This window comes from Amblyomma maculatum, chromosome 8 (assembly GCF_055883805.1).
Source record: "Amblyomma maculatum isolate TAMU_Amacu chromosome 8, ASM5588380v1, whole genome shotgun sequence".
NCBI classification, from domain to species: domain Eukaryota; kingdom Metazoa; phylum Arthropoda; class Arachnida; order Ixodida; family Ixodidae; genus Amblyomma; species Amblyomma maculatum.
The window spans coordinates 54,201,374-54,273,462 of record NC_139351.1 but is presented as its reverse complement, the minus strand read 5'-3'; the positions used below and the strand labels follow the sequence as shown (position 1 = coordinate 54,273,462).

The following is a 72,089-nucleotide window of genomic DNA, read 5'->3' as shown; positions in this document are numbered from 1 at the left end:
TTTTCCTATCAATAAATCCATCTATCTATCTATCTAGCCTCAGCAAGAGGAGGCGATGGAAAGCGACGCAGAGCCTAGCATGGAAAACAAACTAGAAGCTATGATGAGGAAGATACAAGAATCCATTCCCTCCATAGTATCACGACAGATAGCGAAAGCGATGACGATTCGCAAGTATGCTAACACAAGGAGACCCACGAATCCCGTAACTCACAAGATGCGTAGGGTGATCAGTGAGGGTGAGAAGCTGCAGCAGCTCCCCCTCCAGAATAACAATCTTCAGGCACAACATGGCGGGACGAACTAAGGAGAGCCCTATAATTTTAACACAGTGGAATAGTCGAGACTTTAAATCAAAGACTAAGAGAGCGGACCTTAGGATGCACCTTTCCAGGCACGAGCATACTCCAGCAGTGGTGGCCGTACAGGAGCCAGGCGGGAACGCGAGCCTCACAAACTACAAAACGTTTCAACTCGAACCCCTAACATGCATCTTCGGGCACAAAAATTTCACAGCAAATTTGATAGATCTGGAATTACAAGCCAGCTTTTCATACGTAATGGTGACTCTCCTGCCCATAAAAAAGGATGATCCGCCGCTCCACATCCTGAACGTGTACTGCCCACCTAAAGCAAAAAATGTAACCTTCTCCACACTCCTGAGTAGGGCTGTCAGGGAAGCGGGACAAGATCCGTTACTAGTGTTAGGAGATTTCAATGCGCAGAGCCTCTCATGGGGCTACAACCGAGAGGACATACGAGGACGGAAGCTAGCGGAGGCAGCGTCCACATTAGGCCTAACCCTACACACCGACCCGGCGTACCCCACGCGAATTGGGAACTCGGCGCAGAGGGACACTTGTCCGGACTTAACTTTTTCAAAAAACGCGAGGCGAGTGGAGTGGACGAATACGGAGGAAACATTCGGTAGTGAACACTGTCTGATCAACATAACGATCCGCACTAAACCCTTTACCAGACCGACAGGCCAGACTAGGATGCCGGACTGGGCAAAATTTAGAAAAGAATATAATGTTAGTTCTATCCAGGAGCAGGGATACCAAGCCTGGACCAAACAGCTGCTGACCAGTCTCCGTTCGACGGAAACGCGGGTAAAGCTCTCTGAGGCGGTGACGGATGTGGACACCCACCTCCTCCACCTCTGGGAAGCCAGACGCAGCATGGTTAAAAGATGGCGCAGGCAGAAACACAACCGCAAGCTAAAAACTCGGATCGCGACGATAACAAAAGAGGCGGCAGAATACGCGGCGCAACTCGCAGACGCTAACTGGGTAGAGAGGTGCAACGCGGCAGCTAGGCAGATGTCTGGAAAAAACACATGGCGTCTCTTCCGAGCTCTCATAGATCCAAACCAGACGCGCACCGAGTCGCAGAAACACCTGCAGAGAACAACACACGCGTTTCAAGGAAATACGGCCCAGTTAGCGCTGAAGCTCCGAGACCAGTACTTTAGCACGACCCAAGACCCAAGGGGAGAAGCTTATAGGTACAGTGGAGACGAAAATGTTGAGCTGGATGAACCTTTCAAACTATACGAGCTCAAGGCAGCCCTATCGAGAATGAAACGCGGGACCGCGCCAGGAAGGGATGGGATCACGGTAAAACTCCTAGCAAACCTACCAGACCACGCGTACCAATCCCTGCTAGAACACTTCAATTCGACCTGGACGGGCGAAGTTCCTCTTCCCACCGAATGGAAGACGGCACTCATAACTTTCATCCCAAAGGCAGGCAAAGCCATAGATACGGACAACCTCAGGCCCATTTCGCTCACGTCGTGCGTAGGCAAATTGATGGAAACAATGGTCAGAGACAGACTTTAAGAGTATCTTGAAAATAAGCGAGTCTTCGCCGACTCGATGTATGGTTTCAGGCCAAATAAATCGGCTCAGGACGTCCTGCTACAGCTTAGCAGAGAAATATTGAATCCAATAGAACATCCGAACGGGGATAAGATAGTGCTGGCCCTAGATCTGAAGGCCTCCTTCGATAATGTGACGCACGAGGCCATCCTGACACACCTTTCGGAGACGGGGTGTGGAAAGAACGCGTTCGAGTATATAAAACGCTTCCTCTCAGACAGACAGGCCTACGTGAGGATCCAGAACGCAGACCACGGTCCCTTTCTATTAGGCACGAGAGGTACACCACAGGGAGCGGTGCTATCCTCGCTTCTTTTCAACATGGCAATGAAAAATCTCCCGGTCCACCTGGAGAAAGTCTCGGGCGTGCAGTACGCGCTGTACGCGGACGACATCTCCATATGGGCCACGCAGGGCTCTCTCGGAGAAATGGAGGCCAGCTTGCAGGAAGCAGCCACCGCTGTAAATGAGTACGTGAAAAAATGCGGCCTTCAGTGCTCACCAAAAAAATCCGAATTCTTCCATATACGTCCCTCCAAAAAATGCACAGACAAGATCGAATTGCGACTTGGATCAGAACCGATACCCGAGAGAGAGGAAATTAGAGTACTGGGCCTTTTCATTCACCAGCGTAAGCTAGCGATGACCACACTCGACAAGCTAAAAAAGGTGGGAGACCAGGTGGGCCGAATGGTCCGCAGAGACTCAAATAATAAAGGGGGACTGAGAAGCAAAGATGCTCTACGGCTGGCCAATGCCTTTGTAACAAGCAGAATCCTGTACTCGACCCCCTATCTCCACCTCAAGAAACACGACGAGAACATCCTCGAGGTGATCACGCGCAAAACAGCGAAGAAGGCCCTCGACCTCCCTATAACCACGTCGAACCTGAGACTCCAAGGTCTGGGTATGACGAACTCGTTCGAGTAGCTGAGAGAAGCCCACCTAACGAGTCAATACACGCGGCTATCGCAGACACCGTCGGGGCGTCGCCTATTAACCCGTCTACACATACAACACACGACTGTAACCGAGCAAAGAGTAGGGCTTCCCCAGGAGTGGCGATAAGCCCTGCACGTAAAACCACTCCCCACTAATATGTCCAAGGACGACCACGAGGGTAGGCGCATGGCCAGGGCATAGGCCTTAGCTCATCACTACGAAAGGAAACCCGGAGTGTACTATGTGGACGTGTCCGGCCCGCACCAAGGCGGGTGGTACACGGCGGCAGTGATCCACGAGTCCAAAACGGTAAACGGGCTCACATTTAAAGCCCGAAGCGTAACACAGGCAGAGGTCGCCATCGCGTTAGCAGCAACACATTCTGATTCCAAAACAATCATAACGGACTCGCGAGGGGCGTGTAGGAACTTTCAACAGGGCTGGGTCCCGTACTTGGCCTACCGGCTACTAATAAAACAGCTCGGACCTGACCTACCGACTACTGCAAAACAGCTCGTACGTGGAAAGTCCATCCCGCCGCTTCATAGTCTGGGCTCCCGCCCATTCTGGGCTAGAAGGAAACGAGGCAGCAGATGCCACCGCCCGCGCGCTTTCTAACCGGGCAACCTCGTCTCCTTCCTCCTCAGAAGAATTTACACCAGCCTACACTTTCAGAGAAATTACGCAGCTGTACCAAAACAGGCACAATATTTATTCCCACCCGTGTAAAGGGTTAACAAGAGCGGAGGAACGCGTGTTTCTTCCCCTCCTTACGAATACTATGATGTGCCCGGCGTCACTTAAACACTGACAGTGCCTTCTCCGGGGAGTGCCCACACTGCGGGGAAATGTCCTCTGACCTTTTCCACATGGTGTGGGCGTGCCCCTCCAACCCTGCCTTTGCACCTAACCAAAACACCACCCGGGAGGACTGGGAGGCGACCCTACTCGCCTGCTCCGACCTGAAAGCCCAAAAGGCCTTGGTCAAAAGAGCAATGGCGGCAGCGGAAGCCACTGGGGTTCCGTACTAGGGACTCCACCTAGTGTTTGTGAGGGGAAGGGCACTAAGCCTGACCCCACAGCAACCTTCATGTAACCCCATATTTTATTAAACGTTTTCACCACCACCCATCGCGTTCCCATAGCCCGTACTTGTGGCCTAGTGCTTACTTTGAAGTGTCAAATGGCTCATGCGGCCGGTGGCCTCAGAAAGACGCTGCAAAATGCAATATATCGTCTGTGGTTAAAATACGCGGTTTTTACTAGATGTGCGACATGCTGCGCGCTCAAGCAATAGAAGCTCCCACAGCTGTAATGAAAGCCGGCAGCAGCCACTTTGCACATAGGTGGCGTTTCTTGAAGGTAATGCTTTCATCCGTTAATAAAGTGTAAGGCTACGCAGTGTCTCGCAAAATGAAAGTGTCTCAGCAGAAGGGTCTCGCAAACCTATACGAATACTTAGTGTTTCTTGAGGTCTGATGTGGTGGCATTAAGAGATGAATGTATTTATTGATAGGAAATAAAGGGAGGTTGGCAGGAATGAATAAATTCTGGCCTGCTATTTTTTGCTGGGGCTGAGGAAGGGGAAGACAAAGTGGATCATGATTGGTGACGATGTGGAAGAAGATATATCAAAATATTTATAGGCACGGCGAATTGCGTTAGAAGTGCGAGTCAAGTCCAGTGGTGCACAAAAAACGGCAAAGAGCTCGCCCTGCCTGTACACCCTTCTTCTCTTGACAGGCGCTTAGCAGTAACTACTCCGACAGAGGCTTCTTGTCAAAACGCTTCAAGGAAGCGACTAGCCATTTCATTCACACGCATACCAATAACATATGGTCCACAGTCTCTGTGATGCCGCAACTTAAAGATTCCGGGGAGTACGCTTGTCGAATTAAACGCAAGTATATGCGCGTGAAATCCACGTTTAAACAAAGTTTGTATAGCGGGCATGCATGATAGGGCGGAAGTTTGCCCGGAACCTATGTTGAAAGTGTTTGATCGAGTCTTAGGCGGACGTTCCCAGCGCCTGGCTGGGCACAGCAAGCTTCCGTGGGATTTTTCATACAGTTCGTAAGAAAATACATGGTAACCGCTATTGAATACGCCACAGCTGTTTGGAGGCCACTGGTGAGGGTCATTTTTGCTTCTGTATCGGCCTTTTTATTTCGATGGAGCCCGTAATGGGGGCGCAGGGATCCATTGAAACAATATAGCGTGGCCTTGATGTCGGGTAGATGTAAGGAGCTCCATGACCCTGGGAGCCACAGAGTGGTAGGGGGTGTGGCGTAAGAAAGTTTCCAAAATTTGCAATGCAAGTCTTTGAATTCGTGATTATGCACCAATTTTGAGGGGGTTCCTCACGTACGTAGCGAATAGATTTCCGAAGCGCAGCATTTCAGCAGTGGTTGATGTAGAATTATGCTCCAAAAGGAAATATACAGCCGTTTTGTGAGCTGGTATCACCAAAGCTGCAGAGGATTCCTGTGCAGATACAGATCCGTCAGTGTATACGTGAATATAATTATATTCTGACAAGATATGTGCCAGAATAAGTTGTCTGAGCCCACGAAGTGGCACCATGGATTTCTTTATTATACCGGGAACACGTAAGCGCACCGAAGGTTTACCCATCACCCATAAAGGTTGGGCTGGACAATATGGAAGAGCATAGCCTGTTAATACTAGCGACTGATGGTAGCATAGTACACTTGTAAAACTGCAGTACGGCCGCTCATTAACATCTTCATCAGTTGGCGATAACGATGTCGTGTAAGTGCTCATAAATACACACGACAATCTATGGATATTAGGCGAGCATGTGCCCCTTCAATTGTGCCTCCTTTAGAGGTTCATCTGGGCAATGCAACGCATATATTCAGTGCCTGAGCTTGCACGCTCTCTACAATTCGCAAACAGAAAGTGCTCATATTAGAGTGTACTGGGAGACTGTAACGAATGTATTATACAAAAAGAGTCTAGTAAAGCCGTAGGAAGGAGCGCTCAGTAGAACCCATTAGATGCCTTCTGTGAAGCTAAGGTTATGGCGAAAAATGATGTCTTTTCTTTGCCATATTGATAAGTTTCGACAACTGCGGTCTGCTGTCTGCAATTACTCCCAAGGATCTACGATTGGAGACATACAGTATTAAAACTCCATCTGATAGTGGCTGACACATTTTCCTATAAATGCGATCACTGCATACTTTTCTTCTGCTAAAATCAAACCTTGACGCCATAGGTACATCGATATCGATGACACAACTCGCTTCAATCTCGCATGTAGTTTTTGGCAAGTCGAACCAAAAGGCCAGATGCAGATATGATCTCGACATCCTGTCCGTTCAACTTCGCCAGATAGTGCGCGCAGTTACCGAACGCGTATGCTATCTCGAACGATAACGGCCCATCGCCCCCCATCGGCTGTCATTCTCAGTGTCAGTCCAATTTCGCCGCAGCGCTGACCACGACCAGTCTTCCCATGTTCCCTCGAAAGACTAGTTTTTGTGCCACACTCTTCCTATCTCTTGTCGTTTCCTTCTCTCTAATGCGTGTCTTTGGTTTCTCACGCCATCTTTCGAGAGAGGGGGAGCAGACCAACACCAAAGCGACAGCGGGCCAATGCCGTCGCAGAATCTATTGTGTAGGCCCGCCCGCTAAGCGGAGGAGTTTAGTGAACTAAGACAATTTATGGCGGGCCTCAAGCATCCTACTGCTCCATGTAACAGAGTTTATACATTTTGTATTTAAGTACTCTGACTGTTCTTCCTATAGCTCACATCTTTGATTTCCTCTCTGTGTTTACCACTTTTCCTTTAATTTCGCCACCCCGGTGCATGTGCTTCTGATGATTAGATAGCAGATACGGGAGCTGGCAAGCATCTTTTTCTTCTCGTTTTTGTTTATTGTATCAAAACTACTTATTTCTATGTGCATTCAATGCAGGGGCTGATTTACAGCAATAACAATCAAACAGCAATGATTGCTATTCAATTTTTGAACGCATTTGAGCCGCTTCTGGTGGAACTACAATAATTTACAAAAGCGCAAATAACTAATACTGCTTCTGTGTCGATGCACATGCGCTGAAGTGTAGTGATGCAGTAGAATGTACGAGGTCTGAGTGCCTTCCAACAGAGCCCAGGTAGCACAAAGTGGGCTCTGAAGGGTGGGCCCCGGTGTGCCCGATGTAGGCAATGCAGGACAGCCCCGGTGGGCTCAATGTGGATGCTGCAAGAGGGGCTGACGTAGGCCCGAAGGGGGCTGTCGACAAAGCCCCAATGGGCCCCACTAGGGGCCGATGCAGGCAGCCCTTGCGGGGCTGCCCACATTTTTCCGGCTTTGTTAAAAGGGCCCATCCCGCCAACTCCCCGCGATGGTCCTACTTTGGACCGATTTGGGCAGCCGCTTTGGAGGAACATTTTTTTTTATTTCAGTTAGCCCCTCAGATAATTACATAGGACCAATGTGGGTTCTATAGCGCTAGCCGCACTTGGGCTTGCCCACATTATTCTCATAGGGGTCCGACGTAGGAAACTGATGGAAAGCCCTAGTCCAAGTTTTCCCAATCAATATTTATGCACATAATTAAGCAATTATTTTATACATGTCTGCACTTCCTAAACACCCACAATATAAAATTTTACAATAATTCATAACATTCATCTAGCCGAAATGACTTCATGTACATCTTGTTCAGGCTGTGATGAATGTTCTGAACAGTAATATTGTGCTGAGAGTTGCAGGCTGTCCAAATCAACAACATAATAGGCAACAGTTAGCAATCAGTTTGTTTTAGTCTTTGTAGCGCAATTTGCATGAGCGCGAGAACTAAAGCCATGTAAATTTCTATTCGACTAAACATGGCAACAACTGTTATACAAATCGTCTATAATAGTAATTTAGGGCAACATCTAATGCAAATAAAGGTTGGAAACAATGTTTACGCAATTGCACGCACGCCTTCTAGCCCCATTACGGCCGATGTGGAACCTACAGCGGTTTTGTGTGGGCACCCCAATTGGGCTGGGTGTTGGTTTTGAACCTAAAGCCCACTGGCTGTTGCACGTGCCTTCAAATTCCCCACAAGGGACCAATTTTAGTATCATGCGGGCCCTCCCGCCTTCCAGCCCCATTACGGCCCATGTGGGATATAAAGCAGTTTTATGTGGACAGCCCGAATTGGGCTGGACCTTGTTTTTGAACCTAGAGCCCACCTGCTGTTGCACGGGCCTTCAAAGTCCCCACAAAGGACCGATTTTGGTACCATGCGGGCACGCCCGCCTTCCAGCCCCATTACAGCCTATGTGAGGCCTAAAGCGGTTTAGCTAAGGCTGCCTCATTTAGGCTTCACGAGGGCTTGCCCAAATTTAGCCCTTATTCATATTTCACCTGCCCTCAAGTAACCTACAAGGGGCTGATCGGGGCAGCATGTGGGTATGTCCGTTTTCTTGCCCCACTACGGCCGATGTTGGTCCCACAAAGATTTAACGGGGGCGGCCTTACTTCGGATCTATGAGGGCTTTCCCATAAAAAGCCCACATTTAGGTTGGATTGCCCCCATATATCCGGCAAGGGACCCTTGTGGTCTGGATGCAGGAATGTGCTTTGCATTAGCCCAAGAAACGCCGCTATGGGACCCCATGCAGGAGGAGCAGGGGCAAGCCCAAATGGGGCTGCCCACTTTTGCCCCATCGGGGACCGATGCAGGTTTTATGATGGTTGCCCCAGTCCCACTTGCCTACATCGGACCTACTGGGGCCCCACATTCTGTGCTACCTGGGAGGGTACAGAAGTACCGCTTTTCTATAATTGTCATCTGTGAGCCCAACATGTCGTCTACTGCAATAGAAGAGGCATCTGTGCAAGTTGGTGCGGTGACATGATGACTAAACAGCGCTAAAGATGAGGTCGAAGAGCAAGATGCAGACAGGATGAGCGCTGACTTGTAACTGAAGTTTATTGAAAAAACACAGAATAAAAACCGAAGCCAAGCCGCAATTTACCGCACACTAAACAAATACCAAGCCATGATGGCCCAGCACACATGCCACGTTCAAGAAACCTAACCTCATTTTTTGTAAAAAAAATTGATGGGTCCCAAATATATTTTTCACCTAATCACATGATATGCCTAGCCTCTATGATTTCCCGGTTAATCTACGTGTAGAGGCTCTAATCTGGTAGCGCATTGTAAGGGGTATGATGGCTGCCATTCTTTTCTACCACCAGGTAGATGTTTCGGATGCCCATCTGGCACAGATTAACCAGGAAATCACATAGGCCAGACATATGCGATTAGACGAAAATTGTGTTAGTGACCTGTGAATCGCTTTAACTGATAATGAAGTTGGGTTTCTTGAATGTGGCATGTGTGCTGGGTCGTCATGACTTGGTATTTGTTTAGTGTGTGGTTTAGGGAAGCTTGGCTTGAGTTTTTATTGTTGTATTCAATAAACTTCAGTTTAGAGTCAGCCCCCGTCGGGGGGGCGGGTGTTTCCGTTTTGCGTTTTGACCTAGTCTTTAGCGCTGTTTATTCATCATTCCGTCTACCTTCCGGCTTTTCGGATATGTTTTGCTATGGTCTCGCCAAGCACACAATACAAGTGAAGTGTTGGTGTGTACGCCAAGCCATTAGGCACGTCCGCTATGTTTTACATCCCAACAACACGAGTCATAACATTTGTTAGACATTAACCCTAAAAGGACGATTTTTTTCTGTAATTGGCGCCTATGTGCCACCGAGAGATGGCTTGTGACAGCTAAATCTATTTTCAACGAACCAGTGATGGGCAGCTCCTGATATTATTGTGGGTGACTTTAATGCTCACAGCGCTCAGTGAGGTAGTTCAATATGGAGCAGTCGACGAAGAGGCCTGGCAGGCTTTATGCATACTCAAGATCTCGTCAACATAAACGCGGCTCACCGACGTTCCTACGGGGAAAAACCTACAGCAGCTGCTTGAATGTGGCGTTTGACTCCAGGGGCTCCCATCCTTTTGTTAATTGGTACAGCACTGGAAGTACACAGCTGGAGCTCGAAGTTTTGACGGACACCTTCAACGGCAGCACTGACACACTCACGCATACAATGTGGAACACAACACTCTGACAAACACTGGCTTTCCATCGTGTTCTTTTTCTGTACCCTGGCCTTGGTTTCTTTCTGTGCTTGTGGTACTGTGGTCGGTACTTTTTCATGCTTTTCAATAGTTCGTTTTCTTTCTTGATCTCCTTTGTGCACTGCATACTTTCTTGCGGTATTGCCCGACCTCATCCTTTCGTTTGTGCAATAACACTGGTGACAAGATTTTTGTTTGCCACCTCAGCCTCTCTCGCAAGCTTTACAGAAGTCGGCGTGTCTAATAGAATCATTGTCGAGGCGTCTTTCGTCCGCATGTATTTTCCAGAAGTTTCACTTGTGAGTTCTTCCAGGTAGGCTCTCTGCTGCTGGCTTTCTTTGCCTTGCACAGAGTCATTGAATGTCCTTTCGTGTTTATCTATTATTTGCTTCTGGATTACTTTCGTTGGTCGCTCCTTGTCTTCCTCTACTGCAGCCTTCATTTCCTTGATTATTTCAACTATGATATCAGTGTCCCTAATGATGTGAACATCTTTCCGTTTTCTACGCAGAGAATGCTCTTCTTTCTTCTTGGCCAATACAAGGTCAGTTAAACATGAAGTCAGAACCACCGCAAGAGCGACGGCTGTCTCGCTCATCGTCAGAGCTGGACACATGAGGAACATCTTCGCCAGCTGGAACCGGCGCTGGCTGCTAGTTGTCGTCTACCTCGATGTTGTCGTTGTGGTCTGCGACAAGACAAGCGCCGAGCGCTTGTCTTGTCGTCTCTTCTTGTTTCTCGTCCCCCTGTCGCAGCGCCTCTAAAATATCGAAGATGAACCAACTAGCTCAAATCTCTGTGTTACTACCTCGAAGTCCGCTGGCTGAGCTGATGCCTACATGTCCTTGTCCTCATCTTCATCTGAGCCGGCCTCTACCTTCTCCTCTGCCTTCTCTTTAGTTTCATCCTCTTCTTCACTGTCAGACAGCACTTTTCTTGTTGTCTTTTGAGTCTTCTTTCTTCTTTGTTATTTCTAGATGTTTCCCAAATCCCTCGAATTCAGGCTCGTCATCACTTTCACCAAAGATGTTTGCAATATGCTCGCCAACATTTGATTCATTGTTACTGTCATTATTGTCCTCCTTATCCGAGTCGTCCTTTTCATCTTCCTTGTCCTCCTTATCAGACCCAGCCTCCTTCGCGTCCTCCCTGTCTGAGTCTTTCTCATCGTCAGAGTTCTTCCTGATAGGTGACGATGGACCACGGTTTCTCTCCTCGACTCCTTTGTTGGAAGGACTAGAACTTGCGGGTGAACTGTCGTAGTATGATGGGGCGTCGATGTGGCGGCGTAGGAGGCTCATTGTCCATATAGCAGTCACCTCGTACTCTTCCTCGTAGATGTCGACTTCAAAAACATACATTTTCTCGCTAAGTACACGTAGATCATCACTGCATGTTCCCAGCCTCGCCTGCAAACGCTTTACCGTAAGAATATCTACTGTGTTCGAACTCAAAAGTTCGCTTGCCTCGTGTAACAGCTGGGTCAGAAAAGCTCGTTGGATATCTCGTTTTCTTCTGATGCGATACATGGTGTCTCATTGAGGCCCTTTTCTTGCCTCTCCGGTAGGGTTCGCTGGCGGAGCTCCTGGTATCTTCCTGAAAGGTCGTTGGCGTTCCTTTCGCAAACTACAGGAAGGATCGTTGGAATAGCTTACATTACATCGCGGGGTTTGGCACCATAAAATATAGAAGAAGGAGGGCGGACACCAGGACGTCTCTAACACTGCAATTTATCCCCGGCTGTTCTTGGCTATCAATGTGCTAACATGGCGCTCCCACGCGCTAGTCGCAAACCTCATCTTCATCTTCTCCGCTGTTTGCAGATTTCCTCCGAATCTGCAACAACGCTTGCTTTCACCTTTACAAGAAGGGCATCCTTTTCGTGTCCTGGCCTTTCATTAACGCCGCAATGAAGTTGACGTAGCTGAAGATTTCCGTAAAATAAGAGTGGGCACAACCAAGGCACTGTCACTTATTTCAGAAGTTTTGGCGCCTCCTTCGCCGAATGACCATTACTTTACTGTCGACATTCATCTGCACCTGGTCCTGAAGTGAATACTTATTCAACTTTATCAAACCTACGAGAACACAAATGCACTGCTTATTTACTTCGATGACACCTGAGGTTCTAGTACTGTTCCTGAACAATGGATGATTAGCCGTTTGGTTGCTCTTTTGAAACCTAGATAGCCTCCTTTCGAGTTTACCTGTAACCGGCCAGTTTCCCTAGCAAGCTGTGTTAGAAAAGTTATGGAATAAATAGTGGTTTCTAGAAACTAGTGATCTTTATCCGAATAGGATGACGGGATTTCTTCAAGGACACTGGTCCATCCACAGCGTCATCGACCTAGTGGCGATAATAGAACGAAACCCGTCACCATCAACTAGTGGCTGCGGCCTTTACAGATTAATAGGGGTCTTACGACAACGTCTCCCATGATAGTATTCTTGATGAACATGACATGGGAGTTGGTGGCCGGCTCTATCTGCGAATTGCGAGCTATGTCAACGGCTGCTCTGTTTACATGACTACGCCTGAGGGAGATACTACCCACCATCACGTGGCTACAAGAGTGTGGCATATGGTGGCTATATATTTATTAACAGCCTGTATTTCGGCTCGCAGAGAAGCTTCTTATCACCTCCGGCTCAAGGAAGCAACCTTCTTCCAAAGCGAAGTACAAAAACATTGATGTACATAAAACTTCGAACACATTCCTCCAAACTGCGTGGAGAAATTTAATCGTAAACAGTACAGTGTGTCGTAAGTAAAAGCATGCAGGGATAGCTTTGAACGACCTCTGAGCTTTGAATGCAACAGCAAGTTGTACTCTGCTTAGAGAATTTATATAAAACCTTTTATGGCGGTAAGAAACAAGAAGTGCATGGGCTTCAAGGCTGTAAAGGTGTTCACCGACTAGTAGGTCAACAATGGCTGTTAGCTTTGCTCCCAGCCTGGTGGTGTAGGATATTTCTCATGTCCCTGTCGTGACAGCACCATACACGAACCACGAAGTTGTCTATATAGTAGCGGGATCAGAGGCAAACTACAGGCAGAAGTTCCTCTCGGCCCCGGCAGCTCATGCCAAAACTTTATAATGTATGGTTCCTCTAAATTCACACTGGAGATTATCACGCTACTCTGTATAATAAAACGAGAATGAGCGTTTATGGTGCTTCCCTACACTAGTGGAGCAGTAAAAAACTCAAGGGGGCACTTCGTACCACTAAACTGCGAGTAGGCGAAAGCGGTTATTGTGTGTTGGTTCAAAACCCTAGATTACGTTACCACTTTCTCCGTTTCTTTCCCCTTCCACCTTCCTCTTTTTCCTCATGGCTTGGTTAAGGTGCTCACGGAGATTGTTACAGATAGTAGGCCTCATCATTCCTGCAAACCATTTTGAAACGCCGCTTATTCCTGCTACAGTGCATCTGCTTCTTTATACTGTGCTGAGCGGCGTTCGAGGAAGCCCAAAATGAAAGGCGCCGCACGGACGCCCGGCTCGGTCAGCTTCGTATAAGCGTGAATCGCCTGGTTGTGAAGTCATCATGATGTCACATCCGGGAATGACATCACGACTTGCTATGACATAACCAGGTTTTGACATTAGAGTCATATTGTTACGCCCTTAGCGTCGCGACCGAGACGTCCTAGTTCAGTACGCTGGGTACACACGGCTAGCGGGGACGACACAAGTGCCACAAGACAAAGGTCGAACGGGCGCGCTCACTACTTCTTCCTCTTCCTCCTTTCTTCCTCCGTGCTCTGTTTTAGAAGAAGTCCGTAACACTTCCCCCGTCGCAGGCGAAGCCCTCCGGGCGAGGTAATCGTCAGCACGAGGATGACGGGGTTTCAGACGCGCGACGTGGGCAAGCTCAGTTCGTGAAGAACGTCGGCCACTTTTGGTAAGGCGCGCAATCCGATAGGTGAGGTCACTAATTGCCTCGAGGATAACATAGGGACCGATATAATGCGCGAGCAGTTTCTGACTTAAGCCACGCTTCCTTAGTGGACGCCAAAGCCAGACCATATCTCCAGGGAGGTAGGTGACGTGGCGATGGTGGTCGTCGTAGCGGGATTTCGAGCGCTTTTGTGAGGCGAGAGTTCTTAGGCGGGCTATCCGGCGGGCTTCTTCAGCCCGGCACAGGATCTCAGCAATCTCAGGTTCGTCATCTGTGGAGAACGGGAGCATGGTGTCAAGGATGTGTCGAGGAGACCGGGCATAGAGGAGAAAGAATGGACTGTAACTTGTTGTTTCCTGTTGGGCGGTGTTGTATGCGTATGTTATAAATGGTAGCACAGTGTCCCAGTCCTTGTGGTCGGCGGCGACGTACATTGAAAGCATGTTGGTGAGTGTCCGGTTGGTTCGCTCGGTCAACCCATTTGTTTGCGGATGATACGGGGTAGCATGTCGGAAATGCGTTTGGCACAAACGAAGGAGTTCTTCGACAACATCAGCGGTGAACTGACGCCCTCGGTCGCTGATCAACACTCGGGGAGGCCCATGGCGCAGTATAACAAAGTGCAGCAGGAAGAGGGAGACTTGGTGTGCAGTAGCCGATGGAAGGGCTGCCGTCTCACAGTAACGAGTGTGGTAATCAGTGCAGATGACGATCCAGCGGTTGCAGGAATGAGACTTGGGAAAGGGTCCCAAGAGGTCTACCCCGACTTTCTCAAAAGGGGATCTTGGAGGCGTCACTGGATGAAGAAGACCAGGAAGAGTGCCAGCGGGGCGTTTGTGACTCGCACATTGAGCACAGCTAGCCACATACTTCTCAGTGGTTTCACGCATCCGGGGCCAGTAGAAACGTTCTTGGATGCGATAGAGTGTCCGCGCAGATCCCAGGTGTCCAGAAGTGGGGTCGTCGTGCATAACGCGCAAAACAGAGGAGCGTAGGCTGGCGGGCACCACCAGAAGGTAGCGGAGACCAGTGGGAGAATAGTCCTTCTTGTACAAAAGACCACTCCGTATACAATAGAGACTGGAAGCTGTAGGGTCCCTTGCAGCGGTAAAGAATGGTTGGAGATTCTCATCTTTCCTCTGCTCAGTGCGGAACGTACTGGTATCGGGGAATGAAGGCAGAACCGCAGCGATGTAATGATCAAAATTGTCGGCGTCACATTCCGTTGTGGGAAGCGGTAAACGTGAGAGACAGTCCGCGTCAGCGTGCCGGCGTCCACTCTTGTACGAAACTGTATAATCAAACTCTTGTAAACGAATTGCCCACCGTGCAAGACGGCCAGATGGGTCACGGAGGTTTATCAGCCAGCACAGGGAATGATGATCAGTGACCACTGTGAAGGGCCGCCCGTATAGATAACAGCGAAACCGCTGAACGGCGAAAACTACCGCGAGGCATTCTTGCTCAGTAATTGTGTAATTGCGTTCAGGTTTGCTTAAGGAACGACTGGCATAAGCAATAACATGTTCCTTGTCACCGTAACGCTGAATCAGCACAGCACCAATGCCAACACCACTGGCGTCCGTGTGCAGTTCCGTTGGAGCAGAAGGGTTGAAATGCCGGAGAATCGGATGTGACGTTAGCAAAAACTTGAGCTGGCAAAAAGAAGAGTCACACTCTGATGTCCACTCGAAGGGAGCGTCTTTGTGGAGAAGGCACGTAAGCGGGTTAGCAATGTCAGCAAAACGGGGAATGAAACGGCGGAAATATGAGCACAGTCCTAGGAAACTTCGGAGTTCCTTCACGTTCTGAGGTGTTGGAAACGATGCAACGGCCGCGGTCTTTTGAGGGTCAGGTCTGACGCCTTCACGATCGACGAGGTGTCCTAGTACCAAAATCTGACGCTCACCGAAGCGACACTTCTTCGAATTAAGTACTAGACCGGCGTTTTTGAGGCAGTCAAGCACGAGAGCGAGGCGTTCGTTGTGCTCCTCGAATGTCCGGCCAAAAATGACGACATCATCGAGGTAGCACATACATATTTGCCATTTTAGTCCCCGTAGGATAGCGTCCATAAATCTCTCGAAAGTTGCAGGAGCATTGCAGAGCCCGAAAGGCATTACATTAAATTCAAACAGGCCATCGGGTGTGATAAATGCCGTTTTTTCCTTGTCGTCAGGGTGCATAGGGATCTGCCAATATCCCGATCGCAGATCGACGGATGAAAAATATGATGCTGAGAACAGACAATCTATGGCGTCATCGATCCGCGGAAGGGGATACACATCCTTCTTTGTTGCAGCATTCAGACGGCGATAGTCGACACAAAAGCGCCATGTACCATCTTTCTTCTTCACCAGAATTACAGGGGCGGCCCAGGGACTGCATGACTCTTGAATAACACCCTTTTCCAGCATATCCCGAACCTGCTCACTGATGACCTGGCGTTCTGTTGGTGACACTCTGTACGGCTTCTGTCGAATTGGGTGTGAGTAGCCTGTGTCAATGCGATGCCGGGTACGTGTCACGGGAATGCACCGTGAGCCGCTAGGCTCGGAAAAATCAAATATGCAAGAATACTTCACCAGTAAGGCCTCCAAAGCATCACGCTGGTCCCTGGTTAGAGAGCGGCTGATCATCCGATGTAGTTGCGAGTCAGGGGCTGGAGCGGCAGCACTTTCGCCAGGTGCATCAGTAACCAAAGCCACCGACGGGGCGTCGTCTTGGCTACAGGTCGCAATCTTCATATTCACAGGCAAAACTACTGGTTGCGAAGAACAATTAATGGCCCACAGCCGTGAGCAGCCCTTGACCACCGACAGTAGGCAATGAGGAGCCAGAATGTGAGGTGGAGAAGCCGGGTACCGATCCCTGGCGCTATAGACAGAACCGACACAACTGGAGCCTCGCCGAAGTCGTCGCCTTGCGGGCCTCGAACCGCAAACCAGCGCCATGCAATCGGCCAATGACCCGCAAGCAGCCCGTGGTGACGCGGTGATCCAGGCTGAAGACCGGCCTGCGGGCGCAGCGAACAGTTCGCATCACTATCGGGAGCCCCGGACTTTCGCGGGAGCGGCAGGCGAGGACGTTGACGAGTGGTTGACCCACTACCAACGGGCGCGCTCACTACTTCTTCCTCTTCCTCCTTTCTTCCTCCGTGCTCTGTTTTAGAAGAAGTCCGTAACAATATCTTTCATTATCATCATCACTGTCACTATCACTAACTACTGATAATTATCCTTATAGGTCATTATCTACCACTCACGGTGGTCTCCAAGGCAACCGTGCTGGCATGACGCTAGACAAAAAGAACTAAGACACGTTTTTCACGTGCCCGATGTGACTGTCAGGATGACTGACAGCTATAGTGGGATAGCACGAACACTGGTTATTGTTAAGGCTTCGGCTTAAAAACACTAACGAGTTACCTAGATGGGACACTGAGAAGTATAATGAAATTGCAGTCGAAAAAAACTACAGAACTGAGTGAAAAATACGACAAAATATCCTGTAGTTCTGTCGTAAATGTCAGATTTTTCAGTAGTTCTCTCGTACTTTTCTGTAGTTTTTCTGTAGCATATTTCTGTTCTCTGTAGTTCTGCAGCACTTTTATGTTGCAACTATAGCAACTTCTGATCTTACTACAGAATGTTCTGCTGTCAAAACAGGCTTCCCGTCAGAAACCGCACAGAAATTTTATTGTAACATCAGAAACTATTCTGTAGTAATTTCCGACTGGGATGGCATGCCACAAGCAACGATGTACAAGACAAGGTGCATTACGCAATCTGCAGTGCCATTAAGGACACCGCCAAGTGACGAATGTGTTGTGCGGCGCCATAAGACTACATATCTGGCAAGCCGTGGATTATAAATGACGTAGGTTGCGTTTTTCCTGCAACCAGAAAATCTTCGCTGTTTCTTATAGTAGCAAATTCTGTTTTCACTGCCTGAAGCACACCGATTTGCTATTGCACCGCTTGAATGCACGCGAGTGTAGTACATTTGGAACGCCTTTTTTTTTGCACTAAACTAATCTAAGCTTCCAGGAGTTAAAAAAAATCAAACGGTTTTTATTTTAAGACGGTACACTTCTTGCATATTGTCGCGTAGTGGCGACAAGTCCTTTGACACCAAAAAAAAAAAGACACAGGCTTGATGGTACTGAAATTACTCTTTATTGGGCTGACTTGTGCCTGCAAAAGAACTAAGCTACTCGGCGGCGGCGATAGCAGCAAACGTGCTCGTCGAGCATCGAACAAAGAATGCCCGTCACATTCGTAAACGCTCAATTTAAAGGCTGCTCAGAACAATCTAGATAACGTCGCAAACTGCCACTAACACAACATGGAACATTGTACAAACATACGCAAGTAATCGAAATCTTCGAGACAGATCTCGGCGCATCATCTGTGACAAAGAAAATGATAACGCGTCGTATCGCGACAATGAGTATGAACAAACACGTGATACACAACTGATACGCGTGCCAGAATCAGTGATAAGGCGGCATGCCGGCGGCTGTTTAAAAAACACCAAATACAGCTTTGAAGGTTTGTGGCCTTCATCATCAGCAGCCTGACTATATACCTAATGCAGGGCGAAGGTCTTTCCCATATTTCTTCGCTTAACTCGGTTCTGTGCTAGCTGCATCCACTTGACCCCTGCGAACTTCTTAATCTCATCCGCCCTCCTAACTTTCTGCCGCTCCCTGCTACGCTTTCCTTCCCTTGGAATCCAGTTTGTCACCCTAAGCGACCGTCGGTTACCCTCTCTTCTCATTACATGTTCTACCCATGCCCATTTCTTCTTCTTGATTTCCAATAGAATGTCAGTAACTTGAGTTATCTGACCCACACATTACTTCCCCCTCAAAAAAAACATCGCCTCGATGTTCCAAAATAAACAATGCAACCTAAATAGAATCATTAAAAAGTTTAAACACCACGGATGCATTAACGCACGTAATAAGGCTTCAGACGAACAACATGTACGATTTTTGGGCGTGCGCGTTGCCATTATGATGCTGACGTTCCGTAGGGAATGACTTCATAGTCCAGTGATCCGACGCGGCGAATGATTTTGTACGGCCCAAAGTATCGACGCAACAACTTTTCACTTAATCCGCGACAGCGAATTTGTGTCCAAACCCACACTTGGTCTCCTGGATTGTACTCTGCGTGGTGTCGTAAGTTTTATCGTCGGCTGTCGGTGCGCTGTTGGTCTTCAATACGCAGCCGTGCGAGTCGTCGGGCTTCCTCTGCACGCTGCAGCTAGGCGGCGACGTCAAGGTTGTCCTCGTTAGTTACGTGCGGCAGCATTGCGTCGAGCGTCGTCGTGGGCTCCCTGCCGTACACAAGCTTGAACGGGGTCGCTCTGGTCGTCTCCTAGACTGCCGTGTTATACGCGAAGATCACGTACGGGAAGATGGCGTCCCAGGTCTTGCGTTCAGCGTCGACGTACATGGCGATCATGTCCGCGATTGTTTTGTTCAGACGCTCCATAAGGCCATTGGTCTGGGGATGGTACGCAGTTGTTCGTCAGTGGCTTGTATGACTTTATTCCAGGATAACTTGCGTCAACTCTGCCGTAAACGCCGTTCCCCTGTCCGTGATGAGCACTTCTGGGGCGCCGTGTCGCAAAAGAACTTTTTCGACAAAAAATTTGGCGAATTCTGCCGCGGTACCATTTGGTAGTGCTCTTGCGTCGGCGTAACGGGTAAGGTAGTCAGTGGCCCCGATGATCCACTTGTTAACCGTAGACGAAGCTGGAAAGGGGCAGAGGAGATGCATCCCAATTTGTTGAAAGGGCAGGTCTGGGGGCGGAATCGGGTTTAGTAGTCCAGGCGGCGATAACAACAAACGTGCTTGTCGAACAAAGAATGCCCGTCGCACTCGTCAACACTTACAATAAAGGCTACTCAGAACAATCTAGATATCGTCGAAAACTGCTACTAGCACAGCCTAGAACATTGTAGAAACATACGGAAGTAATCGGAATCTTCGAGACAGATCTCGGCGCATAATTCGTGACAAAGGTAATTATAACGCGTCGTATCGCGACGAGTATGAACAAACGCGGGATACAGAATTGATACGGGTGCCAGAATCACAGTGATAAGGCCGCATGCCGGTGGCTGTTAAAAAACAACAAATACAGTTTTGAAGGTTTCGCGACATTATGGTAGCATTGATGAGGCGCTTTTTGTCAACCTTTTTAAAATTTTGTTTTTGCACTGCAGAGGGATATTTTTGCTGTATTCCATCCACTACGCATCACTTGTCAAATAGGTGTAAAAATCACTCTGTTCTGAGGCCCTTTAAGACGTTCTCTGCGCTCTGCGTACTTAGCCAATGTATGATGAAGAAAATATTTTTAATGAAAGAAAAGGCAAATATGTGAAGGTTGGTGGGAGCTTCAACACGCGATAGCGTTGGCTAAGACGGCTGCCTTCACTCTTTCCGCGAAGGATCTCTGGTCCTCGATGTCCTAGCTGGGAAAGGCTTCATTCTTCGGCTGCCTGCTTTCCTTCCCACATGAGCTGTTTTATAGTGATCAAGGCATTATAAGCCTGTAAGTCCCTGATCCTATGTCGACAAGTCCGCTTTCTGCCCGCAAAATTTCATTCAGACAAAAATAATTTTAGATAGAGAGCTTTTGTAGAATATTGAATGGCATAGCTTGTAATCGGTTTATTTACCCCTTTCTGCTTTTTCTTGGCTGGGCATGCTAACGTTTACGCTAAACATTTAACTGCTGTATTACGTATGCGTGGCTTAAAAATGTTGATGAGAAAATCGAGTCTTGAAAGAGGAAGGGCAGACTCCTAATTACACAATTCTTGGAATAAGGACTGCATATGCATTGCCGCATAGGATATGTGGCATTGGGAAACCTTTAGCAACGCTTTTTCGGTTTGCCTACTAGATGGAAATTCGTATTGTTAGAATACCTTGCGCGGAATGCGCTTACGAACTGCGGAATCAGTGAATGGTTTCAGGCCAAGTTACTGTTTATTTGTTTGCACCCCAAATTATTTCTCGCGATGTAGAAAAACCAGTATTAGCTCAAAAATGTGTGTGTGTAATGTTTCTCGCTTTCTTTGTTTGTCTTCATAAAACGGCAGATCAGCGGCAAAATAAAGAGCGGTCCCATTGCTAGAGTCAGGGATCATAACAACGAAGCTTTGGGTTGAACAGTTGCATATTAGGTTTCAGGGATTTGGTTCTTAAGGACCTAAGAACAGCACTGTTGTTAGACGCCTCAGACTGGTAGCCTCTAAATTGTCAGCCACAAGAACGCAAATTTCACGCAGATATAAATATTATTGTTTAATTGCCCGTATGATAAGCGTCGCCAGCTTCAGTCCGCTTGCTAGAGCCCCTAGCACGCGATAGGTGCGGCGAACATGTTCCTCATATGCCCAGATAACCCGAAGACGGAACTCCTGCTTGAACTGCGCCGAAGTCGCCGTCCTGTTGGCCTACCACCCTTTGTGCATACGATGCGTCACAAAGGCTGCGATCTGAGGACCAGACCTAGCAATACATGACAACTTAATCGGGGGCCTCGTTCGTTCACAGGCTCATTCGACGAAGATGTGGATGAATGGCTTACCCACTGCCAGCGGGTGACCCAGTATAATAAGTGGGACTCTACCGCCCAGTTGGCCAACATGACCTTCGCGCTCACTGACACAAACTTAACTTGGTACGACAACCACGAGCACAATTTCACGAGATGGGGCCGCTTTGTCGAAGATATTAGGAAGTGCTTCGGCGACTCTGTTGCCAAGTAGAAGCGGGCTGAACAAATACTTTCTCAGAGTGCTCCGCTTCGCGGTGAGTCTTACACGAAGTGCTGGTTAAAGTGCTCAAAACTATACCCCCATTGCTTCATTGACCGTCATTGGACATTGATGCTATCACCGATGCTCATGTAAACATTGTACGATCGCGTCAGCAACACTTAGCGATGCCTGTGAAATAAGCTGCTTTCAAAACACACATGAAACACAACACGTGCAGTGGGGTGGCTGTACGCGCTCGTTTTGCACTTGAGGGCTTGGGATGATGGTAGCCACGGCGACTTTTATTGGAAGGCCACCACCGACGTCGTGATATAAATATATGTAGAAAATAGGTTCTACTTCTCCAAAGGTTTCCGACAGAGCCATTGGTGGAGCCTTTCACAGCGCCAAAAACATACGGGGAAATAATACAATCGTGTATTGAGAGGCGTAAGAAATACGCACTTCCACATGACAAACTAAGCCGAGAACAAGCCACTACACTTAGGTACTTTCAAACAAAAACTATCCAAACAGATCCCTGAGCACAAGATATAGCCAACACAATACAAAAGCGAATGTGTCTGGTGCGGAGGCACTGCCACACTATGCCACTCAACATGGGGATGTAGGCAAAGCCCCATAATGCCTAAAATAAATAGCCCTCGTCCTGAGCAGTAGGAGTACCTTCTAGCCGACTCGGACGCAAAGCATCAGCTCATGCCGGTGCATAGGGCCAGAGCCGCTGCTGAGGCCAGAGGACTGCCGACTACTGCCCTTTCCTAACCCACTACCCCTAAGCCCATTTTCTCCAATAAAGTTTATTAATCAATCTCACAAGTGCTGGCATGCAAGCTGGAAACAGTATGGTAGGCTGACGTTTGAATAAACCACGCGAATGTTACTAATCATGTGGGCGCACAATGCTTTTATATGCACTTTTTCTTAAGCCTTTTTATCTCTTCTATCAGCCTATTTCTTAAGTTGTTGCGTCCTCTAGCAGTGGTTGAAAATTTTTCTGGGACTGGATGAAAACGTCTTCGGGAGAAGTAACACCTTCGATGAAAGTCCCCTGGACACAAACATGTACGAATATAAAATGCGGAGTGGCGAGAATGTATTTTATATTCGAAGGCACATATTATCCACAATAGAAAAGGTTTTCGGTTTTGTATAATTTATGTAGAGCACCATAAAAACAATTTTCAAAACTGAAATGTTATTGACTTTTCTCACTATATTCGCTCATTGATAGATTTAGCAGTGCATTATTTCTTTTCCTTGTTAGCTGTTGCAAGCATAATTATTTTTTTGCTGCGCTACTATGTGCTATTTGCATTGCTTTGTTTAGACCTGAAAAGCTTCTTGTGATTTTTCTCAGCCCATTTACCGCCCAGCTTAAGTTCTCAAGACTTATAGCGGAACTGTTTTCAGTGCTGTGCCCCTGAAATGGTCCTTCGAATTTTCCAAGAAGTTTCAAACATGCAAAAACCCAGCAACAGAGTTTTCTCTAAGCATCGAAATAAAAACGAGCACGTCTATACAAAGTTAGACGAGAAACAAACTGCTCAGAAAAAATAATTTTGCACGCCCTTTCGATCCCTCCAAAACACGTGTGTACCTAATGCGGCTACAGTACTCGGCGAAAAAAATTTGCGCTCGTGCATAATGCACACAGCAAAGCCTCACTGAAAAGCGGTGTCATGTTCGCTAAACGATGCATTGCGAGCGAAAAAAGAGCAAATAGAAATATTTTAGTGGTAGCGCCCTTTTTTTTTTATAAGCACAGGCTTTCTGATGCGATCTTCTTTCCTGCCGCATATCTCATTGGGGCTATTTTCATCTCAGCCTTGACACCATGGCCGCGACACATGGTGCTGCGAGAAGTAGCGGTATCTCCACGACATGCCCCTTTAACGACCTGGCAGCACTTCCCAAAAATAAATGGCCTTTCTCTTTCCAAGTGAACTACTCGCGTTTTTTTGCATACCGCTAGTAAGTATCCTGCAATAATAAGCGTTTTCTTTTCAACAGAAATTTTAATGAACTTTCATCATTTGCAATGAAAAGGGTTCCTTTATATGCAGTTTTAATTATTGCGTCACGCTGTTTTCTTAAATATGACGAATCAATCAACTTGCGTTTATTCTTCCTTACGTACCATACATCTATATCAATGTACAGTATGAACCATACAGCACTGCAACCTTAAATTAGCATTCACTGTGACAAAAACCATGAAACATGCTTGAAAACAGATTATTGTTCACAATATATATTATTGAACTTTCCTTAGTCCAACTTCACAAGCTCAGTGTCGGACAACATTACAATGATTAAAAGATGACGGTAACGGCTGCTGCGCATAAATGTAGTGTATAAACAAGGCACCAAATATTTAGAAGCTCGATATCACCTAAAAGCGCACTGCTCTTTTTATGTACAAGCAAAAAAAAATCATGCGCTCATTTTTTATATTTACTGAGCCGCACATTTCGGCGGCACGGTAACTTGCCTTCTCTAAATCGGATTTACCTCGCAAATAACAGAACGCAGCGCCACTTGCAACAAAAAGATTCGATGGTTTTATGAATACTGCCGCAAGTCGTGATATATGAATGACAACTGCCCGCCTCTCGTCACACAAATGCGCATTTGATGGCCCTGTTTATTTTATTTTAGTCTCGCAGACAAAACAACGCGTTTCTGCTTTTGCAACTCAAAACGCACTCTACATTTCTTAACTCTGGTCAAGAAAATTATTACGCAATACATAAGGAGGAAAGTTTTACCCTTTTAACCCATCGATGACCATGAATTTCCTCATGAACAATCGCATCACTGCGCATTTAGGTATTACCTGAACTCCGGACGCTTTCTGAGCGAAGATCATATTATGGCAGTTGAAGTAAAATTAATGATATATAACAATCGTGATGGTTACGAGGAGCAAATTATAAGTTATGGTTGCAGCATGCGCCTCTTTACAGAATAGAACAACCACAGAGAAGTCATTAACTAAGAAGCAAGTGGAGATATACAAATAGACAACATTGCTTTTTTTAACTCACGAAGTGGTTTCCAGTCACCTAGGCATCGGATATCCTTACTGCCCAAAGGAAAAATATATACTAAAATCTGTTGACCCGGTTTCTTATGGCCCTGAGAGTCCTTGTTCTCGGGAGGGAAAAACAAAGTCTTCCTGATGCTTTTTTCTCGAACTGAAGTGCTGCATACAAAAAGAAACTCCCTACTCTCAAGTCATCCTCGGTCGTCCATCGTGAACAAGCACTATTGCGCACAGCAGGATCAAAGAGAGGCGCTGGATATGATTGCGATGCATTATGCATACGAAATTCCTCATTTAGACTCATTAAGAGCATATCCGTTATGGCCCTTCGTACTTGCTCAAGATTGCGTTCGTTTTATTTTATTGTTTTCCATTTTGGTTTTAAATAAACTTTAGTATACCCCCTCCTCTGAAGCTCTTCTACACTACTCGCAACAGGACTGGGCGTGAAAACGGTTGCAGCAATTTATAGAAGCTGCTACTGATTCTCAACTTTCGTCCACCAGCCACACGTGAGCTCCCTGTTTCCATTTGAAAATGCATACGGCGGACAACAAAATTTTTTCTTTCATCATTCAGCTGTGTGTTATCGCGTTACTTCAAGGGGACTGCAAACTGGAAGAGTTTGGAACAGAATAGAGAGCATAAAATTGAGAGGTGTTTTAACAGCGCGCAGGTCGCAAAGAAAAGCTGAGAGAACGCATAAATCACCACCGACTGAATTGTTATTCCCAATGTACTTTTGTGTACACATAAAACACCAAAATAAGCGCCTAGTATTCAATACAGAGACGACAAAAATAACAATATGTTAGACTGTTAAACAGTGTAGGCAGGGCACGAGCTGTCAAAGCAAGAAAAGTCTTTTATGACGTTCGTTTGATGTTATTCAGCTAAACAGATTCCAATAAAATGAGTTCTCATTCGAGAACAGATATACTCTTCTGGCTAATTATCAAGATGGTATTCTCACACTGATTATATGAATTTGTAGCCGATGAATAACACCACTGCATTTTACGGCAATCAATAGTTAACATGTTCAGTGAATGCACTGCTTGTAGTGTAAAATTGCATCCGTAATGAGAAGCACAATAGCAGTCGGAACGCCACCATTCATTTATACTTGCTCTTCGGTACATAGTAAACCCGCCATACTGCGGCAACGTGCGCAAGGTCAATTTTATTGGATTAGTATGCTGCGTTATTCACAAACAATCAGATTTCATTGATGTTGATAACAGAGACCAGCATTTCACATTTTAACGTGCACAATAAGGACTTTTTATAACATCTGCATTCTTTTTCCTGGAACCAAGGATGGCGACAAAAACATTTCTGAACATGGCCGCGGCGGCCACTTTTTGACGCAGGGGCAAAGCAAGGCGCCCATGTGCTATGCGGTGTCAGTGCACGTTAAAGAACGCCAGTCGTTGGAAGCTTACGGAGCCCTTTACTATGGCGTCTCTCATAGTCTGGGTTGCTTTGAGACGTGAAACCACAGAAACTAATCGAAACCAAACCTATTATCCTAAGGCTGGCCGAAAAATAGAACTCTCAAGTTACAGAGGACAATGATGGTTTAGTATAATACGGTCCGATAATTGCTTTAAAACGTTGACAGCGGAAATTTTGTTTGGTTGGTTGATTCCTGGGGTTTAACGTCCCAAAGCAACTAAGGCTATGAGAGACGCTGTAGTGGTGGACTACGGACATTTCGACCACCTGGGGTTCTTTCACGTGCACTGATATCGCACAGCACACGCGCGCCTTGCTTTTCGCCTCCAACGAAAAGCTGCCGCCGAGGCCGGGATTCGATCCCGCGTCCTTGGGAACAGTAGTCGAGCGCCGTAACCACTGCGCCACCCCGGCGGGGTTTTATCTAGTAGAGGAATACCTGTGTGTATTTTCACAGTCTGGCAGTCCAACATAGAAAGGTCCAATATAAAGAAATAAAAAACAAAGCAAAATGGTAAATAATTTGGAAGCCCTACCCCTATTTTGTTTTACGGGCCAGAAGTCTCGAGCATGCGGTTATTCCCCTTTTACTTACAAAATACGCTTCTATTAGCTCCCGCTCGACTGTCCTGCTACTCTGCCTAGAAATAATGCTGATGGAGGTTGCATTTATAAGCCCAAAAACGTGGTCAGCAAAAAATGTGTACGTAAAGCTGCCGTCGAAAATAAATAGAAAGAACATTTGCGGAAAAATTGTCATCGCCATAGTGTATAGAATGCGACAAATGATGGTTTTACAAGTTAAAAAGTTCGTCCATAAATTTTGAGGATTGCTATTAGCTTCAGAGAAGACAAATATAGAAAAGCATGAAGGCGCCCATAAACGATGGATATAGTTTTTTCAATATTTCGACCAGAAGCCTTCAGCTTGTATAACAGGAAATTTCAAAGATGCGGCACAAAATGTTGCTCTTACAAGTAACGGAAATACACATTGTTACGCGGCGGCAAGCCGATGAAAACAGGAGAACAGACATATGATGCTCGAGGATCGTGAGATGACGTGTAATGAATATGTGAGCGGGGCTAGCGCGAGCGCTCATGTTCGCGCCACTGCCCGCTTCTTCTTCGTTGCTCTTCCTTAACATGACATTGGGCCACCTAGCGATCGTCCCGATCGTGGACGAGGAAGGTTAGCGACGTTGATGATTTCATGGCATGTTGATGGGCGTGCCAGGATGCTTGAAGCAGAGGAGGAAGAATAGAACGGCTTGGCGGCACGATGATTCCCAATGAGCCTTGACCCAAGACACTCTCGGGCCACACGTTGCCACGACTCGATGGCGGAGTGAAAGGCACACACCGCATGGCATAGGCAGGGGAGGGTGTCTTCAAGTGTGCGGGGTCTCGGGTCGTGGGGTCGTTGCTTGGTACATCATGTCAGTGGGGTCACATATGGTCATTCGGGTCTCTCCTTGTATCTTGTGGTCATGTGTGCCGTCTCGGGTCAGTCTCTCCTTCGTCGTGTATTGTGGTCGGGGCGGAGGGACGGGGCGGAGGAACGGCAAGGTCTTGCTGGGTCCAGCAGACTGGGGAACAGCCATGCGATGCCTGCTAACCTTTCGCTAACAGCGCAAGAAGTCGCAGGGCGCCGAAGCTCCGGAGCAGGATGAGGGGGTGATGATGCAGTACTCAGCCCCTCCAATGAAATGTTACGTGGCGGCCAGCTGACGAAAATAAGAGAACAGGGAGATGATGGTTGATGGTCGTGAGATGACGTTTAATGAATATTCAGCAGGCATAGCGCGAGCGCACCTGCCCGCACCATTACCCGCATCCTCTTCGTTGCTCGTCGTTAACAATATCCTACTTCTCCCGTTTAGCAAGCGGGCTACGTGTTGCGCACATTCCTGACGCCATCAGCATTTTCGCCACCTCTAAACTCTGCTGTCAGCCGTCCCAAGAGACAGGCGCACAACCTGTCAGCACAAAGAAAGAATTCGAAAAACTGCGATAACTCTTCAATCAAAGGACGTTACGCGTGACGGAAAAACGATTCATCAGTGAGAGGAGCCGTTGTCTTAGTTCGTCCGGAGAAACAGAGCGGGACACGTCACTCATTACAGCGTATGGCGACCGGCTATGCATGGTAGAGGACTGTAGGTTGATTGGCTTTTCATACTCTGGCTCCAATTTTTTAACGCTTACATTTCTCTCATTGTAGACATTATTAGCCGCATTTGATTTCTGCTTTCGGCATCAACATTAGTTTCCGCGTTAGTTACTCGCTAAAGTATCACTTTTTGTTTCTCTATATATGTACTTGACGGACAATAATCTAGGCAGCATAGTGTCGATCATACCCGAATGTTTGTTGGAAAACTGTCTGGCAATGCGGAAACATGGTAGAAAAAAAAAACACGCAAAATAATAAATTGGAACAGGAAAAACATTGCCAGGGGTGAAACGAGCTCCGAAAAGTCGATGTTTCTACTTTGTCTTTTTTTTATTATTTTGGAAAGTGTTTGTTTTTCTGCTTTATTCTCAGGCCTTCCTTCACAAGCTCACATATTTCCATTTTGTTGCTTTTTACCTTGTGCAAAATAATTCAGCGAATCCTGAGCGCCTGAGTGTTTTGGAATCCCTGCGAAGAAGCGCTCCATTCTTCCTACTCTAATTGCTAAAAATATAGTCTTCATCACGATCATTGCTTCTAACATTCAGCTAGGGGGTGAAAATGGTTTGTTGCTTGCCGTTTTCAGTAACAGAGGCCATTTTTATAGCTATGGTTGAAACAGTGTTGACACAGGGCGTCATAGGTTCTCTCTGAGAATACTTTGCTCTCTTGGAATGCTTTCTTTCAGGGAAACAGAGCAAGGTGCATGCGCTCGTGCTTCTCGCTAGGTACTTCATAATATTGCGGCCAGAAAAAAGAGAGACTAGTTTATGAATTCCACCCTAAAGGCTTCTGAAAAGCAGCACTGTAGAAAGTTGTTCTTACTCAGAGATTTAGACTGCTGAAACCCAAGAAGGCGACCCATGGGTGCTATATATATGTATGACGTATCCTGTTCAATAGGCAACAGAAGCGCATAAGTCGTACTTAATGAAAAGATACTGACAGGCCCATGCAAATAGTTTTTCAAAGTAAACCTTATTTATCTTGCTTTCTCTTCGTACGGTTACGCTAATCTACCAAACAAAGACACGTTTATCTGCGACAGAATGGACTTATAAGGCCTTCTTATCAGCCGATTGAACTCTTGACGTTATCACCGAAAACACGAGTTTAAAACATAATACAGTGATTGGAAGTGTAGCGCCGTTTCTGAGAGCCGCGCAGAGAAATTGCCTCGATGCGTTCATTCTGCCAATGGTAACATAAGACGCTGAGAGGACACCGCGAAGAAAAGGTCGCTTCAAGCATGGAGTGTGGTCTTTCCATTGAGGCCGAAGAAAACCGACAAATTTGATTACAGCGAAGTTTGCTGGGACGAATTCTTGTTTACCCTACTCCTTGATTTCAGTAACGAGATTGTGAAGAAATTTAATGCTCTAGAAAACACAAATCACTAACATATTAAAAAACAACACCAAAGACGTCTGAGTAAGCGTAAAATGATTATAAAGAAATTGAAGCCAAAAGAGATAAACGAGAAGGCAGGCTAGATAAGAGGGCAGCAGCTGAAGCCGGGTTTTAAAGTAAGCAGAACCGACCGCTCCGTCGCGCTCTCGAGCACGGAGAAATGAAGATCCAAGACAAACGGCGAAAAGTAATTTAAAAATAAATTAATTTGTCTCTCGGATGCTGTCCACAAAGGAACGCCAGCGTGTTCTCGAGAGATGAAATTGGATGTTTCTCGCGGTAGTCGCGGAACACAAATGCGTTATCCGAATCTCGATCCCATTCCTTCAGATATCACCGTTTGTTTCAAGCCCGCTTGGGAGCAGTGTTTTTCTGAACAACTGCGAACTAAGCAAGGAGAGGGAACGAATCATTGGCCATTATACTGATGCCTGAAATACCTGACCTGCGGCTAGCATCCAGCCTGGTGCGCCCTGGTTCTTATTCGACATCTAACTAACGTAACATCGCCAAGATGAAATTGTTCCTGTGCATAAACTGTGGTAGCATTAGGGGTTTGCTCAGTTATTTAACACGAGTACAAATTTCACAAGAAATTGTATATCAGACGTTATTTTTGTTTTAGTAAAATATTAATCAGGCTATATTGTTTTGTGCGCTTTATTTTAAATATTTGTGTGAAAAAGATTCGGCGAAAAATCACGCTTCTACCGTGGCAACTGATCATCCTAACGATCTGCGCGATCGCGACAGTATAGATTAAACGCGCTAGTTTAACGAATAATGTTCCGCAGTGAGCGCAAACAAAAATAAAATTGTCTAGGTCATTCTTTCCTATGATCTAGATTTTGTTTTTATGTTCCGCTCCTGAGCACTCCCTGTCGGCCAAGCGCCGTATCCTGTATATGCGCACAGCATGCGTGCTGGAAGCTCAATATGGCTGTCTCCATTTTCTAGTTTCTAGTTGTCATATCCAAAGCAGAAGCCGTACGAGGTACAGCGGCATCTATTAGAGTTTATAATTCACGAAATGGCACCATGATAAGGCCTAGAAGAATGACGCTTATGAAAGGCGAAACAACTACATCTTCATGCCATTTCTTGACCAGTGTAAGCTGAATAGACGCTGCTCTGTTCAGTCTCTAAAAGAATGGCATTTTATTTTCTACTTTATACAGGAACTCAAATATTGTAACTATAACATATATATATATTGTGTCCTTGTGAGCAGCCATTCCTTGTGCCTTCCACAGACACGCTCATTACGGCATTCCGACTCGGAACTGAGTTCCGAGCCCCGTGCAAACACGGTAGCTTGAACCGCCTTTCAAAGCGTCAGTGTATGAAACTAGTGCGCAGCGGAGTTAGCGAAGCCTCTTCTAAGCGCGCCCCCGAGCTACGTTCGCATGAGACGAACAAAGAGACAGGAGGATGAAGGGTCGTGATATAGTTAATGACCGTTCGCATGGCACCGGCAGTCTATCCTAATGTCCTGTTTGCTTTGTTTACGTTTAGCTTATAACAATGTCTGCACGCAACTTTAACTTTGTTACAAGTTGAACTACCTTAAAAAATAGGCATTCAGGCAGTTCTGTTTCACGTAAATTCTGCCTAATCGAGATTAATTAGCGATAGTTAAAGTTCCTAGTCAATTCAATGAAATGACAATTCAATAAGCTGTCTGCAGTTAGGAGAGCTGTAATCTCGTCGATTATTACTAAACGGGTTTTCACATGCGCGACTAGACTTTATTGGCCTTACGCGCGTGTTGGTTCAGACTGGATGGCTAATGAAGTCATCACTTCATTTCCGCATTACGTCTGTGCTCCTAGCACGGTCGAAGCAGGAAACGTGAGGAACGCACTCGTGTTTAGATAAGCGACGTTGGAAAAATATGTTGGAAAACGCGTCAGAATTCGGACACAATAACAGTTTTGTAAAGGGTTGCTAAATGGAAGCGAGACGCGACTACCATGTGTTAATCGACGTAATGGATGCAATTCCTAGGTGCATAATAAAAACAGCGCATCAGTACCCTACTGAAAATATTGTGCGAGGCTCTGCGTGATTATCTGTGCGTGGTTATCGACCCGCACAGCGCGAGTTTGTGCGTGCGAGGATGTGCGATTCGAGAATGTGCGATTCGAGAATGTGCGAGCGAGAATGTGCGAGCGAGAATGTGCGAGCGAGAATGTGCGAGCGAGGATGTGCGATGTGTGCACGGTGGGAGAACGTGCAACGTGTTCACGGCGCGAAGGCGTGCACACTGTGAAGATTTTTGTACCCGTGTGTGTGTGGCAAAATTTGTGCATAGCTATCAACATTCAGAGTGCATGGATGTGGGCACTCACTTAAGGCCCCAATATAGTCCGACGTAACGCGCGCGCGCACGTCGCCCTCCGCGACCTTACGTCGGCGAAAAACCGAGGTCTATAGTCCAACGTCACGGCGTGATGGACGTAGCGAGCGCGAGCCGACGCGGCCCAACGTCGCTGACGCGCAAACAGAATCTCGCCTATTTCTCGCCGACCGCCTCAGCCGCGTCGGCCATCCATCCCAGCATTCCTCACGCGCAGTGAAGATGGCGGCTTGCATGTAGACAGAGACTGCGCTATAACCACGCGCGCATTTCAGACACTGTTGCGGAAAAGCTGCTAGAAGGAATTCGAGGGGCAGCCCTGCGTTAATGATACCAAGCGGATTGACTATACACAGACGTTCAAAGGAAAGAAAAATGCCTGGGATGCAAACTGTCAGTAGTGCGGCTGGGCACAGCTGTGAGTTCTTCGCTGCGGTGTGTGTACCATGCTCGTTTTAATGCATTGCTCTAGAAGGTGTAACGATGGTGTTGTTTCACTTATCTGCAGTACATTCATTGGAAGAATACCAAAAACTGCGGAAGCGGCTTCGCATAGAGTTGTGACCGGTACACGCCGGAATCGAAGGCCGTACTCGATTTGTCCTCACGGAACGTCAGCGGCTCAACAACCAGGGAATTCGCGAAATTTATGGAATTCTACAGGAGCTGCAGCCAGCCGAGAATGTGATCCTCATTACTGTGTAATCTCTAACTCCTCTGTAATCGTACATACACTTAAATTTTGATTAGTTTTCAGTAAAACACGTACGTACACAATCATCGTTCCGTCTGTAGCCGTCGTCGACGCGGGCTCAGGCCGTTGCTGGGCTGGACGTCTCCACGGCTGCCTGTAAATGCTTTGTGCCATTTGAACATTCGCAGTAAACACATCGCGTCATTGCCTTCATCACAATAGTAATTAGTGCCTTGATACGCTGCAGCCAGGTCCCTGTAGGTGCCCTATGTCCATTTTTGGGGTGCTCGAAAATGCACCCCAAAAATGTACCAGCCCTCGAGGGCGTCTTGTGCGCATGCGCGCCGCGGCATCGGGCACGCCAGCTGCGCCATCCTGTAGAAGCGGCAGTTTTTGACGCGCCCGTCATGGCCGACGTGCCGTGGCTGACGTCGCAGACTTAGCCAGTTGCGTCGAAAACGTCGGGCTATATTACGGCCTTTAGTGCAAGGAATGAGTGCACTCTGAAGGTGCAAGACATTAGTCTGATCTCAAACGATGAGACATTCGGCATGGGAATGCTACCATGCTATGGTGATACTCTGCATGGTTGCAAGGCTCCTACATCACACCTCATGTTTGTGTTGTGCATAATACTAATATGCCAGCTTTAGGCCTTGTGCAAGGCCTCAATCAGTTTCTGCTACAGTTATGACACAAAATGTTTTGCAGAAATGATGCTCTCCATGAGATGAGTCTCAAGTGCAAAGGATGCAAGCTTCCAAAAGATACATGTGGTCACCTGGATTGGCTTTATTGGCTGATACAGTGTGGTCACAAAACATCTGCTTTCGGTCCACCAGGTTCGAGCTTGGATGCAGGTTTCCTTCTTCAGCTGCTCTTGGCCTGTTGGATTCGAGCTTGGATACAGGTTTTCGCTGTGCGACATCTGCAAAATGCAAAAAAAAAGCAGGACTATATTCCAAAATCCGAAAATTCAGCTGTCTTTACAAAACATTCTGAGAAAGGGGTAATTAGGTGCTCTATTTTTAATTGATAACAATTCAAAAAGTTTCGATTCTGAACTACAGAAATATGACGAACTGACACAAGAATACAGGCGTTCAGCATCAGTCCATCACAAAATCTAATACCTTAGTCGAACAGATATTTCAAGGGTCTTTGAACCATATCCTATCAATCAAAGACATCTGAGCACTGCTTCATGGAAAGCTACAATAACTAGAGTGAACAGAGCAGTCCAGAACTGGAGACTGGACTTTGAGAAATAGAAGTGTGCATTCTAGATATGGCTTAGCACACAGAGCTAGGAATAAAACCAAACCTGAAATGAAAGATTATGCAATTCTACATATATGGTCATAGAAGAAAAACAAAATTGCACACGGAACAGTACGGAAAGTATATCATCATTGCAACTTGTACAAAAACAGTTGATAACACATCTTCAAAAGTGCACGAGTAGTACTTGAGCCCAGCAGCGAATTATCAATGGCAATAGCGGGGTACAAGAGCTTAGTGAGATGATGGAATCTTTCAATGGTGATCGAGAATGCCATGTAGAAGTGGCACAACTCTCCCCAAGTTTACTAAAAGCTTGGTTAGGATTCATGACGGCCCCTCTGCCTTCCTTCCAATAAGGTCGAGAAATACCCTAACCACCCGAGGCAGTGGAAACAGTGCATAGGGATCAGGTTAACTGATATTCACAAACATGCCTTGACTAACACCTTTACTCCAAGCGGTCCTCGAGGCCCTTTTTTTTTTTTTTTGAAATGAAGCTCCACTTGAATTGCTCCTCGAGTGCATGAGAAAACAGAGCATCTATAAGTGGCAATGACACTACTAGGGGGCACCTAGACTTCCACTTGCAAACATGGGGCATCGCAGCTTTCACACACTGTGCAGACTTCGTTCTACTGCATACCAAGCCTTTCATGAAAGTGGATACAATAAGGATTCACAGACCCACTCTCTGAAGCACTGGCTCCGAGAACCTCAATCTGACGCGAAAATACTGAAACATCGTTTCAAGTACGACCAAGAAAAGCCTCCTAAGTTTCTGCGGCTGACGTTGAGCATGGATAACTATCGTCAGTTGCAGATTTCAATGCTGTAGTTGATCATCGCATTATGCTACTGGGGTGTAAACACATTTCAAGTCATCACCAGATACCTTAGCAACATTTCAGAGCACGCCGAGTGCCAAGTTGCAGAAAGCATTTGATGGCTAACAGCAAATGAAACATGTGCAGTGGTTTCTGTGAACCACTGTGGACAGTGGTGCAATCGTGGGGAATGTCATATTGTAAATAGGAAGACAGCGAGGTACCGGAGGTGCAGTTCTGCCATGGAACACCTGTGCTGCACACATCAATGGCTTTCTGATTGCCTCAAATATACTTGTATGTCTAGATGCAGTGCTGAAGGGGGGGGGGTCAATTCTGTCTTTTTAGCTGTGGAGAGATATTTGTAGTTGGTGGAAGGCATGGCTTTTCAAGTGCGCTTAAAATTAAAGCTCCTAGCTTGCTTGGAAACAGAAGCGGCATTTGCTTCTGGAAAGACAAATTTGTTGGCTTGGGTGCATGCGCTATAACTTGCTTCTTTGAACCTCACATGTGCTCAACGCTCGCCGCTGAGCACTCAGAGGGCAAATATGCAACTAGGTCACTAGAGTTCACAGCAGTTCGAGCAGTTCTCAATGCCTAAATCCTGTTCTACATCAGCCATATGTCACTGGCAGTGAATGTTTATAGATGTGAATTGTTTTCAGCCATTTTTCACAGCTGACTTGTTCATGCAGTCTGCAAAACATATTTTACTAGGCTGTGACTTTTTTTTTTTTAACATCCAAAAGCGACTCAGGCTATGAGAAATGCTGTAGTGGAGGACTGCAGAAATTTCAACCACCTGGAGTTCTTTAACGTGCACTGATGTCGCACCGCACATGGGCGCCTTGCTTTTAGTCTCCATCGAAAAGCGGCCGCCACAGCCTACTAGCCTGTGACTCTTGAGGCAGATTGTCGATGCTGTTCACAAGGACTTGGCATTAGAAAATGAGCATGTTACACGTAGTGGCATGCACTTTCCGGGCCAAATTTTGGCCTTATGGCCCATTCGGTTGGGGGGACGAGAGCAGAGGTGCCGAGCAGTACAGAGAAGTACAGGAGCACGCCGAGCGAGGGTGTAATTTTCCTCCCACGGGAACGCTCTCTGCGTGTCGAGAGCAGTACGCCACGACCATTGTGACCGCACTTCCCTCCCCAGCATTCTCCGCCTACCCGCAGTAGCAGCAGTTGCAACCCGAGAAGCAAACACTCCATGTAGAACTGCTTTGCATGCCTTTGTTCTCACAGCGCGGCGATCTGCCTCCTTTGGCCCTTTCGATGCCAGCAGTGACTCTCAAACCTGAGCAATGCTTTGCAGCCACCATTTAGAGCGTCACCGACTTGAGAAAAGAAAAAAGATGGTGCGGATACACCGCTTTATGTCATGTGACTTCCTCTACACTCGCTTTAGATGAGGGAGCAGCCGGGAGTGCATTCAGGTGCTCTCAGCAAAGGAAAAGACCTCCTCCTCTACCATTGGAAGCCAGTGATTCTACTCCTGCTCTACCACTGGAGGGCACCCACTTGTCTGAGAGCACTTTCGAAGTGCTCTCGAGGGCGCCTGCTCTCCCGCTCGAATTCGCCATTAGTCTTGCCCCGTATGCCACTTGTGCTGTCTGGAGTGGAGAAATATTTCTGAAGGGTAAGTCGGAAGAAATGCTGAAAAGCATTCAAGAATCTGAACTGAACCTTAAGTAGAGAAAAGACTGTTTTCTGCACTTTATGGAGCTGAGGTAGCGTCGAGTGGAGACATGTTTTTGAATTTGGCCACAAGGGTAAAATTTGAACTAACTATTCCACACGCAAAGCACTCATCTCCTAATGTCAAGTCCTCTGAACATTCAGAAGCAAACTCGATATTCACAGGCTAACAGAACGTTTCCCAGGCAGCATGAAAAGGCAGCTGTGAAAAACAGCTGAAAATGCTTAATGTTAGGCAAAATGTCGCTGCTGCTGTGATATTGTTCATGTAGAGCATGACATATGCATTGAGAAATGCTGTGAAATTTAGTGACCAAATTTGTTTATTAAGATTTGATTTGAAGTTGCTGCTACACTTGATCTTTAAGCTTGCAGGGCTCAGGGGAGAGGGAAGAAAATATGCGTGCTTCTTCGCTACATATACACCCAAACCAACAAATTCAACTCGCTGATTTCAGTTTCCAAACAAAGCTTGGAGCCACAATGGTCACTGCACTTGAAAAGCCATGCCTTCTGCCTACCGTGAATATGTCTCCACAGAACAAGTGAACCAACCGCTTTGACAGCACCGTGTGTCCGTAGAGTACATAGTACCCTGATGTGACAAGCAAGCCATTGATGCCTGTAGCACAGATGTTGACATTGTTCACAAGGCTCAATCACGCTACTAGTGGCCCCAGCTTCCTTTACACGTACTTCTTCATCATCATCATCAGCCTGATTATATCCACTGCAGGGCGAAGGCCTCTCCCATATTTCTCCACTTAACCCGCTTCTGTGCTAGCTGCGTCCACTTGACCCCTGCGAACTTTTTAATCTCATCCGCCCACCTAACTTTCTGCCGCCCCCTGCTACGCTTTCCTTCCCTTGGAATCCAGTTTGTTACCCTCAGCGACCATCAGTTATCCTCTCTTCGCACTACATGTCCTGCCCATGTCCATTTCTTCTTCTTAATTTCTACTAGAATGTCGGTAACTTGAGTTATTTCTCTGACCCACTCTGCACGCTTTCTATCTCTTGATGTTACCCCTACCATTTTTCGTTCCATAGCCCTCTGGGTTGTCCTCAACTTAAGTAGAACTCTCTTGGTTAGCCTCCACATTTCAGCCCCATAGGTGAGTACAGGCAAGATGCAACTGTTGTATACTTTCCTCTTGAGCGATACCGGTAAGCTGCTAGTCATAATCTGAGAGTGCTTGTCAAATGCGCTCCATCCCAATCTTATTCTTCTTATTATTTCTTTTTCGTGGTCCGGATCTGCGGTTACTACCTGTCCTAAGTAAACATATTCGCCTACTACTTCCAGTATTTCGCTACCTAATGTAAACTGCTGTTCCTTCCTGAGGCTGTTGAACATTACCTTAGTCTTCTGCATACTGATTTTCAACACGTACTTGCTAAGACCAAAAATGGGAAGACTGCAAAAATGGGGGGGGAGGGGGGAGGAGGCAGCATTTCTGTACAAAAGGGGGAGGCGGCTGCTACTTTCAGGCAGTGTCTGATGCGTCCTAATCTAAACATCCTAAGCATAAAAACATGCAGCAGCAAGCATGCAATGCATGTCTAAAGGTGTGCGTCCGTCGAGATATCTGCAGGCCGCCACCAAATGTTCTCACTACGTCTCTATAGCCAGCGCAAAACTGATCTGCATGCCCACCACCAGTTTTCTCTCAGTACCATCGGAGCGCTGTTTAAATTTTTTAATGCAAAACCATAACTAGCCCATTTACACGTAATTTCATCCGTGACCGTCGTTGGCTGCGTTGGTTCCGAAAAAAAAAGAGCAATCACGCCATTGCTGAGCATAGAACAGCTTAGTAACATAAGGCATGCGGCTGAGCTCAATAAGAAGGATCAGATAACATGACATTTGGGCAAAGCCTTTAACCTCAAGTACACTGAGTGGCTGCCCTTAGCTCAGATCGAAAGCAAAGCCAGCACAGCATCTATATCTACTGTGGCTGCATTAGCTGTGCATCCCTGCCTACAAGAAGCGCAGTACACCAACTGTTTTCGCAGCCAGCGACACCTACTCTTGCTCGGCTAAAGTCTGTTTTGATTGATTTCCTGCTTAGCCAATGATGCCGATGGTGCTAGTGTGGCCTCTGATGGAGATGCTTGAAATTATAATGCGGCTGCTGATTCCTCGGTGCTGGTTCCGCAAAAGCCATTCTTTGCAGGCAGAAGCCCCGTATCGGAAGATTTAGGGCAGTGATCGTGCAATCAGAAAGTTTGGTCAAACATCTGAAGTCTTCTAAAAAGTCGGAAGGGTTGGCTGCAGGTATGTATGCAACATGCCTTCCCCACAAGTGTGTCCTTCTCTGTGGAAGCCACCAAGCAGAGCAAACTTACTATTAGTCCTCAAATTTGTACCGTAGCTCTGCACTAAGTAGGTTCTGAAACACTGCTCATATACAGCGACAACTTAAAATGCGCAGCACCACAGAAGTATGTGATGATCAACTACAGCACTGGAGTTAGTGATAGACCATGATTATGCCTACTTGGTGTCAGAAGCTGGGATGTCAGGAGGAATACCAAAGCCATACCCAGAAAAAATAATGTGCTAGAAGTTCTAAGTTAACCAGGTTTGACCTGGGCTGTCACTCAGCCAATGCTTCAGAGAACAGATCTGTGCATACTCACTGTATCCACTTTAGTAAAAAGCTTGTAAACCCGCAGAACAAAGCCCACAGAAAGAACAAATGATAAGATGTCAAGTGTTTACAAGTTGAGTGCCAGTCTATGAGCCCTCAAGGTCACATAACTGCCAATAAATGAAAAGCAGGCATTCAGGGCTACGTGGAGTTGAAGTCAATGTATTCTTATGAAGTCAAGATTTCCTGTCACTATACTCAATCTCACAAGCTGTCTCCTGCATCTGGCCCATTCGAGATCATATAGATTATAGTAGGTAATTGTGCTCTTAGGTGCCTCTCACCCCTTGAATTGGCCAGGGAGAAAGTAGGAGCACAATGACCTACTTGGACCCTTTGCAAAACTCAATGCGTCACCTATATTATATAGCAAAATCTTTGTGGGAGAATATTTTTGCACATCTTGGGTGCACAGTCACGTGATACATGGGTGATGTAGCCTATATGTCACATACACATATCTCCTAGATTTTTTTTTTTACAAAGGCATGCTGCTTAGTCAAAAGATGCGATGCGCGGGAGTGTAGTGCGCACCGATTCTGTGCGTTTGCAATTTTTTGTTTTCGTTCTGTTTCTTCCGATAGTTTGGTGGAACGGCTGGTATGCAATGCGATGCGGGATTCTGGAGTCGTGAGTCTATTTTTTCACAGCATGTCACCGGGATGGTGCGTTTGCTTTCTGCAGTCTAAAAAAAATGTGCAAGAGTACTTGCCGTGTGCGGGGCTGAATATATATTGAGTACCAGAGTGAGAGTTATTTGCACACACGCATGCCCATACGTGCCCATACACATGCAGTTTTGTAGTGGCGCAAAAAAAAAGTAATTCTGTCAAGACAGAGCCTCTTCTAAAGGGCACGTAAACTTTGACGTTTGGATTAAGCAATGGAATTATACAAGATGTTTCACATAAGGTTTGCTTTATGGGGTTTAACGCCCCAAAGCGACTCAGGCTTGTATCACATGGGGGCTTAACTCAAGGTACAAAACCAGCCCATGTGCGGACACAGAAGCAGTCAAACCTTCGGTGCTACAAAAAAAAAAAAGCAAGCATGCACACTGCTCTGTGCTTTGCCGAGGCAGCTCCAAGCCATCACTCACTTGAAACCGTGCTGCCTGCGTTGGCCAGCCTGCCCCCCCCCCCCCTCGATTCATTCATTTTTCCGCACTGCTAAATAAAAAAAAAGAAAGCATGCATACTGCTGTGCGTTTAGCTCGCAGGACAGCTAGACTCCCCTCCCATTACCTCCACTCCCCCTTCCCACCCGCCACTCATTTTAAAGGACCAACATCCCAGCACCCTTGCGTCCTTCCCGCACAGACCAGGCAACCCTTTTCTCACTCTCTCCCAGTAGAATGAAAAAAAAAAGCCCATGCAGGACATGCAGGAGTGACATAGCCACGTCACTTTTGTTTCAACGAGGTTTGGGTTGCTTTGACCTGAGCAGCAGTATAGGGAGCGCTCAAGATTTGATTGCTTCTGTGCGCAGCACGTTAGAGCACAGGGCTCGATCGGCCACCCTTGTACCTTAAGTTAAACCCGTTGTGTGAAACGATAGTGCCGGAAAATTGTTGGTTCATAAGCTAAGCCACATCTTTTATGAATTTACAACTTAACTTCAAACACCAACGTTTATGTGCCCTTAGAAGATGCTCTCAGTCTTGACAGTTATTTCTTTTCTGCCACTGCAAAACAGCATGTGTGTGGCGTGCGTGTGTGCAAGTAACTCATGCACTAGCCTTGCATGTTTTCATTACAATGAGGAAAACAAATGCACAATCCCTGCAGCGCACTGTGAAGAAGAACACTCTTGACTCCGTGTCCTTGCATTGCTCGAATACCACCAACGCCACTAAACCACCGGGAGAAAAAGAATGAAAGCTAAGCAAAAGATAGCAAATGCACAGAATCGGCGCTCACTCTAAATTCCCTTGCATCATGCTTTTTGACTGAGCAGCGCTTCTCTCTCAAGGAAAAAAAGAATACAAACTCCACAAGATATGTGTACGTAACACATAGGCTATGTCACTGATGTATCACATAATTGTGCACTGAAGACATGCAAAAATATCCTCCCAATTCCCTTTGGGGCAGAAGTTGGGTGCAATGCTGAATATTTCTGTATCAAACCTCATGTTATGCACGAATCTGACGAGAAGCATGCCTTCACTATTGAAAACCAGAAGGGCGGAAGTGGGGGGGGGGGGGGGGGGTTATGAATTTTGTTACTGAGTGGAGCAGGTAATGGATGTGGTCATTGTCACAAGAAATGTCTCCTGGCAGCCACCTATTTCTGCCCCCAAAACAGGTTTGGCCGCCACAGTGAAGGGGTTTGCGCTGAGCAGAGAAGCATTGCAGAAATATTCTGCCAGAAAAACCCCATACTTCATTCATGGTCTATGATTACATATGGCATAGTATTATCAATAACACTCCCCTGTTTTCTCTTTTCACTTTACATACAAATTATATTCGCACTCAGTTTAGCTACCAAAAAAGTGCAGGGGGGCCTTTTAGAGAGGAAATTTGTCAGAGCTGATTTATAAGAAAGCAGCCATCAACGGGTCTAGTTGAAGACAGGAAGACCAGAAAAATAACCCTCCAGAAAGGTCTTCAAGGAGTTCCAATTTGAGAAAAATTTATTCACAGTAGTTTTGCAAAAATGTGTGAAATTTAGGAAAACAAAGACAAACATGCTGAAAAAAAGAAAAATTAAATAGGGACAAGAGAGGTGGCAACTGCGAAAAAGAAAGCCACCTGTAACCATGGTCTAGACGCATGCCAGGCTGTCACTTTGGGTTTATATTATATAGGCTCATGCTCTCTTCGATTGTTCCCTCTGAAGTGCACTTTTAGTTTTCATGTAGGCTTGCTTTTAGAGAAAAACCATGCAATTTTTTTGAGAATTTTAAGCAGCAAATAATTTCAGGAGTTCCAAAGCTCCTTGAAATAGTTCCTGAAAACCAAGCGTACTCAATGATATCAAAGACCTGTGTAAACCACACTCCATGATCATCATATTGAAGGGAATGGCTTACCAGCCCAGCCTCTGGGGCCTGTGCCCAATAAAGTATGGATGCATCATGTAGAACTTATGAAATCAGCTGGTAATGACATCTGTTTCAAAACTTCTGGCTTTTCCTATCTTAAAGTAAGCTCGCATTTTCAGTAAGTAGCACTTTAGTGGATAGAATGCAGTAATTTATAATAAAAGACAGCTTCAGCTTGTCCTCAATGTCCTTTTATTACTCTAAAGCTGAACATGAGCTATGAGAGACATCAAGAAGGAGGGCTCTGGGTTAATTTCCAGAGCCCTCTTCCACCAAAGTTCTTCAAGCTATGCAGTGGCACCAAATGTGGGCAGGCAAATTTGCATTTTGCCTATATCAACAGGCCACAGGCACCATTCCACTCCGCATTCTCAAACTCAACAGCCAAATGTCATAGCCAATAAGTAACGGCAGCAAGCAAAGAAAACACTGAAGAAACCTAAATGTCAAAATAAACATGAGGGGTCACAAATGCAGTAGTGGGTTAGGCAAATAAAAAACTACACATACTGAAAGATGTCTTCAGTACTTACATCAATGTCCTGCTTCTTGCCCACCACAGCACAGCACAATTCCGGCAAAGGGTATAGAGCTTGAAGGAGCCATTGCTTACGAAGCCACATGGAACTTGCTGCAAGGTAAAAAGTACCATGACCCAAGAAATTAGTGAAAACGTAATATGGTGCAACACGTACATGCAGAGGCTTTGTGAGCAAGAAATAAAGGCACAGAGTAGGAACACCACAATACTGTTTTTTTTCTTGAAATGATGCACGACATGCTGGTGCAGGTCACTGCATGAAATTTGCCTCTGCCTGCTAAATAATCTTAAATTATTATTTTTTTAATTCAAAATTTCACTTTGGGATTCAATTAGTTGAAGGGCGATTGCCTACAATGCCAGAGAAGAAACAATGTTGACATCACCCGAGACATACCAACAGTGAAATAAAATAACTCCTTTCACTCCATCTCGTCGCCAGCCTGGCAAAAGAGCAAGTCAGGCATCACAGTGCCCCTAGTTACAAATAAAAAGCATTTACTTGACCTTAACTGCAAGTGCATTTTAACAGCCTATTCATAATCCACCAGTTCCCACTAGGTTCGAGATCAGACAAGCCCTCCCTTTCTTTATGCTTTACATCGAGCGAGCACCTTAATTGGTACTGCAGGGCCTAATACATGCCTGCAACTACAATACTACTTTTCTAAGAGATGTGGAACTTCATTAAAATTCATTTTATGACCGAAGTAGCAAAGATTGTATTTTATCTTGAAAGAAGCAGCAAGAAAAAACAAGGGTATGAAAGGAGACAATACGGGCACTAGCTTACAACTAATGTTTATTGAAGCACACATGAAATATATAGAGAAGACGAGCATCAACGCAAACCACTCAATCACTGATAAGCAAAAAGCAAGACATGAATCACTAAAATTTAAGAACAGTTCCCTATCTAGATAACCCAACTCACTGCATGGTAACATGATGGATGGCTCACTAACACATTCATTACCTAGTTGTAAAATATGTCTAGCTTCAATGATTTCTCAGCTGATTTGCAATGGATGACAGCCAGAATGTGCACAGCAGAAAGAAACTGAAAGCATCCAGTGCATTCTTACAATGCACAGCCAAGTTGACCTCTACCTATATCTACTCAAATGGAACCGTTCGGTAGTTTTAGTGATTCATGTTTTGCTGTCTGCTCATTGGTGACTGAGCGGTTTGCAGTGTTGCTTGGCATTATATATTTATTTGCATCAATAAACATTAGTTGCGAGTTAGCATCTGCTTGCTTCTTTTCACGTCCTTGTTTTTTCGTGCTGCTACTTTCAAGATGACACCTTACCAACTCACCCAAATTACATCCTTATGATTGTATTTTAGTCAGTGAAATTTTACTTCATGTGACACTAATCAACACACATGACCACGTTTCATGGAACTTAAAGCCAATCAATGAGAGCCTCATCATAAAGCATGAAAGTTGGCTCAGATATGCAGCTCTCCATGCCAACACAGCTTGCACAGACATGATTTTCTGTGGTAAACAAAACACTGGGCTGCTGCAAGGGCGGTACAGAGCAAGCAGAGGGTGCTCTGACACTGAGAAGAAATGTGGCATTGAATCTTGCTGTACATGGAGGCAATGTTTTGGGGCTATGCAGCTGAGTCTAGGTACGAAAGAAAAGGAGAAAAGTTTCTGTCCCCTTGCCGTGAAGAGTGGTTTGCTCACTATTTGGGCTAGGAGTGTACTGGGCTGAAGTGAAGGGAGGAAGTTTGAGAGTTAATGCAAGGTCACTAGGGCTGAAGTAACCCACTCTACATGGCAAGGGGAAAGAGGTATGTTGCCTCTTCCTTTCTGCCTAACTTCAGCTGCATAGCCACAGTTATCCCCGAGTATAGTGATGAGCTACCGTGATCAAGACTTGTAGAACTGAAAACTGAAAGTAACAAAGGGGTATGGCATGATTAAAATATCTATGGTGTCCAGGTGAATAGCACGCTGCACTCCAGGGTTGCTGACTGCGCATTTACTTATTTTATATTTAAAAAAAAAAAACAGTAGTTAGTGAACCATAAATATAATACTTCTGCTATTATCAAGATTCCACAGCTCTGTAAACTGCATGAAGAAAGTGAAACTCAATAGCTTGCACTGACAACTCACCAGGCACCCACTGGTGAAATAAAAGCGGAGCAAAATGTCATCTACATTCACCACATTCATCATGAAGGTATTGCAGACACTAAGCATAGCTCACCATCATAGCACTTCTGATATCATATCCAAGCCATCTATAAAGCTACCTAGCTTGTTGCATGAACATATCAACAGATGACTTTTCAATGGTCATATGACTGACCAAATTCTCATGAAAAAAAAAAATGTTTATGACTAAATCAGCACTTTTCTCACAGTTCACTGCATGGGAGTGAGTTCGTCAACTGCTAGTGTTTCTGAAAAAGGGGTCATCAAACTGTAAGTAACCTGAGTTGAGTTGCAAACAACAAAATTTCGGAGAGTGGTGAGGAGCAGACTTTGTGGCATTACGAAGGTCATCTACTAACGCTAACAGTAGGCAACCTTGATTTGATGACAGGGTTCAACATGCCAAAGAAACTTAGACAATGAGGGTCAGCAATAGTAGGTAGCTCTGGATAATTTTGACTATCTGCACTTCTTCAATGTGCACTGACACTGTACAGCACATGGGGACTTAGCGTTTTGCTACCACCGAAATGTAACCACCCCGGCTCAGACAGAGCCCGCGTCACCCAGCTCACTAGTCAAATGCCCTAAACACTGAAACCACCACAGTAGGGTGCAGGCAGCCTTGAAGAGGGTTACATTTGCAGGCATGTTTTGTACAAGCCAAGCTTATATAAGCTGGGTATGGCCAAGCTGCGGCTAATGAGTAGCATGAGGCTCCTTGCAAAGTGCAGATACCGACAGCTTGGCACCTGTCCACCACCCACCATTTGCAGTATTTCTGCCTCTACAGCCAGCTTCTCTGTTCTTTCTCCTTTAAGTTCCAAACCACCTATTGTTTAGAATTCTTTTGAACAATGAAACAATATGCCAACCTTATGGACATACATCTAACAGAGCTGCTCACGACTGTAACCATGCTCATTCGAGAATTTCAATATGCTTGCTTTACAAATAGGGCAGTAGAGGCATATTAACAATCGTGGCATGAGTTCTTCACTGTGACCACCAGCTTTATTAAATGAAAAAAAAAGTCATTATCATTTACTTTGCTCTTTGTAAAATGTTGCCTTTTTAGTCAAGAGTTCTCATTAAAGGTATGGCAGCAGTTGCGTAGGCCCATAGCTAAAGAGCTCTCTGACATATGCCCGCATTGTATTAGCTTGCTCGTACATTGAACTGAGCCTTAGCAAGCTTTGCGGTGATGCAAAGAGATGTTTGCCCATGCTAACATCTTGGCATTTCCATAATGGCGCAGATCAGTGTCTTCACTCTACTTGTGCTATGAGCATTCCTGTCATTAGCACATATTGAAAGTAAAAAGGATGACAGCAGGCAATGCGACATATGCCAGCAGAGACACGTTCACCTGCTTTTCCTCTGCACATACAGTGAATTACAATCCCAGAAGTGAAGTGGTCTGCCTGCTCCGCAAAAGAGCACCTGCATCCAGTACAGATTGTGTCCCCATTGCGTTTGGAACTCATGCCAGCGCAAGTAGGTGGTGCCCATGAACTGATAGAAGAATTGCCTGTTATTCTGTGTGCTAGCCCGTGCTTCGTCTACACGTGTCAGCTGTTTTTAAACCTGTAATAGGTCTGCATTTCTCCCGCTGCTTCTTGGGATGGCATTGACATCAACAGTTTATGCCATTCTTTCGTATAGCCGAGTGCGGGCAAGCAGAGTAAAATTTCTTTGGCACTATTCTCAAATAAAAGGAAGTCGCAGTTCACCATTTTCACTGTTTCAGAGTTCAGGAATGGCTTTAAGATCATGAATAGCACATAAAGATGATTTCCGCACAAAATCTTCTAGTCACACTCTGAGCTTAGGTCTTTAAAAAAGATTATTGCATAATACTGCTACTCTTAGACTTGCTGTCCTCAAGAGTAAGCACTAGTTCATGACAGCAATTTGCATTCATAGCAGTGGCAAGTAATAATCATCTATTATGGAGCACAGAGGGCACAGTCAGCACAGCAGAGCATGCTACTGGAAATAGAAGGTGCAGCTGAACAAATACTCAAGCAAACTTCTAGCCGGTTCTGTTGATTTCGGAAGAGCAATCCACTGCTCCAGGGACCGATCTTGGCTCAGCAATCGCTCCCCATCTGCATTGGGAAGATGGGACCTGTGTTCCGGATCTGCATTTGGAATACAGTTACTCCAAAAAGAGCAGAAAATAATGTTCTGTAAGTCACTAAACCCTGTGATTGGAATTGACTATTAGTAAAGTCTTGTCATCTATCACCTCGATCTGCTCATAATTTAAGTAGCATTATAAAAGTCTGCGATTCTGCAGGAACCTCTGATCTCACACCAAGAATTCAGTGCCCATAGCAGGCACAACGCGCATCTAGAGATGCCAGGTAATGTAACTCGAAAGAAATGTTATGCTAACTCTTCTTTACCTACTAAGAGAGCAAACAGTATTTCTGTCATCGAACCTTCTTTTAAACACTATTTCATGGCAATGGCAAAAGGCATTTCGAGTCAACTGGAGGTCTAACCTAGTACAGTGGCGATGAACGAGCCCCTGAGCCTGCCATGTGCCAAGGTGTAAATGCACTTCACTGCAATGTACGAGTAAACAAGTGGAAGGCTGGAAGCTTGAACAATCTGTTTCCAGTAAACAGTGACGTTTGGGTGGTTAGGTTGGAATACCAAGCAAGTACTCTGCCCATAGCTTTATCTACTAGATTTCCTCTCAAAGGTATAACCAGCAAACAATGTCTGCAACTTAAGCCAGGAGTACAATCCCAGCATGTTCTGAATGTTCTGAAGACTTCGATCATCACATTTACTTTTTAATCATGCCAGTCACCTCAACATCAAATCAAAGCAATATATGTGGCAGCTTATGGAACCCTCGCACATACAAAACACACCGAGAAATGCAAGCCATTCAGTCTAAAGGCAGCCTATCATCAGCATATTGTTCATGGCCTTCACAGGGCCACCAAGTTTGCTCCCTGACCACCCTATGAACATGCAGTGTTTGCACCCCAAATCGGGTTACAGAAAATGTGGCGGCTCTTTAAATGAAATAGGAGCAGTGCACCAAGAAAGGCAAAAGTTCGTCCCTAGCTCCCATTATGTCAACTGAAGAATGTGCAGAGTCAGACAAGAAATATGGATTTCTGAAAACATGTATTCTGTATAGAAATATGAGTGATATCTAGGAATCTAGGAAGATAGTGGTACCAGTGCAGTAAGCAGTCTGCCCCTTGTGCATCATGAAGGGCCAATGCTCTCGAATTTCCAAACCTTTTATCATGCCAAAACATGCTCACCCGATCAATTATGAATTGTGAAAGGCTACACACTCTAAAGTGGAAACAGTTCCATGCAAAAAAGTAAAAAGAAGCCAAATGCAGAATGTGATGTGACTGTTCAAACAATGTCTGGAAGTGCATGTGGCAACCAAGCAATTCATAAATGTGGTAGCCATTCATAATCTAGATCCAGACACAACACTAATTCCATATCAACATCTACCGTTGTTTCTACAAAACATGCATAAATTTAAACAAAAACACCACAACTGAATGATACTTTAAGCAAAGGCTTGCTTTGCTTGGAATTCTGCATGCACTCTTCATTTTGAAACTTGCATGAATTTCATACTCTCACATCTGTGATGAATCAGTGGTATACTGAGTACAGAAAAACTGCACATTTTGATTCACATTTCATATTAGAGAAGATGAAAATGGGGCATCTCAGCACTAAGATTTTTTTTTGCTTCATTTGTAAATAATTAAACAAGAAAATCAATACTATTGGTACTGTTGAATGCATAATTACCTTTACACCTTACTGACATTTCTGGACTGAAGGTCTGAGTTTGGTGTCTGTCATTTATATGCGCTTAGTAGTTTTTGGGGATTACTTCAGTCACGACCAAAGTATGAAAAAGAAAATATCAAGCCCAATACAGGCGAAAAAATTCAAAATAGCTCAAAACTTTTTTTTTTCCCTTCTGCTACCCAAGGCTCGACAATGGAGTTTAAGTACGGTTGCTGCTGAATCATACTGCCGTCGCATGTTCGCCGGCTCCATATCTCGTCATCCGCAATATTTATGGAACATAAGAATAATGATCTAGCCCTGTTGTAACGCAGGTAGGTTTTACCACTTATTCAATCCGTGTAGTTGCAACTGCACAAGCGCCGGATCTTCAACTGCAGCGCAACATAAGGCCCAAGTCGAGGCACTTGGAACTGGCCCATTCTAAATTCTTGCCGAAGGCTGAATTGCAGTAGGCGCCAGCATCGTGCACCCCGTAATGGTCTTACGAGTGATGATTTGTACGGCATATTCTACTCTGAGCGTGCAGCCCCTGGCACTAACTGTCTCTTTTCCTAGACACTGCAAACGCATTCACCCTTCCCTCGTCAAAAACAAACTACCGTATGTTACAATGACATGCGCGTCTTGATGTTTACGAACTAGCGCTGTGTTGGCATGCATCATCAGTTCTGCGCAAAGTTTTTAGGAGAATGTACAGGGACGATTTTATATTAACTTACCTCCGAGATGTCAAATGTATGCCGAGTGGTGGCCGCCCTCCAATAGTCCCGTCGTCAGCGTAGTGTTTGCAGTGAGAGCGCACAAAGGAAACGCACTACCTGTCGGGCACGCGAGCACACTTTTTGCACAGGTATGCACACAACCTTACCACGCTTCTGCCCATCGCACGAGCTATTTTGTTGCGCTCTGTGCCTTGTATATCTCGAAATAAAGAGCCGCCAGCAGCAAGGCCCCCAACAACACACAAGAGAAAAAGGCGCGACGCCACCAACTCATAATGGCTACGGCTAGCACTTCGATCCGCTTCGGCTGCCTCGTCTGGTTTCGACTTGTTTCGGTTTCGGAAGTCGCTGACCTAACGACTTTGCTGCTCGCCGAACAGTGGCAAGCACGATGTCGGGCGTCTACGCGCTAACGCTGCATGTTTGTCGTGTATACGCGCCTGTAGTTTGTACATTCAAAAATTAGCAGTGCTAGCGAAAGACCACCGTGAGTTTCGCTTCTTTTCTCGCGATGCTGGACAAACTGCGTGCTTTGCTTGTCATGGACGTTAGGTTGACCGCGGTCTGTGGTTCGGCGAATCGGAGCTTTGGCCCAAATTCATTGCCAAGTTCCTTGCGAAAACTCCTGTTCATAAACAGTTACAGTGGCAATTGTTTGTTTGTTAATATTGAAAGACTATACGGCGTTTTACAGATCAAGTGATTTGTTTGCAAAACAGAAGATGCTGAATTAATTGTGCTCGCTCATAAAAAACAGTGGGCGAGCCCAATTCGGCTCGCCCGCTGTTCCTTTATGGGCGCCACATCTATGGCTGTCAGCTCGAACTGATCACCTGAGAGCGATAATTTCTTGTGTGATATGTGCCTCACTACTTCAGTGTTTAACTCTTAAATGGTGACGAAATTTTTGAATGCCTGTAGCTTATAGCAAAAGCAAGGACAGTGGGGTGAAAGCCTGAACTCTCAATCAGGAAAGATATGCGATATGCAAAAATAGCTTACCGGTCAAGCTTCAAGTGAAGGCAGTGTGGGGTGTTTGCACGCTCTTTACTTCAATTAAGAAACTGACCATACAAATATTTCAACTTATCTCTGTGGCCTACAGCATACAGTAAAGAAGCTAAAGCATTCAAGCTGCTCTTTCCATGCAGCATAGTGATTATGCACTGCTGGTGGAAACTGCACAACATATATTCGTGGAGTTGCACATGCAGCTTTCCTCAATGCCTCTCGCGTGACGCAGCCTACAGTTACACTGAAAAATATGCCAAATAAAATACATTTCCTTGCAATATTATGATTCAGCATATATGTGTATAGTGTGCATAGCTTCAAGATGCAACACATACTGTTGGTATCGCCTCTCATAAAGTACTAGGATTTGTGTATCTCTTCATTAGTCTAAGATCACCGATTCAATCCTTTCTTTTTTTTCTTTTTATTTGACATTGAGACGGACAACATTTGCAAGTGTCATTGCACAGCAGAAAGCTTCAATTCAGAGTAGTGCAGTTCAGCAAATTTTTGCTATAGTCTCAGGAAACTTAAAAATGGTGTATATAGGTGTAGATGTGCAAGTCAAAACTCAAAAGGCTGTAGGAGCTGTTTGCTCAGCCTATACTTGTGCTGAAAAAGAGAGTCAGGCTGGTTGGTTATAATGAGTCGATTGAGTGAACAGTGCTCTAAGATAGTAAGAGAGATAAAGAAGCAGAATTGTTGTCATCTTCTCTCCCATCCCATCTGTTAGTGCTGTTCAGTCGTTTGAGAATTGTCTTTCTGTGATCTTTACAAGTGAATATGAGCTCGTGAAGTTTAGTACTGGAGTTGGCTTTCACATTTCTGCTATCACATTTACTTTTCCTTCTACAGATGAAACTACAAGCCAGTTCTTCATACAAACTTGTGATGCCTAATGGTGGTAATAGTGTGCAGTTATAGTGAGTTGTCTCCATTCATATGCAAAACACAATGTAAGGGAGATTTTGATCGCCAGTTTGACCGTCATCTGCTTGGCAGGCAACACATCAATGTTGTGCACACAGCCTTTGTCGTGCATCTATGGCTGCGTCCAACTTTCAGAAACGAACGGTTGAAAGAGAAGCAAATGATGCTATTAGATCTATTTGAAGTATCTCGCTTTTGACATTGCTTTACAGTAAGCTTGATATGTCGAGTAGTTGTTGCTCAGCGTGCATGTTGTCATATAAAGATTTCTGCATAATGAATGGAAGCAAGCACTTTTCTACTAATGTTGAAAATGTGCTGCAAGCCAAGACCAAAATTGTGAAATATGAAAAAGTGTACCTGTCGCAAATAATCATGAAGTAATCATTATATGAAAGCTCTAACTTTGACCTCTTTCATATTGGAAGGACCTACACAGTCTCAACGACTAATTTTTTAGCATGCAAGCATGTACATGGCCACGTAGTTTGCATGCTCTCTTAGAGCATCTGTTCACGCACTGGCTCCATGTGCTTCTACAAGCTCGCACAAATACGTGACCAGCTCATTCTCATTCAATCTTGCACAGTGGCTGTGCGTGCTTCTGTGAGCTCGCTCATGGGCTCATTCGAACTCACAAGAACTTGTACAATCTCATGCGTTCCTGCACAGTGGCTCTACGTGCTCTCATAAATCCACGTTTAATCTACCAAGACTCACAAATTCTTATACATTCTCATTCCCTCTCACACTTTCTTGTACAGCTCACATACAATTTTTTCAGTAGGGTACCGAGCGCTGCATAGTGTTTTAGCTCTACTAGCGCACAATGCTCGGGCGAAAAGTTGAGATGCGCCTTGGCGCTATGCCAGTCGAGCAGTTGGCACAGATTTAGCAAGAACTGATCAGTCAGGCGAATGAACGCTTTTTATTTTAGTCGTGTTGAAGTAACTTGCAAGCTATTTTCTTAATGGCATATAAGGCGTATTGAAGAGGTTGATAGCTTCTTAATTGGTCTTTCTAAAGTAATGGTGATACTTTTTCCGTTGTCTATTAAGTCCTGCGTCGAAGGATTGCAGGGCGAGTGTAAGAAGAGCCAGGAGAATGCTTTTGGCATGTGGTAGTAAATGCAGGGTGCTACGAACAGCCAAATGCCTTGTAACCCCTAGTGAAAAAACCCTATGAGTCACAATAACCTCATACAAATTCTCATACTAAACTCGTAATACACTCATACAAATCTTGTATAATCTCATACTAAGCTCATTTATCATATGAGAAGTATATGAGAGTAATGAGATTTGTATGAAGTTAGTATGAGAAATCTGTATGAGGTTATTGTGACTCATATGGTTGTTTTCACTAGCGACTATGATGCGTGATCATCCGGCGAATATCTATCGCCTGAAAAAAGCAGCGTCGGCGAACCGTCTCCCTCATTCATCCTCTAGACAAATGTTTTCCTTCAGCATAGACTTCACCATTCTTAAATCATTACATATTTTAAATGCTGCCTTCAAGCCATCTTGAAGTAACGATCACTCGGAGTGTACACTTGAGGAGGCAGGTGGATTTTATTTTTTGTACAAAATGGGACAGTGTGTTTTGGCGCGGAGAATCATTGCTTTAGTTTTTTGAACAAAACTCTTCAAAGAAAGATAAAAGATGTATCAAACGTCTCCCGAATCATCATCACTCTTTTCAAGCCTATAAAATCTCATACCTTGTTTGTAACCATCAGTGGGTAACCATATTTTGGCGGCAACTCTGAAATACGATAGGTTCCTAAACATATCTTACCTTATACGGTAGTGCCGAAGTGACCAGGGGGTAATAAGAAAAAAAAACAAAGAATATAAATTATAATGACTATAACGAATGACGATGAATGTAAGGTCAGAATAAACAACACAGCGAAGAGCGGAAATTCATACAATGCTTAACCATTAAAAGGAGCTAGTTTCCAGCTCTTTAGATGCTAGGTACGCTTGCCAAGATTGCAATATTTGAACACACTCGCTCCCCATTCAGTCGTTCAGTCGTGTCCGACTCTTCGTGACCTTATGGACCATGTCACGCCACGCTTTCCGGTCTCTCACTATCTTCCTAGCATCACATAACTTCATCTGCAGCGCCTAGAGAATGACATCTAATCATCGCGTTCGCTGCCTACCCCTTCCCCGGCGACCCTCAACCTTTCCCAACATCAAATATTTCTCCAGCGACTCCTCTCTTCTCATCAGGTGACCAAAGTAGCTGACCTTTAACTTTAGACTTTGACCCTCCAATGAGCAGTCAGGGTTTATGGCCGTCAATATCCACTGATTTGATCTTCTGGCAGTCCACGGCACTCTCAGGAGTCTCCGCCAGCACCACAATTCAAACGCGTCAATTCTTTGGCGGTCAGCCTTCTTCACAGTCCAACTCTCGCATTAATACATCACAGCTGGAAAGACCATAGCACGAGTTATACGGATCTTGGTTGGCAGACTGATGTCTCTGCTCTTTACTGGACGGTCAAGGCTAACGATGGCTCTCTTTCCCAGAAGCAGGCGTCTCCTAATTTCATGGCTGCAGTCTCCTTCTGGGGTAATCTTGGAGCCCAAGAACATAAAATCTATCAAAGCTTCCACTTCTTGTCCATTGATGCTCCAGGAATAGACAGGGCAAGACGGCATGATCTTTGTCTTTTTAATGTTCAGTTTCAGCCCAAACTTCTCACTCTCTTCTTGTACACGCATCAGAAGTCTCTTGAGCTCCACTTCACTTTCTGCCATTAAAGTGGTATCATCCGCATATCAAAGGTTGTTGATATGTTTTCCAGCAATCTTCACTCCAGCTGAAGACTCGTCCAGACCGGCCTTCCTCATGATGCACTCTGCATATAGGTTAAATAGGCAAGGCGACCGTATGCAGCCTTGTCTCACTCCTTTCTCAATCGGAAACCAGTCAGTAAGACCATGCCCAGTTCTGATTATGGCCTCTTGCCCTTCATACAGGTTCCTGAGGAGACAGAGGAGGTGAATTGGAACTCCCATCTCTTGGAGAGCTTGCCACAATCTGCTGTGATCTACGCAGTCAAACGCTTGCGCATAATCAATAAAGCAGAAGTAGATGGGTTTCTGGAACTCTCTTGCTTTTTCCATGATCCAGCGAAGGTTGGCAATCTGGTCTCTAGTTTCTCTGCCCTTGCGAAACCCAGCTTGCACGTCCGGAAGCTTCCCATTCATTATAAGGGACTCGAATTGAGGTATCAACACATCCGTAGTGCCATCGATTCGCCATTTTCTCTTCGCCCTCCGCACTCATCGATGGCAATGTTGAAACAGAGCTCCAAATGCAGTCAAGCACCATATTGCGATTGATGTTTGAAGAAACCGTTGTTTATAATTTTCGCTGCAAAGCTTTCTAGTTCGACGGGACACTGCAAGAAAAATCAATGATTTGTTCAAAAGGACGTATTTTTCCAAACACCCAGCTTATATAAACAACAGCATACCAAAATTGAAGGATGAAAGACGAGAGTCTCAGAGCCAACAACGAAGTCATCTCCATACGAGATCTTCACAATTTCGTTTACATTTTAAATTATATACAGTGTCAAATTTGAAGCTAGGAAAATGCTTATAGCAGTAGAATATTTCATATGATTTTAAAGCGAAAAGATTTTAATGTGGATAATTACCTTAAATTATTCGTTCTTATACATTTCAATTCCCTTGATACTGACCTGAAGCTCCGGCTTTCACCTGGCGTACCCCGACGCGAAGAAACTTTACTCTGCCGCATGTGGGTTGGTGTAGCATTCACAAAGTCGTCTTCTTTTGTGATAGGTATGGCAAACAGCTCTGCATGTAGAAACTGTGGATGCGACGAATCTATAGGCCACATTCTTTGTGAGTGCCCTATATACGGTGAGGAAAGACACTGTCTATGCCGTGCGCTGTAGTATCTAGATGGACGCGCAAGATGTGCACTAACTGTGACAATAAAATAACAGCCTCTATATTGTTTTGGTGTTTATGGCCATTTTTCGGGTAAACACCTCCAGCGCGGACCTTATTGGAATATCAGCTTGAGACTTTGAGGACATTCACGTGACTTCCATGAATAAGGATGAGCTCACTGCTTCACCTTCCCAGCAGAATGCCTAAGAACCTGTAATCATTTTTATGCCAAGAACTTCGTGTCATTTGTGGCTAGATTTAAACTCATCGCTGCAATTGACGCAGAACGAGTCAACGTTTAGGCCCCGTCATTTGCAGGAAGTTGAATGAAAATTTAACAATTTTGCAATAGTGAGGCAATAATTTAATAGTGCAAGTTAGAAAAACTTATGCCTTCGTTAAGCAATGAATGCAATAATTGGCAATTGTTTTACTTTTCAAGAGATAATAAGGCCACTGGGCAAGGGTTCAGTATAGAAGCACTGGCGGCTTAACATCGTGCTGATGGTTTTATCGAAATTTTGTGTTTCAGCCAAACGAAGCCGACACAAGTTTTTAGGACTTCACATGTGCAGCCTTGGTCAAAAGTCTTGAGGCCAAATAATTTTTGTCTCAACTGCAAAATGAAGCCATCGCGGCGCCATTAAAGATTAAAAGCAGTGAAATGTTCTTAGTCTGTTTGTTGCTTTGTTAAGAAATCATTTCTTAGCATTTGAAATGCCGTTTGGTTTTTAATGATTAGTGTAACGGCTCTATTTTGTGGCTTAGACAAACATTTTATGGCTTTAGGACATTTAGACTAGAGTGCGCATCCACAAATCTTGTAGCTTTCAGATCTGAAATTCAGAAAAAATTGCGCCTTTGATCAACCTTCTTGACAAGGTACGCTAGCCACTCTAAATGGTAGTATTGCTTCAAGTTGTCGTATGGAGAATTCCTCAATGAAATGTATAACAGACGTTCATCACCTGTAAGCTTATTGTTTTAAAGTGCCAATATTTTTGAGGCACTATTGATTTTTCACCGAGAAGTTGAATATGGATATAGATATAAAAGAAAATAATATGGTATGCGAACATTTACTGAGCTCAAGTCGGTCAAGAGTCGCAGCAGCTAGTCATTCGTAAAATGATTCTGTTGAAGTTCATCAAGTCATCAACTGGTGCGCTCGGTAGCTGGAAGTTTTTGGGATGCGACAGCGCATGCAAGATGGCAGAATTTTTTAGATCAGTTAATGTTTTTTACTCACCTGCAATTCTTCAGGGAGGAGGTTTCGAGAGACAAAAAATATTTATTTCAGTTCATGTACAAATTTAGCCTAAAGTAATAACGGATACAATTGAATATGGACGTTGGACAGAAGCTGGGTTTTTATATCTTGGTTTTCTTTCTCGTATTGGCAACTGCTATATACAGGATGGCATAACGCTGCAAAAAATGCAGTATATGGCGAAAATAAAATATGAGGACGAAAATCTTCAGCCTTGTTCTTGACTATACATGATGCTAAATGTGGCTAATAAAGACAGATAAATAATTTACTATGACAGCTCAGTCTTTATAAAACCGCAAATAAAAGTGGCAACTTTCAAACGACAGCATTCATTTGGAAGCACAAGTAACTTTGAATTGAGCAAAACGGAAATATAAACCAAGAATTCTGTTTCAAAAGAGCCTTTGTCACAATCGGATCGATAGGCATTCTCCTGAGAGGTCTTCACCGTTGCTTCTTTTCACTTTGATGTCAAATTGTTTGCCCATGTACCTAAATGGAGTTACTATACTAACACGCTTCTTCAAGTAATATTAACTTTCACTCGATGGTTTGCCCGTACCGTTACGTAATGACTGCCCATCAATGGCTTCGCAGCAAAGGAACTAAGTTGTGCCTTCTTGCCAGTGCCCTCTCGGTCATGGCGACAGCTGGTAAGCAAGAATGCCTTGCAATTGGAAGAGGAGGGATAGGCGGTTGTAGCTGAGCTTTCGATTCAGTCGGCCGAATAAGTAATTCGTCAAATTTGGCCAGCTGCGCCGCGCTGCGGCGTTGGCTACAAGCGGGAATGAGTTGGATATAGCGCGAAGCCGCTTTGTGCTTTCCCAACATCGATACTGATCCCTCTGAGGCACGCGTGGGCGTGTCTTAACCTTTCGGCACTAAACGTCATCAGATTATCGTGACTGATATGCTACGCTAAGCTGAAATAATTTTTTGCAGTTGTGTATACTGGAAACATGAACCTTTTGACACGTGATTAATAAAAGTAAGTGTAATGTGTTGCCCCTAATTTGCCTTCATAATATTCCCGATGTCTCCACATTTAGGGCTGCAATTGATCAGCCGCTATATTTTTTTTTTTAGTTTTTTGTTTAAAATAAAAGCCCGATATAGCCATCTCTTCTTGTGCATAATAACCTTCGCAGTCGCTGACCGCCCTTTTTGATGCTCATCTGTAAATTTTATGAGCCGGAAGAAATTTTATGCCGTATCTACCATGTTCGTATTTCGATGTTTAAGCGCAGTTGAGTAAAGCAAAGTTCTCGCCTTACTTGATGTGCAACTAGCGTGCACTTACAAGCCGGAACTGGAAATGCCGATGCGAAAAAGGTGGCCACAATGCTCAGAATTTCCAGGAAAAAATTCACGGTACTTATGCCACCAATGGTACGCTTTGAAGTGCCTGTTGAGGACCTGGCGACCAAAAAACGTTGCTACACGTGTCATGTTTCCCATAATCAAGAACATTCTCGACGAAGCAGCGGGCAGCTCGTTAGGAAATGTTTCAAAGATGAAAAAAAGTACGGGTCATTCGAACAAGCCATCAAGAAAAGCAGCAGCTGAGTGGAATAAAAACACGCTAATTCCTGCGTTTGCAGGTACACGTGTTTAAATTTAGCGTTCTAAGCCACAGTACATCTTACTTAGAACATCCCGCTGTTTACCACAGCGCACTTTTGCGTTAACGTCTTCAGGTTCCCGTTGCATGAGTGCGCTTTCGTGATGCGCTCCAGTGAGTGGGAGAAAAACAGGGCATATGGTGGTACGTTTCCATGCATTTAAATTCCATGGATCTCTTGGCTGCATAAATGGCCTGAATTGGAGTAACAGGAGCAAGGTAGGATAGCCAGGCTATCCTGTAGATGAGTCCGTTGTATTATCTTCAAATTCAGGACGATGTAAAGCTGAGCGTACAATTGTCAAAATCTTCACGGCATAGTGTACTGCGCTATGCTATTCATCCGCCTTTTTTCATGTGTCACTGTCGTTGGTCGGTTAAATGCAAAGGTAAATGAGTGCCATGAACAATGTATTTTCCACGTCAAGTGTAAAAAAAGAAGTGGATCAACCTTTCAACGGTCCTGAACCAAGTGTCGAGTGTGAGGTGACACAATAGAAGTGTGGGAATCAGGCGACCACTCACCAGGTTTAAATCACCTTGGAACGATAGGCGCCGGAAGACTTAGCATATGTATCCGAAAGGATTTTCTGCACTATCTTGGCGGAATCAGGTGTAGTGGTCTGATATTCAAAGTAGTCAGGATTGCATTATTGGGCGTGAAAGATTCTAAAACAGTTGGCGCTAGATTTTTTAGAGCATTATCCTCGAACCGTCTATGACTCTCCTCTATGCGAAAATGAACTTTCCCTTGCGCGAAACTGTTTTCGCAAACTTGTAGTTATTCGGTATGATCAATATCTGTGCATTTTTTGTGAAGTTTCTTATGGAGGAAATTATCCTTGGCAACTTCCCAACAGCGCACTCATTCCAGGCAAATGTTTTGCCGGGTGGGCAGTGTGCATGAAACCCACGATTTGCGGCTTCTGGAAGTACCTTCCATTAGTTCAGTAAAAGTAAATGTAGTTTTTTCTGCCCTTTTCTTAGAAGCTTTAAGCTTAGCTCAGTTCAGTTCAGTCATTCAGTCGTGTCCGACTCTTCGTGACCCTATAGACCATATCACGCCACGCTTTCCGGTCTCTCACTATCTTCCTAACATCACATAACTTCATCTGCAGTGCCTCGAGGATGCCATCTAACCATCGCGTTCGCTGCCTACCCCTTCTCCGGCGACCCTCAACCTTTCCCGACATCAAATCTTTCTCCAGCGACTCCTCTCTTCTCATCAGATGACCAAAGTCCCTGACCTTTAAATTTAGAATTTTGCCCTCCAATGACCAGTCAGGGTTTATGGTCGACAATATCGACTGATTTGATCGTCTGGCCGTCCAAGGAACTCTCAAGATTCTCCGCCAGCACCGCAATTCAAACGCGTCAATTATACGGCGGTCAGCCTTCTTCACAGTCCAACTCTCGCATCCATACATCACAACTGGAAAGACCATAGCACGAGTTATACGGACCTTGGTTGGCAGACTAATGTCTCTGCTCTTTACTAGGCGGTCAAGGTTAGCCATGGCTCTCTTTCCCAGAAGTAGGCGTCTCATAATTTCATGGCTGCAGTCTCCTTCCGGGGTTATCTTGGAGCTCAAGAAGAGAAAATCTGTCATAGCTTCCACTTCTTGTCCCTTGATGCTCCAGGACTTGATAGGGCAAGACGCCATGATCTTTGTCTTTTTAATGTTCAGTTTAAGCTCAAACTGATCACTCTCTTCTTATACGCGCAACAGAAGTCTCTTGAGTTCCACTTCACTTTCTGCCATTAAAGTGGTATCATCCGCATATCTAAGGTTGTTGATACGTTTCCCAGCAATCTTCACTCCAGCTGAAGACTCGTCCAGACCGGCCTTCCTCATGATGCACTCTGCATATAGGTTAAATAGGCAAGGCGACCGTATGCAGCCTTGTCTCACTCCTTTCTCAATCGGAAACCAGTCAGTAAGACCATGCCCAGTTCTGATTATGGCCTCTTGCCCTTCATACAGGTTCCTGAGGAGACAGAGGAGGTGAATTGGAACTCCCATCTCTTGGAGAGCTTGCCACAATCTGCTGTGATCTACGCAGTCAAACGCTTTCGCATAATCAATAAAGCAGAAGTAGATGGGTTTCTGGAACTCTCTTGCTTTTTCCATGATCCAGCTTAATAGGCATGCTCAATGAAGCCTGTAGTTACGGTTTTTTCATGCCTCCCCTAGGGAGACCATTGAAGAAACAGAAATCGATGTGCGGAATCATAATTATTGAACGACACACTTAGGAGCGTCCTGTGATAAGGTATTTAAAGCCATTTATTAGTATCATGTTTCGGCATGTTAAAAACGCAACACTTTATGCCTCCCTGCGTAGATGTGTACCGCGATGGCGTGGCAGTGGTGCTGAGTTACAGATTATCAGGAATATCCGCGCTACTCTGTCGCTGTGATGTTTTAAAAAGACAAATTGCCACTAGGTGGTGCTATAGCAGCGTTTGCGCCGCAAAAGAAAACGTCAAATAAAATTTTGCGTCCGACGTACACCCATTGCGGCATTTCAAGCTTCGGAATTTGTGTAGGTATGATACAAAGCCAACAGCACCCTCCTGAAAAAATTGTATAAGGCATTAACCTCACATTTTCTCTCAGAATCTCACTCAATTCACATAAGTAATCACATACAAGTCGCATATAATTGCAAAACGTTTCGTAGTTCCTTGCACATTATCATAAATTATGTACGATAGTTTATGATAATGATGTGCACCGTATGAAAGTCTATAGGATTAGATGAGATTTTATGAGAGAGAGAGATGGGGAGAGAAAAAATTTTATTGAAACGGATTTAAGCCGCCGATAATGTTCACTGAAACAGCTACACGAATATATGAATGACGAACCAAAAGGCAAAAAGTAGCCATATAGTTTCCCTCCAAGTAAACCTAATAAACATTGGAGAGCACTATATGGCATGAGCTTGCTTGGCTGTTAAGCCTTCAGACTGGTACAGAATTTCAAATAGCAATAATAGTCGTGAATATTTACACTTACCTGCGTACAAATGGAATAATATAACGTCTCGGTTCGAACTCTTTGTCAAAATCTACCCTTCATATTGAGTAGCAGTAGCTTGCTGGATGACAAGTAAAATGGTGTGACACATCCTCAACACAGCCCAAAAATGTATTGGTAACTATTTTCATGAAAAATCTTGTGATATTTTGCTATCACTTCCTGCTGATATGTTCTTCTCGCACTTCCTGCTAACGCTTCTAATGAGGTAGAGGTCCTCAAGGACCCGCGTTATTTCTTATTTTTATAAATAATATTACGGCAATATTACTGTAAGGCCAACTTCTTTGCTGAGAACTGCATAATGTACAGAGAAATAAGAAGTAGCGATGATCATATTATATTTAAGACATCATTAGAAAAAATTGCTTAATGGTGTAATAACTGGCAGATGTCAGTCAACGCAAATCCGTAGCAATGGTAGTAACCAGGAAAGAACAGCGTTTTAAATGCGTGCATAAAACTAATGACACTCCACCTACTTTGTAAACAAGAGCAAATATCTAGGTGTCATACTGACTTCAGATCTTAGATGGAGCAAACACATCAGTAGCATCACTGCTACAGCATTGTGCAAGTAATTGTTTTGTATATGTCTTCATCTTGTCCCTGCACAAACTAAACTTTAAGCTTCTAGGACTTTTATTAGAACAGTACTGGAATATGCTAACACCGTGTGGTTTTTCTAGTAGCGTACTAGCGTTTTGAGCCTTGAAAGAATAGTGTAAAGCACTAAGGTTCATTCATAACAATTACAAGCGAACGGATTCACCAACCGAACTAGATGTAATATCCGGGCACGAAACGCTATCAATAAGAGTAAAGTTCGCGGGATTAAAATTCCTATATCAGCTACTACACAACGCCTTCAAGATCGACGTATCACAGTATGTTTCATTATCATATGAGCGAAACTTAAGAAAACATCATGCGTTCACGCTAATCGAATTATCTGTCACAGTCATGCATTTAAACATTATTTCTTCCCGCCTGCAACAAGCGAATGAAATTCCTGCACTCATCTGTTACTAATGTTGATTCATTTTCAAATTTTTGTTCCAAAGCACAGGCCACGGTTTGAGCTTAAATCATTATTTTACGAATTTCGCTTTCTTTTTTTTTTTGTTCACTTGTCTAGCGCAGTCGACAGCCAGTTATAGTTATTTCATTGTTTCCTTTTTGAACTTGTATGCGTTCTTAATAATTGTGAGTTTGCGCGAATTTAATAACACATTTTTCGGTTATATTGTGCTGTAAGAATTGCCTGATACTGTATTTCTGTAGAGCTGCTTTGACTCTTTCCATTATCATTTGTTCGATATAATGAATGCAATGTGTACCTGCTATGATCTCAACTAGAGACTGGCAGAATTGCAAATAAATGTTTCGTCTTGATGTATTCACTCTTTCCGCAGACCTATACTTATTTTTCGTAACTTCTGATAATTACATGACAAATCCGTCAGAAAAATGCTTAAAAACAGAACCATTGATGAGGGGTACAGACGTGAGCAAAAGTGGTATACAACACTCAGATGGTGGTGGACCTTTGATAAAACTGTATCCCAACATTATCTAGCAGCAGTTGTCTAAGGTCGAAACAATAGTACCGGTACCTCATTTTATCCACATGAATGTGATGGGGTCGCAGTTCCTTATACGCTTTGCTAGATGGCATTTCGATGCAGTTTTTCCGAGCTCTGTCACTGCCTGAGTGTTGTATACCACATCTGCTCACGAGTGTACATATTGTAGACACTTGCTAACGTGTACTTTTTTAAGGCCACTGAAAATAATTTTGTATTCAGTGTTAGAGAAATAAGCAGCGTAACGTTTTGCACGAGCTGAGACTTAGGTGACCATGGAGTTAAACTGAGTCCTCACCTAAATAAAGGAAAACGTCCAGCAGCTCCTCTTTTTGCTATGGAGAAAGCCAGATGGTAATTTTTAAACCACAGGAAGCGTTCCACTCCTTCCTGAAATCGTAAAAAGCGAAGATTCATGGGCGTTTGCTCTATCTTCACAACCCCTTTTCTAGCAGCTTCCCGAAGTGTTGCTTTTGTAAGATGTAAACTGATTTCCGAACTAAATGATAATCAGTATAAGGTAATCGAGGCCTATACAACCAGAGAGCAGGTAATCCCGCGCTACTATTATCGAATGTGCCAGAAAGGCTTTACTGCTTGTCACATGATGTATATACTCTACCTTGACGAAGCTAAGCACACGAAGGGGCACTATCACGTGTCGCAATATAAAGGACCGGTGGAAACGAAAGTTCGACTTTAACCTAAGTGACAAATTAATGCAGTCTAGGCTGGTAGTTTTATCACACATGCACACAATTCTGCCCTGCTCCGCAACGCTGGGACAGTGGAGGGGCAAACATAACAGCAGGCAGGCTGAGCCTGCAGCAGTGTTAAAAAAGCAACAGCTCGCTCTCCGGTTAGGATATATGGGAGGGAGATTGCAGTGTGCAATCCAGACATAATGAGGTGGCCGAAGCGGTGAATGACATGGTCCGCAGCGCATGTCATAAGGGACATTGTGGTGGCCGTGGGGGAATAGCGTGCCTGGAAATATAACAGTGTATGCGTTTATTAGCACAGATAAGGGAATTAAGTTTGCCGAAAACTTTCGTCCATAAAGAAAGTTGTATAATGGGTACCTTAAGGAACTTTCCTAAGAAGTTTGCTAGCTTTCTCCTTAAATAGGCTAGTTAATTTCCCAACTCAAACCTGTTCTCTACCACGTTGGTTTATCCTGAAAACCTATGTTTTAGTCCGGCACTAGCTTCAGTTGTTCACAAATAAAAACAGTTCTGCTCTTATCGGTAGTGCTTCATGAACTCACTAGCTTAATAAAACATAAACAGCAGAAAATGAAAGCGGCTGCACTTGTATGAAACATACGAATATGTTGCACATACTCGCTCAGCAACCTGGACAAATGAAGTTGCACAAATATGCTGAAAAAATGAATCTTGTACCTTCATTATCATCAGCTGGGGCAGTATTACGGACCGCTCTATAATTGAGAGCGCTCTAAAACGCCCGCTCCTATTGGTCGCCGTCGCCATCTTGAAAAGTTGCGTCACGGGATGCTGCGATTGCGTCGCGGAGGCGAAAAAACAGATGACGTCGCGCACCTAATTATGCCCGTGGTTTTAGACTATTTTTGTAGAGCGCGATGAGACGGTCTAAAACGTTTTAGAGGGAGTTATAGAGCGAAAATGGCGGCGGCGTCCGCGATGGAGTGGTGTGAGTGGTGGCTGCGGCACTGAAGCGGCAACGCCGGCGCGAGCAACGACGAAGGGCGGTGTGTGAGAATGCGTTCTACTTGTTCGGCGAGTTGTTACTTGAAAATGCGAAAGCGGAATGGTAGTGCGATGAATGCGCCGATGAACTGTGATGAAGCTCGCAGTCGACCGCTCTTGACGGTGCGGCTGTGATGCGTGCTTCGATCTTTTTTTTTTTTTTGCCTCCGGAGGATTTCGTCTCGACAGGTAGTCGGCCTCTCATAACTGACGGTGAGCAAGTGCGTGCGTCAAATGGCTGACCTCAACTACTGCAAAGTTGGCGCTGAAGGGTGGTTGGGCTCCGCAGTGCGCCCAAAGCAAAAGGCGGAGGCGAAGGCGACATACAGTGCAAAACAAATGAAAACGAGCGAGGTTGGTAGTGTACGCTCAACCGCGTTGCTTTTCCCCGTGCTCGTTATAACTGAAGCATTTGTGTGTGAGACGTTCGTGTGGACATAAAAGTTTATTTTGCCTGTGCTCCGCGATCGATCTTTCTTTTGTTTCTCTTTCCTAAAGAAAAATAAACAAAGCCCCGATTACACTGCTTTTGATATGATTTCTCCGCGCATTTTGGACCATCACACAGTACTTTGACATCAGACAATGCGCAAAAACCGGCACCAGCCGTGGAATCAGCTGTTTTACTGAAAATTGCCATTTTTACAATTTGTTTACCTCTGCCAGCACGCCCTCGCGGCAAAAGAAGCTACCCACGAGAGCGTTTAAATGCAAAACCGTAGCTGCTTCTTGATTTTTTTTATGACACTGAACTTTAAATGCGGCTTCTTGAAAATATAAAACTTTAGTTAATTTATTCACACGCTATATCTATAAAAAAGTTAGCAAACGGCTCCTTGACGTGCGAATAAACCTGTTGCCGTGAAAATAAGTAGCCCGGGGCGGCACCCTGGCGATCATTGGTTGATTCCGATTTTCGTCACGCGTTGACGTCTCGCCGAGACGTCACGGCGTCGTCATTTTGACGTCACGCTCTATAACTTTAGAGCGAGAACCGTAATTCGGCCCCAGGACTTTACCGACTGCCACGCTAATGCCTCTCCCATTTTCTTCCCACTAACCCGGTCCTATGCTAGCCGCATCCACTTTACCCCTTGCAATTTTCTTAACATCATCCCCCCACGTAATTTTCTGCCACCCCTGCTACGCTTACCTTCTCTTGAAATCCAACTTCTACCTTATTTAATGTAAATAAATTCTACATAGCAGATGTCGTATATTGTCTGCAAAAGTCAGCTTTTTTATCTAGGTAATACCCATACGGCTATCGATATGTCAACGTTCATAGAAAGCCTGTTTTTTGTGCCCTTGAGTAAAGATACCAACAGCATAATAAACATTTCTTCCCCGATTTGGATTTTTTGTTGGGGCTCTTACCGCTATCTGAAGATAATTTCTGACGCTCGAACAATGCCAATCAATTCTTCCAACACGCGTGTTTTTAAAGATAGAGCGAAGTCGGTATACGTCAGAGAATGCAGGAAAAAAAGAGTAAGGCGCCAAGAATTCCTATCGTTTTGTTCATTGAGTGTCCTGAACTGAAGGTTTTTACAGAAAATAGGTATTTTGATTACAGGGAATTTTGGAGTCATAAGTGAAGAATAGCTTAACGTGGAAACTTTGGCCTTTTACAAGTAATATGAACAATGCTATGAGCCGCAACCCAGTGTCCATCAGTAGGTTAATGACGTAAAAACACGCATGAATCACTGCGTCAGCTACAGTACCAGAATGGGCCCTCGTCTGAATGCTACTTTTAATGCAGGCAATCATTGAACTTCTTCGGATGGAGAAATAAATGAAGTCAGGCCACGCCTGCGGTGTTCAGCATGCCGCATTGTTCTTTTAATAAACACGTACTAATGCAATGTGGAGAAAATGTATGACGTAAAAACATTATAGTAAAAAAAAACGAATACTAGTATACATAAAAGGGCAAAATCTCTGACGTTATATCTGGCCAAGCACTTTCTGGCCGCATACCATTACTAGTGCGAAAATTATATTGTTCGGTTATACATGTTCATTATGCTAATGTACTGGAAATCTGTAGGCATTAAAATTGAACACCAAAGATCATCAAAGAGTTTCGAACATAACAATGATTTCTTAACAAAGCTTCGACATATGGTAAAAGCTGCAAGAAAACCAAGCGTTTGTACAAGAACCGCGCATACAATATTGAAATGGCCCATTTTTTTTAAGATTGAGAATAGACATTGGGCTCACACTTCAAGAAAGAAAGTATTCATATAGGAAAGAAAAGTACAGCCATTTACATGTCCCAATAAAAAAGGCCAGTGAGCAAAAATTTGTCCTTGCCCAGATCGTCTGTATTCCAGTGAAAAATATAATTTCCCTGTAATTGATAGTTACATAGCTTTTTTACAAAGATGTTATCTGCGCCACCTCTAAAATTCAACTTATCGGAGGACCGGGCACGAGGCCTTGAGACCACCATGAGTCGAGGATTAGCATTGTAATATTATGCAGTCTGTTTTCCACATCAGGCATTCCAATAATTATGATTAAAAATGTATTGCTTGGTAATATGCGCACTTATTTTATAAAAAGCATGCAGGGACCGTATGCCTCCTGAAAGCAGCTGTAATGTTGTAAGTTATTATATTCTATATTTCTCGTACGATCTATGCAATTACGCAAGTCTTCGCGAATAAATGTCCGGTATGTTTCGTCTTAGGATAAATGCGACAGCATGCAAGCTTACAATAGCAGCGGCGGGTATTATAGGAGAGGCAAAACGCGCTGCGTCCCGCATTTATAAATTAGGCTTTGGTTCCGGACTGCTTGCCGCACCCGTCGTCCATCTTATTTCCGTTGGCGATGCGTTCTCCCGTTTCACCTATTCACACGAGCTCCAAGATGTAGCCAATGCCGGCTACCTACTCGAAGGCGAATTCCTATCCTGCTGAAAGTATAGCCGTTGCTTGCTGAATTCCCATTCATCGAGTCATTATTGGTTCACCTGTGCGACCTCCCAGCAAGAGAAATTTTGAGAGTGATCATGCCAGTTATCGAGCATGACTGATGTCGTCAGTACCGTCTTTGTGATAGTTTTACATATATATATATAAAGTGGTAATGGACTTTCCGCGTCACATAATCCGACAGAAAGATTGCATCTATAGGTTGCTGTCTGGTGACGTGAGTCAATTATCATTCAGCGGGTTTTATGACATACGACCATCAATATCTGTTTCTCTTGTAGAACTTTCTGAATCCTGATTGTACTGTCGTATTGTGATGGTTAGGTTGCTTCGAAGTAAGCATATTGCTGAATAGAAAGGTATATACATATCTGCCAAGCAGAATGGAACTTCAGTGCAAAAGCGTTAAACGTATAATGTCCAGAAAAATTAGCGCTTCACGTCCAAGAAAACATGCGCCCGGTAACTCCAATTTGGTCAGCCGGAACTGCGACGTCAGCACATAGAAGGCCAACCAGCACCCGCCATCCAACTTGAAATGGTGAGGGCGACTCGAGAAAATTTTGGGTCTTGTCTTAATCACAATGGTAAGATTCAGCCCTAAAATTAAATTCCGCAATAATCCTCCCCTCCCCCCTCCCCCCAAAACAAAAATCGTTCTCCACCCGAAAAACCTTCTGTTGACGTTGGTTCAACCGCGAATTTGTTTTGTGGTCTCCGGAATTAGTGTAAATCCGGACCAACCCTTCAGAAACCTATTGTGTAAAGACAAGTATGAAATCAACCTTGGCCTACCGTATAACTTTGTTATGCCTCTTTTGAAGCTGTTTATTGCACATAAACATTACTTATACTGTTTTGCATTGTGCACAAGTAAATACCTCAAGTACCCCGAAAATTATTGCTTCTCATACCGCCGGCGAATGCGGCGAAATCTCGTCCGATATTTTCCAGGTTTTCAGCACGATTTGCAATTGCTGACGAACAAGTGCTCAATAAATCAATATGCACGGTCATTAGAAAAATGTTTCAGATTTGTCTAGATTTAAATTTCGTTTCGCCACTTCAGAATACAGCAGGACCAATCAATTGGAAGCAATTAATTTTGTGATGAAACTCTCCTAAATACAGAAAACTAAGGAACAACATATCTCTGTGTTCCGAACTTTTCGATAATAATAAGCAATTTACCACAGCATGACCCCTCAATGATACACTAGCTTAAGCAGAGAAAACGATGACAACTCAGTAATGAAAACCTGATGGATTTTTCACAAACATGCACTTTCTGAATAATGTAGTCCCAGAGAATGCGCATTCGTGGTCTTGCTAATTAAAAATCCCAAAATTTGGATATCAATTAAAAACAAAGAGTAGGAAACAATGCGACAGTGAGTTGCCTTCTCGCAAAAAAAAAATATAGAGCATTGGCAGCCATAAAGGAAAGTGAAAATTGAAATCAATGCACGTTCTGGCTAATTGCCGACAAAGTAAATCTCCTAACGGCCACTGTTGAAACCAATGCGATCGAAGGGACATATTACATGAGATTATAGTTGTAGTTTGGGATAACAAATAATAACACAAGACACAAAGAGAATGGAGGAGACATGTTGGAGCAGTGGCCAGCAGCAATACCAAAACGATAGGATGCCTTAACTGTGCTTGTTCATCAATGCAGCATATATTTGGAACCATAAGGTGTTCCAAACAGCGTAAAACGTTACGACAACTCCTTTAACTTGGCTACACAATCAGCCACACTCAAATGGCAGCACTTTTGCAAATAACAAATTGCAGAAAATAGTTTGATTCTTGGGTTTGACTGAAAGGAAGATAATGTAGAGGCTCTAGAGTAGCTTTAGATTGCATGATTGGCATTTTGCGACGTAGCAGACCCCCTCCCCCATCACAAATAAAATAAAATATTTCCACTCCCATTCGTTAAGTTCTGTCACCGTTATTTTTACCTTCAGCGGTGGCCTTATCACTACAAATCCTACGACCTTTAAAGAATCGAGTTAGACAATTTTTTCATTTCACTTACATGAAAATTAAAGGTCAAAGTGTCATCAAACGATATCTCCCCACAGGATTGGTACCCACAGATTGTTAGTCCACCTGAGAGTAATTTTCAGATTGGTAGATGCTGTTGAGGAAACGAACGATAGCAGACTGCATACATGCAAAATAATATGTACGAAATAAATAGAGCTTCGGTGATGTGCACCAAGTATTTTTTTAAGTGTTTGAGTAAACATTCTCAGAATCCAGAGGGTCAAAACTATTGTTTGCTTAGTAAGCGATTTTAATTGCAAAGGGTCCCTTCACAAATAAATGATATCCCATATCCTATTTTTATTGTGCACTTACGGTGTGAGCTGAACATTCTAAACGCTGCTCCTCTTCAGTCTTAAAGGAGTCTAAATGGGTATTTTCAGGTCCGCGAGCCGCACTCTAGATGCTTATGCTGTAAGAACGCTGTCTTTGGACGTCCGCTATTTGCGTAAGACACATGTAGCGGGAAAATAAAGTTTCTGAACTTAAGCCAATCAAAATGAACAAAGAAAAACGCGAAAGAATGAAAAGTAAGAGGTAGCATAGGCGTTTGTACAAGAAGGCATGCGCATGAAGTAAAAGCTCATAGCGTTGCAAATGAACGTCAGAAAACGTATAATGACCGGAAGTTGAATTCCGTCTTTAAATGAGCCTCACTTCCTTGGCGAAACAAAGGTCGTCTCGTTAGTCTCAGATAGCCATAAAGACCCGGCCATTAAGAGCGTACATAAAAAGTGGATACTGGATTAAGATAAAGCGGGTCTAATTGCTCGTGCGCAACAACTCTGGTAGCATGTAATCGTCCAAGAAACGTAATGGCTTACCGAGTAGCACCCGCTGTGTGATGCGAGGTAGTTTTAAGATGCGGTTGAAGGATTTCTCCTTAATTAGGTGCGGCGTCTTTGGCATATCTTGAAGACTAGGATAACAAGACCTGATATATGGTGGTTCATTAGAGGTATGTGCTACCCTTATTATTCAGGGAAGCTTTAGGGCATAATTCCAAACAACTCTAAATTAGTCGTTTTTGTTACAATGACGTTTGAGATCAAAGAATACGCCACACGCACGAAAGCTTGTGGTGCGCATATGTTACTGTGATGTTAAACCATATTTATCGTATGACGAATAGCCAAGAACAATGGCGCGACTGGATGTACAGGCACTTACGAAACAATTGTGTTCATCAGGCCTGTATTGTTCTCTTACAGGCAAGCTTCTACAGAAAACTGCGTTCATTTTGAAAGTGGTGGTCTGTGCTTGTGTAGGATATCTTCCCAAATTCAAAACACCACACAATACCTGTTTTATAAACAGTGCTAATGCTCGAAAATCAGAATCCTGCATTACGTTTCATTACTCAAGCTATCTCATATACTCCCCGAGGCATCCTTTCTGGCTTTCGCTCCGTTCGAGCGTCCACCTCGTTCATCAGGCTGCCTTGCGTGGACAAGAAATGAAGAGAACTAGCAAGTGATCACGGAATAGTGCTCTGCGCATAGACCTTGCATGCAGCCTCTCCATAATTTCATTGCCATACGAATGACCAAGTGATCGCAGAAACTCATCGCCAAACCTTAATATATATCTTAAAGAGAATCACCTGTGGAATGGATGATGCTATATTTTAGGCGCAGGTGCTTTGGTGGGAATCGCAGTTATGACAAAATCACAAGCAGTAATGTGGTGCTAAATTATTTATGTTGCTAAACTTCTATCAGTGCAAACACTTGCAATACACTTGCCAAAGTAAGGACCAGAGTCTTCGTGAAGAAAATAATTTTCAGTGTATGGGTATTTCTTTTATTGCGCAAGTATATGTGGGTATATATGGGTATGAGCAGTCTTTTTCATGTACGTATGGGCATAGTAACGATACTGAGTGACATTGGTTCACTTGAGCTCTGCTCCGCAACCTAGTAAAGCGCATGCTATGACAACGCTGAGTTCTAAATGGACGCATGCAATTTTGCTGCGAATTTTATATGCAATATTAGAGACGCTGAAAAAGGAAAGATGCCTCTGATATCAATCCTGTTCATAGCTTAGGATCTTTTCTGTACCTCAAGTATCAATTTCTAGCTGAAATCATTACCCACCTGCATTTATTTATTTTTCTAGGTGGTTTATTTCATTAAATAGCATAAACTAAACAAGAAATATAGGATCGCATTTTATGTCACCTTAGCGTTCTAGTAGAATCAGGACAACCTTAGACTGCAGTCAAGCAAAGGATCAAGCAGGTTTTCGGAAACGGTACTCTATTATTTATCATATCCATACCTTCAACTAGGAGATAGACGAGCCGTGCGTTAAAGTGCAGGAGGATATATATATATATATATATATATATATATATATATATA

The 72,089-nt window shown here is 44.6% G+C and overlaps 1 long non-coding RNA gene across 3 annotated transcripts; it reads right to left on the bottom strand.

The window, feature by feature from the left end:
• Positions 1-33,573: 33,573 nt before the first annotated feature.
• LOC146181179 (uncharacterized) lies at positions 33,574-49,723 on the bottom strand. Of its 3 annotated transcripts, none has more exons than XR_014700180.1 (4): positions 49,570-49,723; positions 47,061-47,201; positions 42,854-42,951; positions 33,574-33,733 (listed from the first exon to the last, which is right to left on the bottom strand). It is a non-coding gene; the product is annotated as an uncharacterized LOC146181179 (long non-coding RNA). The 3 variants fall into 3 exon arrangements; XR_014700179.1 differs by having other exon boundaries at positions 47,061-47,181; XR_014700181.1 differs by having other exon boundaries at positions 47,061-47,148.
• Between the last annotated feature and the right edge of the window lie 22,366 nt (positions 49,724-72,089).